The 72,089-nt window shown below is 37.1% G+C and overlaps 2 protein-coding genes across 14 annotated transcripts in view; one reads left to right on the top strand and one right to left on the bottom strand.

Moving 5' to 3' along the window:
• The window catches only part of LOC100494680 (nicotinamide N-methyltransferase-like), a 21,624-nt gene extending 4,598 nt beyond the window's left edge, over positions 1-17,026 (bottom strand). Inside the window, exons 1-3 of one of the 2 annotated variants that reach the window (XM_031906250.1) lie at positions 16,779-16,868; positions 15,863-16,068; positions 13,650-14,232 (exon numbers count right to left, since the gene is read on the bottom strand). In XM_031906250.1, coding sequence (XP_031762110.1) covers positions 13,806-14,232; positions 15,863-16,068; positions 16,779-16,796 — 651 coding nt within the window. In that variant the 5' untranslated portion in view covers positions 16,797-16,868 and the 3' untranslated portion in view covers positions 13,650-13,805. Of the gene's footprint in view, positions 1-3,265; positions 3,474-13,649; positions 14,233-15,862; positions 16,069-16,778 lie in introns of those variants that run through there. The other variant, XM_031906249.1, reaches the window with a different exon arrangement.
• Positions 17,027-32,936: 15,910 nt separating this feature from the next.
• LOC100145450 (uncharacterized) lies at positions 32,937-71,808 on the top strand. 12 transcript variants are annotated; one of them, XR_004223451.1, is made up of 14 exons: positions 32,945-33,078; positions 41,679-41,804; positions 41,900-42,026; positions 45,047-45,154; positions 46,138-46,242; positions 46,658-46,744; positions 48,619-48,732; positions 49,070-49,135; positions 51,354-51,437; positions 51,672-51,721; positions 53,711-56,188; positions 56,736-56,935; positions 58,014-58,091; positions 58,242-60,076. XR_004223451.1 is itself a non-coding variant. In XM_012966081.3 (13 exons), exons 2-13 carry the CDS (start codon positions 41,793-41,795, stop codon positions 71,742-71,744), a joined length of 1,383 nt encoding a protein of 460 aa, XP_012821535.2. In that variant the 5' UTR covers positions 32,971-33,078; positions 41,679-41,792; the 3' UTR covers positions 71,745-71,808.
• Positions 71,809-72,089: the final 281 nt, after the last annotated feature.

Below are 72,089 nucleotides of genomic sequence, written 5' to 3'. Positions count from 1 at the left end.
CATGCCAGTATAGTTCTCAGTCACTTTGCCTTCGTCCAGCCTCCTGTTTTGAATTTTGTGCAAGTGCATCTATTGATGCAAGGAAACCCTGGAGCTACCACCACCTTTAATGGTGGCAGTAGTTTCAGTGTTCCAACAGCTGCCTGCATTAATAGATGCAGCATACTTGCACCCCTAAGTATCGTGCGTAGGCATCATTTTGACGCAAGGGTCATTATGATGCTTGCGCTCCAGGGGTCCCTTGCATCAACAGATGCAAATGCACAGAATTTAGAACAGGACTGGACAAAGGCAGTTTCATTGAGTGCAACTGAAAGAAGTTAATCCAATGCAATGGCATAAATTGCATTCGATGCAACATGCCCTTGTGGATGCGATTACACCAGAATTATAGGAAAAAACTGTACATTGTGGGCAAATGTACAAAATTGCACTTTACACTGAAGCCACAGGGCCATACATTTTGATTAGGTGCTTATGATTGCTTCACAAGGGTTTCCTAAAAAAATTATTGCAATCAGTGCTGGCCAGCCAATAGTATTTTCATGTATACTCACACCAATGTGGATGCCAACCTGAAGGCCAGTTTGGGTGAGATTCAGGGGGATAATGTCTGTTTACTTTGCTAAATACTCCAAGGAACTCAGCTTGAAGGTGAGCTTTGGTGAGATTTGTGATAAACAGTTATTGCCTGTTTAACCCTTTTACTGCCAGCAGTTTTGGTCAAAGCGGAACTTGTACTGCCAGACAGTTTTTAAACATTTTGCACTGTTTCACTTTAGGGGCCTTTCCTCGGGGGGACTTTTAGTTTACCCAGGAAAACAATATATTGTTTTTTTCAGGACAGCCTAAGCTTTCAAAATATGGTAGAATTCCAATTCTCTAACAAGATATAGGCTTCTAAATGTATAAAAAATGAAAAATCATATTTTCCATAATATAAACACACACACCAGAAACAAAAATTATTTAATGCACAAAAATACAACTGATTTGGAAATTCCCATGTCTCCTGAACATGCCAATACCAAATATATATAGTTTTATGAAGATTTCTCACTTGTATAGGTAAAAAAAGCTGCATACTTTAGATTTCAAGGACAAAAATTCCACTAACAGAAGGTTTATCCCAGAAATTACACATTCCTGGAAAGAACAGATTCTGGGGAATCCAGAGTAGGCACAATTGTCTGTCTACTCCAAACTATCAAAATTTGTGAAATAGGTCATAAAGTAACCAAATAAAACACCCTGAATTTGAACGCCAGGGGTCCACTGAACATTTTGATGCCCAATATGTATAGGTTTATGTGCAAACTTTATCCACGCTCCTGAAGCAATGTCAGTGTCAAATGCAATAAATTTCAATACCGTGAGAAAACAAATGTGAAAAAAACGATAATTATGTGAACAATAGGGAAAAAAAAAAAGCCACTTAACTATATCAATTATCTTGTGAGTGGTCTATAACAACATGTGCCTTTGAGCTGCCTTCCTCTACCTAATTTGTATAGTGATTCTAATATTAACCCCAAAGAGTTGGCGCTCATGAAATATTACTCGTGATAAAATCAAACAATTTGTTTTTATTTCATATTCATATAACCACAGTGATATATAATTCATACAATAAGAATAAAGTGCATGTTTTCCATTTTACACATTATGTAGGAGAAGGTATTTACAAAATTATGTAAGAGAAGGTATGTACAAAATTAGTACTATAACCAATTAGTGATAAAGCGAGAGATGTTTTATTAAAACATTTTTTGAGCCAATGAGGAGTATTGTAGCCAGTATATTCCTCAATCAATTTGAGTCATGTTCTTAATCCATTATATAAAAATAAATTCCAGACATCCATTAAGTAAAGAGGTTCTCCAAACTCAATACTGTATGCAATAAAATGTACACCAATACCCACGGGATTACCCAAAACCCTAATCATGAAATGGAGACCCTCAGCAAAAGAAAATAAAGCTTTTAGGACATACTATAGTGTACTAATAGTTATCGCTGCTATTAAATGGTATATACACTAGAGTTGTGCGCCAATGCCCACGAGATTGCACGAGCCCCAATATATGAAAAAGAGGCACTTGGCTTTTAAGGCACACTATGATGTGCCAATTTTTATCGCTATTAGTAGAAAATAGGGTGGGAGCCTCCTAAGGAGCTTCTTCTCAAAAAACAACCCCCCAAGTCCCGGCCGGGAACTTACTTAAAAAAATTTTGGTGGAGAGAGGCACGGACTCCATGCTGCCGGCTTCGCACCGTTCCTTCTGTGATGTCACCGCTAGAGCTTAGTCTCTTGCTACGGATCCTACCTCTGACCACTTTTAAAATCAAAGTCGACGCGTTTCGCACTCATGCGCTTCTTCCTGGACTGCTCTTCCCCTGGGGGCTCACCATTCCTATTATACCCAGCTTCTCCAAACACACTTGGGGTATTAACCCTTTTTATGTGTTCACTATATGCGCGTGAAGAAGCACATGAGCGCGAAACGCGTCAACTTTGATTTTAAAAGTGGTCAGAGGTAGGATCCATAGCGTGCAGTACACATTGTTGACAGATAAAGCCTTTTACTGCAACGCCGTACGCCATACATCGTGGCCAGTAAAAAGGTTAAAAGAGAAGGAAAGGCTAATAAAGAGTTAATCTCAAGCTGCAGGCATACCTTCAGTTCTCTCAATAGTGCCCTTAAGTCTCCCCATATTTCTCCTGTTCAGATGATCAGAAGCCAAGCCAAACAGTCGTGTAAATAAAGTTCCCATAATGCCTCACTCCTGCACCGAGACCAAGTGTACATGCTCAGTTAGTAAGACTATGACTCAGCTTCCTGCTGATTGGCTCAGATTCACATTCCTAAGGGGGGGGAGTGAGTTCTTATCAATCTTGAGGGAGGGGGGTGCAGGAGAGGGGAGAGAGGAGAGAGCTGCGTGTCTCTTGCAGAGGAAAACAGACACAGCAAATATTTTGACAGGGAACTCAGTGCAGTGTTTCTGTAAGTGCTTATGGCTGTATTTACATAGACTTTTCTGATAAAGCTTACTGAGTTTTTACCTTTCCTTCTCAGTTTAATATGCATGGAAATATTTCTAAATGGATGATACATCAGTGTTCACAGGAGATGATCAAATATTGAACCTCAGATGGGGCCTGAAACCAAGCACCTGTAAAGCACTGTGCTAATGTACATGAAAGACTGGAAAGGGCTAACATGCATTCATATGGTAAACAGAAGTAGAAACAGACATTTTCTACCTTTTGCCTTCTAATTCAGCAACAAATTTTGTTGCACAGGACCAATCTGAAACTCCTGGTTCCTTGTTAAGCCACCTCTCAAATTCCTTGATGCCGTTGTTTGTGACTTCTGCCACATATATCTCTTTGAAGACATTGGCTGCGGTTATCAGACTATATATTCCTGCCCCCAATGTAAAATCAAGCACTGTGTTTCCTTTAACATATTCTGCAATAAGCAAAAGTAAAAAGTTAAAGATGGCTTAAATTTTAGTTAACAATATTTTTTATTTGAAAAATACTGGGTAGATTTTAAGGAAAAAACATATAGTACAATGCTGGATTGCTGTAATAACTCCATGGGTATGCCAGGAAACACCTGCACTTGTGGCCCAGGTTATTATTGCACAAAAAAATTTTACTGTTTTTTTTTTTTAGTGATATTTTCCTGACTTGTGAATGCACCCGCCAGTCCAAGTGATTGCTATTAAAAGCAATGAGGAGCAACTCCAGGCATTTTGACTGAGAAAGTACCTTGGGAGTCAGAACTATAATTCTCTTGAAGCCCTGTGCCCTAAATCCCAACAGCATTTTTCCTGACATTATCTGTTTTACTTTAAAAGTAGTATTGTGGGTGGTGTAGAAGTTGCCCCTTTAACCAATTAAATCAACATGTAACCATTACATACTGACCTGATGAGAATATCTCATGAAGTTTTTTCAGAGGAAATTGCAAGCTTTCATGTATCAACTCATATTTTTCATCACACCAGAATTTGTCCATAAATCCTTTGTGATCAAAATCATCATCATGGTAATGTTTGTGCTTTTCTTCATCAGGCTTGCAATAACCTGTATCCATTGTAACTCGCTTAGGTAGTCAATCAGGTCTGTCACCAAAGCCTTCCTAGGAGAGCCTTATTAACTCAATGTTAAATGACCACATGAATTTATACAGAAATGCTACAATTGTTACATGTTTGATGAAAATCACATGCATTTTATTTGTATACATAATGTTTACATAATGTGAGAAATGTCTCTAAAGATACATTTTAAATAAATACATATTTGATAATAATCACATGCGTTTTATTAGTGTACATCATGGGGGTATTTATTAACATAGGACACAAACATCACAGGTGATGTTGCCCATAGCAATCAATCAGCAATTAGATCAGTCACCTACAAGTTAGAAAGCAAGTGCAAAGATCTGATTGGTTATACAACTCTATAAGGGAGTAACTAAAACGCTTGATTTTAGACGTGCAGACTTTGCCAGTATAAGGGCATCTCTGCAATGTGTCAACTGGGAAAGGCTTTTCATGGGGTTAGACACAGAAGGAAAATGGAACATCTTTAAAACATTGCTTTGCAGGTATACACAATGATATATTCCCCTTGTAAGCAAGGAGAGGCATCGCAAAGCAAAACCTTTATGGCTGAATAAAAGTTTTAGTGTTGAGGTTGGTAAGAAAAAACGTGCTTTTAAAGCATTCAAGTTAGCTGGGACAGCAGAAATTTTCATCAGGTACAAGGAAGCAAATAAAGCATGCAAAAAAGCTATCAGGCAAGCTAAAATAGAAATGGAAAGGGATATTGCTGCTAGGAGTAAAATGAATCCAAAATTATTTTTTAATTATGTGAATAGTAAAAAAAATGAAGTAAGAAGGGGTGGGAACCTTATTATCACGGGGGGGTAAGTTGGTTGATGCGAACAGGGAAAAAGCGGAAATTTTGAACTCTTATTTTTCATATGTCTATACATCTGAGGAGCCAGCTAATGAAGGCTTCTCTTTTAATATGCCCAGTTCTACTAATATAGTTACCGATGCATGGGTCACTCAGGAGGGAATTCAAAAGAGACTTGAACATGTAAAGGTAAACAAAGGTCCAGGACCGGATGGGATTCATCCCAGGGTATTAAATGAGCTTAGCGCTGTGATTGCCAAACCTCTTCACTTAATTTTTCAGGATTCGTTGAGGTTTGGCATGGTGCCGAGAGACTGGCGGATTGCTAATGTGGTGCCATTATTTAAAAAGGCATTCCGTTCTCAGCCTGAAAACTATAGGCCAGTTAGTCTGACATCAGTAGTAGGAAAGATATTGGGAGGGGTAATAAGGGATAGGGTACTTGAATACATTGCAGTTCACAATACTATAAGTTTGTGCCAGCATGGTTTTATGCGTAACAGATCTTGCCAGACTAATTTAGTTGCCTTTTATGAGGAGGTGAGCAGGAACCTCAGTGCTGGAATGGCAGTTGATGTCATCTACTTGGACTTTGCTAAAGCATTTGATACAGTACCTCAGGGATCCCCAACCAGTGGTTCATGAGCAACATGTTGCTCCCCAACCCCACGGATGTTGCTCCCCATGGCCTCAAAGTAGGTGCTCATTTTTTAAATTCTGGCTTGAAGGCAAGTTTTGGTTGCATAAAACCCAGTGTAAAGCCAAACAGAGCCTCCTATAGGCTGCCAGTCCGCATATGGGAAACCAGATAGCCAATTTTAGCTCTTATTCGCACCCCCAGGACATATTTCCATGCTTGTGTTGCTCTCCAACACTTTTTGCATTTGAATGTGGCTCACGGGTAGAAAAGGTTGGGGATCCCTGCAGTACCTCATAGAAGGATAATGATCAAATTGAGAAATATTGGCCTAGAACATAATATTTGTAATTGGATAGAGAACTGGCTGAAGGATAGATTACAAAGAGTGGTGGTAAATGGAACCTTTTCCAATTGGACCAGTGTTGTAAGTGGAGTACCGCAGGGGTCAGTCCTTGGTCCTTTGCTTTTTAACTTGTTTATTAATGACCTGGAGGTGGGCATAGACAGTACTGTTTCTATTTTTGCTGACGACACTAAATTGTGCAAAACTATAAGTTCCATGCAGGATGCTGCCGCTTTGCAGAGCGATTTGACAAAATTGGAAAACTGGGCAGCAAACTGGAAAAGGAGGTTCAATGTGGACAAGTGCAAAGTTATGCATTTTGGTAGAAATAATATAAATGCGAACTATCTACTGAATGGTAGTTTGTTGGGGGTTTCCTTAATAGAGAAGGATCTAGGGGTTTTTTGTAGATAACAAGTTTCCAGGCAGTGTCATTCTGTGGCTACTAAAGCAAATAAAAGTGCTGTCTTGTATAAAAAAGGGCATTGACTCAAGGGATGAGAACATAATTTTGCCCCTTTATAGGTCCATGGTAAGGCATCACCTTGAGTATGCAGTGCAGTTTTGGGCTCCAGTCCTTAAGAAGGATATTAATGAGCTGGAGAGTGCAGAGACTGCAACTAAACTGGTAAAGGGGATGGAAGATGTAACCTTTTTAGTGCCACAGGATGTAGAATCTACGTCCTGGGTACTAAAGGACCTAAGTGCCACAGGACGTAGATTCTACGTCCTGCAGCACTTCCGGATTTGGGAGCGGAGAAGCGGCTTTTCAAGCCGCTCCTTCGCTCCCTGCTTGTTCCCCAGCCTCCAGACAATAGTCAGAGGTGGGGAACGAGTGGCCCCTGGGGCGCGATCGCCCAGGGGCCCCATAAGAAAAGGCAGGCACGTGAAATCCATGCCTGGATTTCACGATCGCCTTCTGCCTTTCTCTGCTCCCCCCTCTGCTGGCCCCCCTGCTTCCTGCTGCTCCTACTCACTGCCGGACTGCTGCTGCTGCTGTCTCCCTGCAGATACACGATCTCCTACACAAGTAAGTGGCAAATACACACAAAAACACACATACACACACATAATACACTAATAATACACTAATACACACTTATACTCACATTTACACACAAACACATACATTTTAGGGGAGTTGGGAGATTTCAAACATTCACAACACTTAGACACACTTACTTGCATACATGCACACAAAACACATTTTACCATGTGTACACACTCACTTACACACTTATGTAATTTTTTTTTTTTTTTATCGCATCGTTTTTATTCTTGCCTGAAAAAAATGTTTTATTGCCATTGCGGATAGCGTATTCGCTAACCGCACTGCGCAATACCTTTTGTGTATTATTTTGGTGTTTCTACTACATTTTCTGTGATTTTGGTGCATTTTTAGGTGATTTATTGAATTTTTAGCCATTTCATTACATTTTCAGTTATGCATAGTTGTTGTTCGCTTGCCTTTGTCTGTAAAACCTATTTGGCCAAGCCAAAATACTCAAACTGTTATTCTGACCACAGATATTATTAGGCAAAAAAAAAAATTTGATTTTTTTTATTTTTATCAATTATATTGAATTTCACATTTTTTTTTATTACTTGCCTTTGCACATGGATATTTTGTCTGCTGTATTTCAATTTGGCATCCTGTGTACCACACATAGTTTTGTAAATCTATGCATATTGGGCATCAAACTGTTCAGTAGACCCCTGGCGTTCATACTTAGAGTGTTTTATGTTGGTACATTACTAAACGTGGGGTACATAATGGGGCAACATGCAAGCTTTGTGCCGATTTTCAGAAATGTCACATAAAACCGTTCTGTTTAGCATAGCTTTGTAGTTTGGTAGTTTGCAGTAGAAAGTTGTATTTGCCCATTTTTGTTTTGTCGGAATGTGTACTTTCGGAAAATGTATGGTTTTCTAGGGTCTCGGTACTGTTAGGGGGTCTTATGCCACATAATACACATACTGGGTGCAAAAATTGCATGAGCCGGAGTGTCTTATGTGAAAATTCATATGCACTATTTTTATTTGGGTGCCCCTGTACGGCACGCAGTTTGGCCAATATATGCATATAGGGCATCAAACTGTTCAGTAGGCCCCTGGCATTCATATTTAGAAAGTTTTATGTTGATACATTACAAAATGTGGGGGTACATTATGAGCTAAAATGCAAGCTTTGTGACGATTTTCAGAAATGCCATAAAAAACGTTCTGTTTAGCATAGCTTTGTAGTTTGGTAGTTTGCAGTAGAAAGTTGTATTTACCTATTTTTGTTTTGTCAGAATGTGTACTTTCAGAAAATATATGGTTTTCTAGGGTGTCCATACTGTTAGGGGGTCTTATGGCACATAATACACATACCGGGTGCAAAATTTGCACGCGCCGGAGCGTATTATGTGAAAATTCATATGCACTATTTTTATTTGGGTGCCCCTGTAGTTTGGTAAATCTATGCATATAGGGCATCAAACTGTTCAGTAAACCCCTGGTGTTCACATTTAGAATGTTTTATGTTGATACGTTACAAAATGTGGGGGTACATAGTGTGGAAAAATGCAAGCTTTGTGACGATTTTCAGAAATGTAAAAAAAAACGTTCTGTTTAGCATAGCTTTGTAGTTTGGTAGTTTGCTGTAGAAAGATGTATTTACCCATTTTTGTTTTGTCAGAATGTGTACTTTCGGAAAATGTATAGTTTTCTAGGGTCTCCTTACTGTTAGGGGGTCTTATAGCACATAATGCACATGCCGGTAGCTTATATTGCAGCGTATACACTTTGTATGCACTAACTTTCTTTTGGGGTCTCTAAATGCCAGATACATCGGTGATCCTATGCACAATGGGCATCAAACTGTTCAGTGGACTCTTGGCTTTCATATTTAGGGTGTGTTTTCTTGGTACCTAATGTTATGTGGGAGATAAGGTGCTTGAAAGTGGAAGATTTGATGTGATTATCAGGTATTTTACCAAAACTTGCAATTTTGGGAAAGCATTGCGACTCTGTAGTTTGGAGTAGAAAGACATGGGTACCAATTTTGAATTCACCCGAATGTGTTCTTTCCAAAAATATATGGTTTTGGGGGGTCAATGTATTTTTTTGTGTTTTTACCCCACAGAAAATGCAGTAAATGTGTTGAATTTTCAGTAGCTAAAGAGATCTCCGGGGCAATTTCTATGCACTAACTTCCTTATGGGGTCTCTAAATGCCAGATACAGTGGTGATCCTATGCACAATGGGCATCAAACTGTTCAGCGGACCCTTGGCTTTCATATTTAGGGTGTGTTTTCTTGGTACCTAATGTTATGTGGGAGATAAGGTGCTTGAAAGTGGAAGATTTGATGTGATTTTCAGGTATTTCACCAAAACTGGCAATTTTGGGAAAGCATTGCGACTCTGTAGTTTGGAGTAGAAAGACATAGGTACCAATTTTGAATTCGCCCGAATGTGTACTTTCCAAAAATATATGGTTTTGGGGGGTCAATGTATTGTTTTGTGTTTTTATCCCACAGAAAATGCAGTAAACGTGTTAAATTTTCATGAGCTAAAGAGACCTCTGGGGCAATTTCTATGCACTAACTTCCTTATGGGGTCTCTAAATGCCAGATACATCGGTGATCCTATGCACAATGGGCATCAAACTGTTCAGCGGACCCTTGGCTTTCATATTTAGGGTGTGTTTTCTTGGTACCTAATGTTATGTGGGAGATAAGGTGCTTGAAAGTGGAAGATTTGATGTGATTTTTAGGTATTTCATCAAAACTGGCAATTTTGGGAAAGCATTGCGACTCTGTAGTTTGGAGTAGAAAGACATGGGTACCAATTTTGAATTCGTCCGAATGTGTACTTTCCAAAACTACCCCACAGAAAATGCAGTAAATGTGTTGAATTTTCAGTAGCTAAAGAGATCTCCAGGGCAATTTGTATGTACTAACTTTCTTTTGGGGTTTCTAAATGCCAGATACATCGGTGATCCTATGCACAATGGGCATCAAACTGTTCAGTGGACCCTTGGCTTTCATATTTAGGATGTATTGTCTTGGTACCTAATGTTATGTGGGAGATATGATGCTTGAAAGTGGAAGATTTGAGGCGATTTTTTAGAATTTTCATAATTTTTTATAGAAAATGCTCAATTCAGTAAAGCATTGCCGTTTGGTACTTAGGAGTTAGAAGACATAGTTACCCATTTCGGATTCGTCAGAATGTGTACTTTTCAAAAATGTATGGTTTCCTGGGGTAAACCTAATGTTCCAGGATTTTTGGCTTTGGAATGTAAAGTATGCCGTATTCTGCTGTAATGCTTTGAAAATTTAGTAATTTACTGCTGGGAGTTTTTGATCTATAGAAGTCAGAAATCTCAATAAACTATACATATCAGGTATTGGCACATTCGGGAGACATGAGGCTTTCCAAATCAGTTGAATTTTTGTCCCTAAAATAAAATATTTCTGGTATAAATCCCTATATCATGAAAAATAGCATTTTTTTCTTTTTTTTTTTGTATTTCAAGCTCTAAATCTTGTTCCAGAAGTGGAAATACATAAAAACTCAGGCAGATTTGGAAAGCTCAGGTTCTCCTGAAAAAAACAATATATAGTTTGCCTACCTAAACTTAACCCTGCCCCCAGTAAAAGCCCCTAAATTGAGAGAGCACAGAATGTTTACAAAACGTCTGGCACTGAGGGGAACCGAAATGTCAAATTCTGCTGGCACTTAAAGGGTTAAGCTATGCAGTTAGATTGTCGAGGTTGGGGTTGTTTTCCCTGTAAAAGAGGCGCTTGCGAGGGGACATAATTTTCTGTACAAGTACATTAGAGGGGATTATAGGCAGATAGGAGGTGTTGTGTTTTCCCATAAAAGCGATCAACGCACCAGAGGTCACCCCTTTAGATTAGAGGAACGGAGCTTCCATTTGAAGCAGCGTAGGTGGTTTTTCACGGTGAGGGCAGTGAGGGCAGTGAGGTTGGGGAATGCCCTTCCTAGTGATGTTGTGATGGCAGATTCTGTTAATGCCTTTAAGAGAGGCCTGGATGAGTTCTTGAACAAGCATAGTATCCAAGGCTATTGTGATACTAATATCTACAGTTAGTATTAGTGGTTGTATATATAGTTTATGTATGTGAGTGTATAGATTGGTAGGTGTGGGTTGTGTGTGCTGGGTTTACTTGGAAGGGTTGAACTTGATCAGCTCTGGTCTTTTTTCAACCCAATGTAACTATGTAACTATGGTTGCTTTAGGCAACATCCCCAGTGTTCATAAATACAATGTGTGCATAATGTGAGAAATGTCACTGAAGATACATTTTAAATAAATAAATATTTGAAAATAATCACATGCATTTTATTTGTGTACTTAATGTGAGAAATGTCTCATAAGAAACATTTTAGATAAATACATATTTCATAATAATCAGATACATTTTATTTCATACATAATATGAGAAAATGTCCCCAAAGATATATTTTTGAATAAACACATATTTAATAATAATCACATGCATTTTATGTGTGCACAAGATGGGGCATATTTATTATCATTGGAGACAACATTACCGCTGGTGCTGCCCATAGCAACCAATCAACAATTAGATTTAAACATAATTGCTTAATGTGAGAAATGTTTAGAAGATACATTTTAAATAAATATTTCATAATAATCACATTGATTTTATTTGGTACATAATATGAGAAAATGTCTCCAAAGATACATTTTTCAATAAATATAAATATATTTGATGATAATCACATGCATTTTATTTGTGTACATAATGTGAAGAACATTTTAAATACATTTTTAAATAAATACAATAGCTCTGTGCCTCCCTAAAGATTTTAGAGCTGTACTGTAAGGAGCTGCTTCCCACAAACCCAGGAAAGATTCCCTTTAGCTTGAGGATGGGTCAGTGATCTGATACTGACCTTGTTTTGGGGAACTTATTCCCACCTATCCCTTAAAAAAAATGCAGCAATCAGTTTCAGGTCATGTTGAATTTGAAGACTCTCAATCAGGTGTTGCTGGTCCCAACATTCAAGATGGAATTGATCAGATCCATCTACTTTGGAGTTTGAATGGCCAAAATAGATAAAAGAATTCCCTGTGGTGATCCAGGGCACTACGGGGTGTCGCAGAGGTGAAGTGAGATTCCTCTCTGGGTGAGAGAGTCTAGTGTAACCCATGTTCTACTGGTACTAATTGGGGAAGGTAGTTATTGAGGCAAAACAGAGGTTACATAAACGTGTTTGTGTTCTATGTAGACATATGTATTTTTTTAAGACAAGTATTTATAAAGCATCAACATATTCCATAGTAATGTACAACAAAAAGCTTTATACACTAAACATACTCGTTAGAACAAATGCTAACCAGTATGAATTGTAATAATGACCATTCATATAGATAAGTTGTGCAACTATTTTTATACAAACTACAAATGTGCACATTGTGCGACTTGTAGTTCAACTATCCTGATAACATTTGTAAACGTGTATTCCATGCTGACAAATGAAAAAAACATTTATATAGTAATGGTTAATATAGCATACCTCCCAACTGTCCCGCTTTTTGCTGAACAGTACTGATTTCTGACACCTAGCCCACATTTCCCAGCCCAATTTACCTGTGTCATCACAGAGGTAAAACACCTTCCAAGGCTGGAGCCTCTTATTTATTATATTTTTGGAGTGTGTAAGGTGACCTGAGAAAACCCACACAAGCACTGGGAGAACATACAAACTCATTGTAGATAGGGTCATTGTTGGAACCAAACCTAGGATCCCGCCTCTACAAGGCATAAGGACTAATGGTTTTACTACCATCAGGGCCACCATTGGGGGGTCCTGGGGGTTAATCAGGGGCCCTATGCCATAGGTGGATCCCGAGAGTCAGGAATGTGCGATTCATGGGTATTGAAGAAATGGAACTTGCATGTAAGTGGGAGGAGTTTTTGAATAACTGGGCATGACCAGGGCAGATCAGGGGCTTGAACATGCATGTGTAAGGCATTTTTGTTATTGGGGCACTATTCATTAGTATAACTACCAGGGGGTCTGGGGTGCGTTTACACAGAGATGCTGTGAACTGCTGCTGCTAACACAATGGGTGCAAATCCTAGTACATGTGTCGGCCTGCAATTATGTTACTGGCCCCTTTCTACTTGTTGGCAGGGCTTACTGCCCAAGGGGTCAATAATTGGGAGCCCCCTGGTGTAAGTGCCCTCTATAATTAATAATATGCGGTCCTATGATCACTTATGGAGGCTTGGACTACCATCCACTCATGCTCTAGCAAATTAAAAGGCTGAGGTGGGATCCATCTGTGCTGCATAAATTTAAGCACAGCCCTGACCGTAGTGGAGCACTTCTCCACAAGTGCACCTATGTATATTTATATATATGAGTCAAGTTGTACTTTAAATAAATTATATTCATTTTTTCATAAGTACTGAGCGAAGCAGCCCGTTTGTGCATTTATCTAGCATGAGATTTTGGAGGCCTGCACCCAGGCATCGGATGACTTAATTTTCGTGAGTGCCTACCGTTTGAACTGTTATATATATATATATAAACCGCCCATGACAATAGCTTTCATTGTACAGAAAAAGTTTGTATTCTGTATTTCTCTCTTTATACCCAAAAGATGTGAATCATGGATATATTCGGCTAATTATGATTAGATAAACACAAATACTAAAAAAATCATGAGCATAGACAAATGCAGATATTGCAAGAATTTATTTTTACTTCAAATATGTTATTTGCCAACATTAAATGCATTTGTGGGTTCTGTGCTATATGGAGTATATCAGCTTGCCTGACAATACCTGATCTATTTCCAGGAAGAATTATTTCTTGCAGATTTATAAATAAGGAAATCAGTCATCCTTTTCCTTGCGCGCTAACAGAAAAGCCACTTTATCATAATCCACCAAAGTGCTGGACTTTGATCTCAGCAGCGATTCAAACTTCTGAATGACTAGCCCTGCTTCTCTGGCAGCCTCCCTTAAAAAATTTTCATCAGTTGGCAGAACAAAGAACTTTTGCTCACCCACCCTATAATAAGTCATATTTATGACTGCAAAAAAAATTAAATAACCCCCAGTTTTTAACTGGGACACCAAACTTTTTAGATTGATCTTGAATTCAGCCTTGGTTTTACTTATTATATTTAGAATCCAAAGGCTGATTACACAATCCACTTGTGGTAATTCTTTTGGAACTGGACGTTTGTCACAAATGTCCCATTTTACAACTTTCTTGATGGCTCTTCTTATTTTGTCTTCTTTTTCCTGCCACCCATCTCTGAAATTACATAAAACCAAATTATATTTTGATATCATGGTCAGACTACTGCATTTACAACCATACTGCATTTTCAACAAAACCTTCAATAATCTTATAGACTCACAACATATTAGTAGTTGGTATATTCTGTAGTTCAGTACTGTACCACTAGGGATTCTTCTGCCATTTAGAAGCAGTTATGGAATCTTTTATAAACAAAAAGTACCAGCTACTCTGTATCACATGTAGTTTATATGTACACATTTTGTATTACAGTGTGTAACAATATAGTCATATGATATAAATATCAATGCTCAGTAAGGAGTGTATAATTACCTCCCATATTTTAGCTGAATTATTTGATGAAGAAACAGAAACTGTTTGAAGCCAGGTAACCTGTATACAAGACAGCCATGGACTTTCATGCAGTTCATAAGATTTGAGGAAACCTATTCCTTTCACATTTAGAGGATGCTAAGAGTCCTTTGTTACCAATAGCTGTAGCTGACTTCAGAAATTTTAGTTGAGTATATAATATTTATGAGCAATAGCACATCTGTGATGTTAACTGCAAAAAAAATGTAGTAGGTTAGCCCCAGTTAGGAGTTAAGGCTGGGCAGTTAGAGAAACAAATGCATGTATAATATAACTGCAGCCACATTATTCCTTTTATTGCATAAGTGATATACCAACAGTGAGATAATGTTATAATAATCCTCTATAATACTATTATACAGCAAAACTAATGGAAAGATTATAAATATATAATAATAATAATGATGATGATGATGAACTGTCAAGGTGCCTTTTGACCATAAAAATCCACACAATGTTGGAGTGCTCTACCTGTTATCAAATTTTTGACACTCATTAAGTTACTTGCATCCTAAGCCCCTCTTTGCAGGCCAGTATAGTTCTCAGTCACTTTGCCTTCGTCCAGCCTCTTTTTTTTTTTAATTTTGTGCAAGTGCATCAACTGATGCAAGGAAACCCTGCCTGTATCAATAGACGCAGCACACTCGCACCCCAAAGTATCATGTGCAGGCATCATTTTGAAGCCTGGGTCATTATGACACCTGCACTCCTGGGCCCTTGCATCAACAGATACACTTGCACAGAATTTAGAACAGGGCTGGACAAAGGCAGTGGTACTGAGTGCAACTGAAAGAAGTAACACAATCCACTTTACACTGTACACTGAAGCAACCAGACCATACATTTTGATTAGGTGCTTATGATTGCTTCACAGAGCTTTCCTGAAAAATGTATTGCAATCAGTGCTGGGCAGCCAATAGCATTTTCATGTATACTCACACCAATGTGGGCGCCTGGCTGAAGGCCAGTTTGGGTGAGATTAGGGTAGAATCGGGTAGGTATTCTATTGACTTTGCTAAATACTCCAAGGAGCCCAGCTTGAAGGTGAGCTATGGTGAGATTTGTGATAAACAGTTATTGTCTGTTTAAATATGCATGGCAATATTTCTAAATGGATGATACAACAGTGTTCACAGGAGATGATCAAATACTGAGCCTCAGATGGGGCCTGAAACCAAGCACCTGTAAAGCACTGTGCTAACGTACATGAAAGACAGGAAAGGGCTAACATGCATTCATATGGTAAACAGAAGTAGAAACAGACATTTTCTACCTTTTGACTTCTAATTCAGCAACAAATTTTGTTGCACAGGACCAATCTGAAACTCCTGGTTCCTTGTTAAGCCACCTCTCAAATTCCTTGATGCCGTTGTCTGTGAATTCTGCCACATATATCTCTTTGAAGACATTGGCTGCGGTTATCAGATTATATATTGCTGCCCCCAATAAAATCAAGCACTGTGTTTCCTTTAACATATTCTGCAATAAGCAAAAGTAAAAAGTTAAAGATGGCTTAAATTTTAGTTAACATTTTTTTTTTTTAAAAAATACTGGGTAGATTTTTAGGAAACATATGGTACAATACTTGATTGCTGTAATAACTCCATGGGCATGCCAGGAAACGCCTGCACTTGTGGCCCAGGTTATTATTGAACAAAAATGTTGAATGTTTTTTTTTATTTAGTTGCCTGACTTGTGAATGCACCCGCCAGTCCAAGTGATTGCTATTAAAATCAATGAGGTCAACTCATTTTGACTTGGATGAAAAAGTACCTTGGGGGTCGGAACTATAATTCTCTTGGCTGGAAGCACCATGCAGCTATCCAGTAGAGGTGCGTATTTGCAGTAAAGTAGAATCAGCAATGCACCACTGAGAAGGGCCAGAAGATGGCAGCACTTCTAGGTATATATCTATATAAAACAGATTGGCAGTTTCTTTGTCCTTTAACACCAACCTTAAAATGAAAATGGAGGTTTGGCATTTTGGGTTTTTTCCCATCTGAGAAAGTTGCTATAGTAGCTCTGAAACATCAGAGTTAATAGGCAAGACCTGTGAAATTGCCCTGTGCCCTAAATCCCAACAGCATTTTTCCTGACATTATCTGTTTTACTTTAAAAGTAGTATTGTGGGTGGTGTAGAAGTTGCCCCTTTAACCAATTAAATCAACATGTAACCATTTCATTCTGACCTGATGAGAATATCTCATGAAGTTTTTTCAGAGGAAATTCCAAGCTTTCATGTATCAACTCATATTTTTCATCACACCAGAATGTGTCCAGAAATCCTTTGTGATCAAAATCATCATCATGGTAATGTTTGTGCTTTTCTTCATCAGGCTTGCAATAACCTGTATCCATTGTAACTCGCTTAGGTAGTCAATCAGGTCTGTCACCAAAGCCTTCCTAGGAGAGCCTTATTAACTCAATGTTAAATGACCAGATGAATTTATACAGAAATGCTACAATTGTTACATGTTTGATGAAAATCACATGCATTTTATTTGTATACATAATGTTTACATAATGTGAGAAATGTCTCCGAAGATACATTTTAAATAAATACATATTTGATAATAATCACATGCAATTTATTTGTGTACATCATGGGAGTATTTATTAACATAGGAGACAAACATCACATCACATCAGCAATTAGATTTGAATAGTCACCTACATGTTAGAATGCAAAGATCTGATTGGTTGCTTTAGGCAACACCACCAGTGTTCATAAATACAATGTGTACATAATGTGAGAAACATCTCTGAAGATGCATTTTAAATAGATAAATATTTGACAATAATCACATGCATTTTATTTGTGCACATGATGGGGCATATTTATTATCACTGGAGACAACATTAAAGGAACAGTAACACCAAAAAATTTAAGTGTTTTAAAGTAATTGAAACATAACGTACTGTTGCCCTGCACTAGTAAAACTGGGGTGTTTGCTTCAGGAACACTACTATAGTTTATATAAATAAGCTGCTGTGTAGCCATGGGGGCAGCCATTCAAGCTGGAAAAAAGGAGAAAAGGCACAGGCAGATAACAGATAAGACACCATTGTATTCTACAGGGTTTATCTGTTAGCAGCTATATAACCTGTGCCTTTTCTTCTTTTGAATGGCTGCCCCCATGGCTACACACCAGGGTTTATATAAACTCTAGTAATGTTTCTGAAGCAAACACAAAACTTTTACCTGTGGAGGGCAGCAGTACATTATAATATATATATATTTAATTTCTTTCAAATATCTACATTTTTTGGTGTTATTGTTCCTTTAAAGTGATACTGACAGCCACTTAAAAATTTTTTTTACACCTGCTGTTGTGTTTTAATTTTTATCAGCTTTAAATTCCTTATAAACTAAATCTGCAAAGTTTTTTTTGCTTTATAATTATGGTAGCACGAATTACAGACCCACGCAGCAGCCATGTTTGTTCCCCTTTTCCGGGTTTTAATTTAAATGCCTCCCACGTGAATAAATATGCCCAATCACAAACCTGCAATGCCCCTTCTGCTTTCAGCCGGCGTGTGACAAGCTCAGCTCCGTTGTCTATGTGTAATGGGGAGGGAGAGCCATTAGAAGCTGACAGGCACGGGAAAGCATAAAGTGGACTCGTCACCCAGACATAAAAAGCTGTATAATAAAAGCCCTTTTCAAATTAAACGTAACCCAAAATCATTTTTTTATAACCACATCTATACCCATTACAAAAGCATTTAAAAATCCCAGCTGTCAGTCATATATTTCCTTAGGCATAGAGGTGGGGCAGAGAGTTACTTTCACTTTCAATTCAGGACTTCTTAGATGTTGCTGCCATCCTCACATTCCCCCTCCCTCCTCACCATGTAATTATGTAACCAGTGCATGGGCATGGGCATTAGGTCCCCCCATACTGGCACAGAAACAAGATTTTGGCAGGATGCAATGCCTGCTTTGATAACAGTGTCCACAAAATGGTGCCTGTCTGCTTGCTGCAATTGTGAGTTCCAAGACTGAAGAAAATAAGATTAAAATAATTTATATAATGTAAGTAAAGTTTACTTTACATGACATACACAAAAGAAAACAATTTAGAATTATTTTTTAAGGTGACAGGTCCCCTTTAAGCTGGCCTGCTATTTAATTCTTCATGCGAAGAGCAGAGAGGGGGCACAGCCCTTTAAAGTAGGCAGGCAATGGAAATATCAAGCCTGCCTGCTATCTAGTTCACAACGCCATGCGATGCTATGCAAGGGAGAGAGGGGGAACTCTTTGAAGCAGATGGCAAGCTGAATCCTCCCAGTTTATGACGTAGTCCTTTTGACAGATTGAAAAGATACAGTCGGGTTGCCAGTCTGTTGGGTTCAGGATCTTCAGTAGGATTTATGTAGAGAAACAGGACTTTTAGGAAAAAACAGTCAACATGACCTATAGGTAGGTTTGGAAGTAGGTTCATATTTTTATAAGAATTTTTTTGGTGTCAGTATCACTTTAACGCTGATGCTGCACATAGCAGCCAATCAACAATTAGATTTAAACATAATTCCTTAATTATGTTAAGCTGTGCTAGTCAGAAGGCAGGCTTTTAAGAATATGCAGAGGATATAAAGAATTGCATTACATTGGAGAGGCTGTCTGTATATTCAAATAAACTTTGGCTGTGGGCTCAGCAGCACTTGGGGAGAGCTGTGTAGTCTGGTTTAGAAGCATTCAGCTGGCAAAATGTATTACCTGATTGAAAATATAAAATTAAAAGATGATCACAAGACCAAGTTAAGTTTTGATTTGGGGTTTATGTCATCTTTAAAGAAAGGCACAGAGAGAAATGGGTATTTTGCATGCTAGTGCCTTGTGTTATGTTGCATTCATTTGTACACAGATTATACAGAGAGTACACATGCATAGCTCAGGAGCTCCTATATGCATTAACTGCAGACAGATCAGACACATGGGGTAGATTTATCAAAACGTGAGATTTACCACAGAAAAAGTTACCTACTTTCTATTGATTCTATTTATCAATGGGCAAAAGTCAAAGTTCACCATTTGATTAATAGGCTTCTAAAATTCCATAGATAGCGTAGGTTAAAAGTGGTCCCATGTTTTGTTTCACATGAACTGGGACTGGGCTTCAAAACAGGCCCTATGTCTATGACATCTTACAGCAGCCCCTCTGGCATTTGCTAAAACCCACAGATTGCCTGCCTGCATGATCATGCAGGAAACTCTAGGGCCTAGTACTTAATTCTAGGCGGTATGCAGGAGTAAAGTAAATGGCTATGAGGGACCTGTGTGTGAGGCAGATGTGCCATGCGCAAGTCAACCCCCACTCACACTACCTGTGATAGTACTTGGTGGTCTATTGGGTCCAGCAAAGAGGCAGGGATGCCCACCAATTGCCCCTGACTTCCTCCTGCTCCCTCAGCATATTTTTTTTTTATTTGACACGCTGTGTGACATCATTGTGCTTGACACAAAATTTTTTATTTTTTCATTGCCCAACACAGGTTGAGTGTGTTTCTTTTTTTTTTTCAATTCTTTAGTTATTATAAATTTTCAAGGGAGTGGATACAGAAAAAAAAAGAAAGGAAGGAAAGGGTAGGGATTAGGGCAGTCAAAAAATTACGCTTAAGTTAAATACAATTATCAACAAAATTGACAACAAGTCACTTCTAAACACTTAGTAGTATACAGTATCTATAGAAATAACTAATAATATATTTATTCTAATGGCCAGAGGGATGGTCAAGTTTACCTTTATTAACCTTTATTTCTTTATTTTTATAATGCTACTAATGTTAAAAAGATTTTAGAGACATTCTATCCCTTGGTTTCATAGTGTTTTTAAATAATTGATCCAGGGGGACCATATATTCCAATAATAGAGACTCTTATTTTGTAACATGAGTGATATTTCCTCCATTTTTCTTATCTCTTCGACAGTTGCTTGCCATTCAGAGTAGGAAGGAGGAGAGGTTGTTTTCCATTTCTTAGGTATTAACGACTTCGCCTCATGCAAAAGGTGCAAGGTCAGCGGATCGGATAGAATGATATTTTTTTCAGGTATAGTATTTAATAAGATTAGTGCTGAATTCTCTAGTTTGAGTGACATCGGTGTAATGTCATTAATTGTTTCCATTACTTCTCTCCAATAAGGTTGAAGCAATGGACATGTGAGCCAAATATGAAGGTGAGTACCTTCCTCCGCATTACACCTCCAACACATTTCTGAGCTAGTAGGATACATTTTATGGAGTTTGGCAGTATAGTGCCATCTTGTTAACAGTTTATAATTAGCTTCCCAAATTCTAGAAGCCCTAGAGACATTATGTGCTAATCTAAATAATCTATTCCAAATATCTATAGATATTTTTATATTTAACTCCTTCTCCCATGCCTTGCTAAAAGGCCAGGAGGAAGGAGTCATAGGGGCTGATTTACTTACCCACGAACGGGTCGAAATGAGTCCGATTGCGTTTTTTTCGTAATGATCGGTATTTTGCGATTTTTTCGGATTCTTTACGAATTTTTCGTTACCAATACGATTTTTGCGTAAAAACGCGAGTTTTTCGTAGCCATTACGAAAGTTGCGTATAATCTGGCGATTTTTCGTAGCGTTAAAACTTGCGCAAAAAGTTGCGCTTTTTTCGTAGCGTTAAAACTTACGCGAAACTTTGCACCTTTTAAGTTTTAACGCTACGAAAAATGCGCAACTTTTCGCGTAAGTTTTAACGCTACGAAAAAAGCGCAACTTTTTACGCAACTTTCGTAATGGATACGAAAAACTCGCGTTTTTACGCAAAAATCGTATTGGTAACGAAAAATTCGTAAAGAATCCGAAAAAATCGCAAAACATACGAAAAAGTCGCAAAATGTTCGTTTTCAAGTCGGAACTTTTCCAATTTGGGTCGGATTCGTGGGTTAGTAAATCAGCCCCATAGTATTAAGCAATAACTTATACATTTTAGATAGAGGTTTGTCTAGTGTTTGATTTGTATCTAATACATTTTCCCAGTCTGTTAAAGGTCTATCCCATTGTTTCTGCTTAGATAAATGAATAAAATAATGTAGCTGGTTGTATCTCCAACTGTCTCTGGGATGTGAGCCCCACCGTTTCTGGATATCTGCTAAAGGTATCAATCTATCCTCCTTAATTAAATCGCGTACTCTGGTTAACCTGTTATCATAAAATTCCCAGCTAGAAAAGGAACCGGGTTCCATGCTTGGAGTGAAATTTGGATTATAAAGCAGTGGTTGAAGTACATATGGACATTTAGATAGATTATACTTTTCTTTGTTGCTATGCCATACTTTAAGGGTTGCTTGAATGAGAGGGTGTGAACCTACCTCTAATAGTGTCGTATAATTATTTACCCATAGTAGGTTCTTAAGAGGGCAAGGCACAAAAGTTTGTTCTAGTTCTATCCAATATTTCCTATCCTTGCCCAAAGTCCAATTTAACAAACGTGTTAAATGGTTAGAAATATAGTACATTTGGATATCTGGAAGTGCCAATCCACCCTTATCCTTGGGAAGTATAAGGAGATTATATTTCAATCTCGGATTTTTACCAGACCATATGAATCTTGTTATCATGGACTTTATTGATGTAAAATAAGCATGTGGTAGGTGAATTGGAAGTACTCGTAAAAGATAAAGAATCTTGGGGATAAAAGTCATTTTGATGGCCTGGATTCTTCCAAACCAAGATAAATGTAACTTCCCCATTTTTCTAATAATTTCTGAAGGGCTGTCATTAAAGGAATATAATTATCCTTATAGCAATTTCCTAAATCTGATTGTAAATTTACTCCCAAATATCTAATATAAGATTTAGTCCATTTAAAGGGGAACTTTTCTTCGAGGGCAGTTTTTTTTATGTCAGGGATATTAATATTAAGTATCTCTGACTTGGAATAATTTACCTTGAAATTGGAAAGTTCTCCAAAAATTTTCAATAAATGGACTATATTTGGGAGAGAAATAATTGGATTAGTAATAAACATAAGTAAATCATCTGCAAAAGCAGCACACTTATATTCCTTCCCTTTTATTATTATTCCTGAAATGTCTATGTTATTCCTTATATGTGATAACAACGTTTCCATAATCATTATAAATAATATAGGAGAGAGAGGGCATCCCTGTCTAGTTCCGTTAAAAATTTCTACTTTAGGTGATAATATTCCATTTACTCTTATTCTAGCTAATGGAGAACGGTATAATGCTAACACCCTTTGTCTGGTCAAAGCACCCAAGCCAAAGCCTTCTAAGGTTTTATCTAAAAAAAACCATGAAATCCTATCAAACGCTTTTTCAGCATCTGTCGTAAGAATCAAAGCTGATATTTTTTTTAGTTGTACATATTTAATTAATGATATTACTTCAGTTGTATTGTCTTTTCCCTCTCTTTTAGGAACAAAGCCTGCCTGATCGGGATGGATCACTAAAGGTAAGTATTTTTTTAGTCTATTTCCGATCATTTTTGCATAAAGTTTCAAATCAATATTTATCAAAGAAATGGGTCTATAACTAGAGCAAAGTTGGGGATCTTTATCTGGTTTAGGAATTATTGTGATGTGTGCCTCTTGGGCTTGGGGGTGAAATTTATATGCCCCAATAGAATTAAAATAAGACAATAAAGGATTACTTAATTCTTTTTTAAAAGCTTTATAGAAGAGAGCAGTATATCCATCGGGTCCTGGGCTTTTCCCAGTGGCTAAAGAATCTATGTTCTCTTCTAATTCATTTAGGGTAAACGGTGCGTCTAATAGTTGACTCTGTTCTTCTGTAAAGGGGTTAAATTTAGCTTCCTTAATAAAAGAGTTAATTTTCCCCAGGTGGGAATCTAATGGTCTATTTTCTTGTATTTTGGTAGTATTTTTGGAAGACTTCTGCTATTCCTCTGGTATCATAATGAACTATATTGTTTTGATCCTTAATAGAGGAAATATAAGTTTGAGGCTGCATTTTTTTAATTATTCTAGTGAAATGTTTGTTACATTTATCTCCTAATTCATAACTTCTTTGTTTACTTCTCATATATGCCTTATAAATTTTTTGTTCTAGTAATGCTTTCAACTGCATTCTCTTGCTTTCTAATGTGAGAGAAATATTTCTAGCTAAAGTTTCTTTATGTGTTTGTTCTAGTTTCGAAATTTCCTCTACTAATAATGTTATTTCTTTTTCCCTTTCTCTTTTCAGTTTACTGGCTAAAGAAATCAAGAGTCCTCTAACTACACATTTCAGAGTTTCCCAATTTGTCGAAGGAGAAATTTCTGGAGTATCATTATTTTGTAGAGTATCAATTATTAAAGTCTGTATTTGTTTTTTTATTTGTTCTCTATGTAATAGAAGATCATTGAACTTCCAAGTATATTCCGGTTTAAAAGTATGTGGTATAGTAAATGAAGTCAGGACTGGAGAATGATCAGAAACCGAACTATTACCTATGAATGTTTTATTGAATAAATGCGCCCATTGCTGGGATATGAAAATGTAATCAATTCTGGAATAAACGTTATTTGTTTTAGAAAAGTGTGTGAAATCTCTTTTTTTTGGATTTTTTGTTCTCCAGATGTCTATTAGTCGTTGTTCTGCTAACAGTTTTTTAATTTCCTTGAGCCCTCTATAAGATATATTAGTCCTTAATGACGAAGTGTCAATTAAGGGGTTCAGGGTCAAATTAAAATCTCCACCTAGTATAATAAGACCTTCCGCAAAATTTTCTAGAATCTCCAAAAATTGCCTTAGGAAAATAATTTGACCCTGATTGGGTACATATACATTTGCTATAGTACATTTTAATTCTGCCAATTTACCTTTTACGATTAGAAATCTGCCCTCTTTATCTGTTAAGGTCTCTTTATGAGTATATGGTAAATCTCTATGAAGCATAGTAATTACCCCTGTTGCCTTTTTAGTTGGGTTATTACTAAAAAATACATGTGGAAAATTTTTAAGATTAATATAGGGTGTATGATTAACCTTAAAATGGGATTCCTGTAGCATCACAATCTTCGATTTTGCCCTCCTACACTCATTAAAAATTAGTGATCTCTTGACTGGTTCGTTAATACCATTCACATTGTATGAAAAAAACGTACAATCAATTGAGTTATTATTAGCCATTATTATTAGTATATTTGTGCATAATTACGTACTTTAGTTGCTTACACTTGTTGACATTTTGCAGTGGAGTGGGGACAGGTAAAGAAATGAGAGAAAAAAAACTAGAAAAACTTAGAACAGTTAGTTTAAAAAAAAGAAAAGAAAAAAGAAAAAAAAAAAATTTAGCCGCTGTAGACTTGTTGGGGTTTTTGTCCCTGGCTGATGTAATAAAAAAGCGGCGAGGGTACATAATACCCTTGATTTGGGGGTAAGAGGTTGTTTGGAGCAGGAGATAATCATTTAAACTTGTCTCAAAATGGTACAGTTTTATCTCCCCATGCCAGCCATATCTGTAAAACCTCAAATATAGGGATATATAAAAATGTCAAGTTGTATGTAATAATAAAATAACCTATAACCAGAAATAAGAAACATTGATATTATTCAGCATATCGTAACATACTTAGCCCTGTAAATTATATAAAAATTATATCATCATTTGTTCCTTGTTTCATGGGCAAGTATATAAACCTGTTACATCCTGTTAATACCTTAACACCTCTGGAAGTCCAGTGACCTTTAAAGTCCATACCAACACTGCAAAAAAATATATATTAGTCCCAGATCCCTTTGGTGCTTTTGAGGTAGTAATAAGCTTGCGCTGCCTAGTAGAAACCATTTAATTTAGGACCGATCTTGATCTGTCTCTCTGGGTCCTAAGAGTGCGTGGAATATGTTTCGGTGTAGTAGTCCGCTGCCAATCTCCTTGTATGTCGAAGAATAGGTCTGGTACTTTAACTTGAGAAGTGTACCATCCAGGGAGCTCTATATGCGGGAGATGGAGTTTTTTAATAAAATTGTCCGTGTCCGAAGGATTACGTATAATAGCTACAGTCCCATCCTTATCCCCATCTATATAATATACTTTTCTCTCTCAAGGCATCTGTTAATGGTTTAAGCAGTTTCCTTTTCATCAGCGTAATTCTGGATATATCCTGAAACAACTTAATGGAACAGTCTTGATATGTGAGATTAGTAATTTCTTTGGATTTTGTGATAATCTCTTCTTTGAGAGCGAAGCTATGTAAACAACAAAGTATGTCTCTGGGGGCATTCAACGGGGCTGCCTTTGGTTTTTGCACCCGGTGAGCTCTTTCTATTTTGATATCAGAAGAAGAGTCTCTTTTGAGAATGTTAGAAAAAATCTGCAATAATGCAGTCTTAATTTCCTCATTCTGAATGGCCTCAGGGACCCCCGTACTCTTATGTTGTTTCTCCTGCTCCTGTTCTCTTGATCCTCTATTTGTCTCTGTAATTCTGAAATAGTAGAATCTTGTTGTTGTATATGAGTATATATAGATTTTTGATTAATGAAAGCCTTACTTTGGTTATGTTCAAAATCCTCCATGCGTGTAGCTAAAGAAAGTATATCTTTCTTAATCTCCTGAATATCCTCTTTTATCATAGAAGTCATTTCCAGGAGCATGCCCTTGATATCTGCTTTTGAGGGGAGGGTAGCGATATAGGAGGGTAAATCAAGCTCTTCCTCACCTTCGCTATCCTGCTCAGACGTTTCTCTGTTTGTGTCTGCCTCCTCCTCCTGCACGAGTACGGGCGCCATGTTAGATTCATGCCTGACTGTTTTCCTTTTAAAAAACTGTGGCGTTAACTCCGCTTGTCCCAGCGGTTGCTTCTTTGCCGGCAAGCGCTCTTTGTCCGCTTTATCCGCTTTGCCTCTGCCTGTTTTCCCCATCTTTATACGAGCACCGAGTGGCTGGAACGGGGAAAATAGCACGGAGCTCTAAGCACCCGCTGCCATACAGCTCCAAGGCAAGCCACGCCCCCAGGTTGAGTGTGTTTCTTGTTTGATTCCTGTGTACGACCTCTGCCTGATTCCTGACTTTGATGTTTGCTGCCTAAACTGACCCTTTTGCCCATTTTTTGACTCACCTTTTGGATCCCAATTTAGTACTTTGCTGCTTGTCTGGTTGCGACCTTGGCCTGTTCAGTGACTTTGCCTTACTCTCCCAGTTTCTAAAGTGACACACTAAGGTTCCCTTGCTTGCCAAGTATTTTTTTTTGGGCTCTCTCACATTAAGCCCTGGCAGCATGTGAGTAGTGGAGGGCTCCTCTTAAAGTGAAAGGCAGCTGTTATAGGCAGTAGAGTGAGCTCAGACTGGAATCTTGGCATTTGTTCTAGGTTTTGGGATACTGTACCTAATACTACACCTCTCTGCCCCTGTATCTTCACAAATGCATGACATGAGCACAACATGAGCAGCTCCAAAACTGTCCAATTTGCATCTTTTGTTACACTGAATCTTTCACAAGCACACCCTACACATCAGCATAACTAGTCATTTATTTAAGTATAATATGAAACAAAATTGCTGCAAACAAGGCCCACTTCCTATAAGACTTGCATGACAAGATGTCTTGAAAAGTAAAATCATTGTTTCACATGGGGACCAATCTTTTTATTATAAGGAAAATTTAAGTGTTACTTAGCTTGATACATTGATGCAAGCAGTGAACCTGTCTTGTAAGGCACCAACTTTGAATCCTTAGTGTGACCACTTGATTACTTTTGCACATCATATGCTATATCCATTATTCAAACAGAATTTGCTAGTACAAAGAGATGGCCCTACTCCAGAATGCCACCTTGATGACAGTTTCACCATAGCTTTGCTATCTATCTTCCTACTTACACCGTTAACGACAATAACTTGTCTATTATCTAGTCAATAACCTATCCTCTTATTAATGCTTAAATTCAGAATTAATGTTTTACATCTCCCTGCTGGAAAAATGTTTTAACTGCCATACGTTCCTTCCAATGAACACATGCTGATTTTTAAAGTTTATTTGAATTTTCTAGGTAGCATTTTATTTTTACTGAACCAATGAAGGAAATTAAATTAATTAATCTGAAGTCCCGAAAGCTTCTCTACTACTCCTTTGAAACTGTCTATTACTAGAGCAGTATTCCAAATATAGGACGATTAAGGTGTAAAAAACACATTTCAAAGTTATATGATTCAATTTTATTTATTTTTTACTGTGATAATTCTGATTTTGATGTGCAACACCAGCTTTGTTAACTAAAAACTGACATGCAGAAGTCAAACATAGCAGCTGGAATTCATATAAAATGCTGTATCTGCAAATATGGGAAGCTGTGCACTATGCAACACAAATTACATTTACATTCTTTACTCGCTATAAACACTGGTTGTAAATTCAGTGTACCTGCCCTATAATTAAATATCTTATGAGTATTATGGCTCTGCACATTAATCTGCATCTATCCCACAAAAACTATGATTCAGCTGGCATAAAGTTAATACCTCCTGAAAAATAAAGCCTACTATTACCGTCACTAAAAATAAAGCCAATCTTCCAATGATTCATATAGTGTTTTTTTTTTTATCCTCTACATCACAAAATGTTATCATCATAACCTGTTCTATTAGTTTTCCCTTGGCCACATATTCTGTAGTGCTTCACCACTGGGATCAGGCTCTAGCACTTTTTTAACATTTATATGTTTGTTTATCTCTTTTCATCATTTGCTAGTGCTTTGGAATATGACTCATGCTTTATATATATATATACACACACAACGAAACCAATCCTGGTTAATTTGAGAGGAAGCTGTTTTTATCTGATTCTTGGAAAGATTCATTTAAGGCAGTGCTGTCCAACTGATTACATGTAGTGGGCTCACTATTTCCCATACACAGTGTTTGAGGGCCAAAATACCTTACAACGATGAAGCAGTACAGTGAAGTCTATGAAGGCTTTGATGCCAAAAAAATCTTTCAGTTGGACAGCCCTGATCTAAGGCATTAAATAGCACAAAGCCTTGATTTTATAAGAGACAGGTTCACAGAGATTATCTAAGCTCGGTTCATTGCTAAAATGTTAGGACTGGAGGGAAATACAAAGCTTAATGAGTAAGATTAAACATACTACTAGGCAATGAGAGTAAAAGTGTTGTTTTCGTAAAGTAATGCGAATCTCCATATTCCAATTTTACAATTCTTTAAAAAAAGGTAGCCTTATTTTCACGCACACAGCCTCATATCAAGAAAAACATTTTGACTTACTGTCTTTAACTTCCATTGCCAAATCTCTTCCTTTCTACCTGCCAGTCTGATAAAACACAAGAAACCAGTATATCAAAGGTCTAGACTGGCTTCCTTGGGCCCACAAGAAATCTTATATGTAGACAGTGCTAAATAGAATAGGTGTCATACAGACTTTTTTGAAAAATAGGAAAGAGCTGATAGAATTGTCCTAGTCTGGGGCCACTGGAAGATCCTCTGATATTACTGGTGTCTATGTCTTCAGTGGTTTGTCATACTTGCCGGGACATTACTTATTATTTTAAAGCAAAGCTTACCATGAAAGAATATTCCTTTAAAGAGAACAAAATAATAAAGTGTTGTTTTAGTTGGAAAACAACGGTTTAGTGAATGAGACTATATATTGATTAGTATAAATATATTGATTAGTATGCAGGGAAAGAAACTTCTATGACTACAGGTTGCACCCTCAAATGTGAAAAGCAACATAAAACTGACTTATTGTTCACTGTAGAGCAGCCCTATCATCATCCTTTGCAGCGGCCTGTATTTGTATGTATTGTTTGAAATCACCCTTATGTAACTGTACAGTGCTGAGGAATATATTTCTTCTTTATTAATGTCTGATTGTTATTATCACATTTATATTTTAAAGAAATGGTGAAAAATATGAATTGAACAGATGACTGCTTATTTTTCTAGTTCACACTCACACTGAATAGATTTTTTAGACTGGAAGTTCTCTTCTTTATTACCTTATTTGCAGTCTACATTCTGATATTGACTGTTAACTTTCTTATCATTGCAACTAGTGTTGAGCAAATTTTTTTGTCAGCATGGATTTGCAGCGAAATTTAGCATTTCGCAAAACAGGCACAAAATTTTGCCACGGAAAATTTGTCACCACAACATAAATAACACAAGTGATATGATTTTGGAACAAAAGCTCCATCCTTATGCCACAGTTCCGTTATTCATGAAGGCTCAGGTTCAATACGAGTATTAGGTACTTGGGAACTCCTTTAATTATCCGTGTGTTATTTGTATACCATGCCTACACATAATAGTACTGATGAGAGAAAAAACGCAGAACTTGCTATTGGTATATTCAGGCAGCAGATAAATAAATAACAAAGATTAAATTAACTTTATGTGAAGAGAAAAAAACAATTTAATTTCAGTGGAAAACAATGGACTTGAGGATTTCAAAAGCAGTTACTGTATACATTACATTGCATGCAGCCAAATTGCATAAACAAGGACTTACAGTGGAGGAAATAATTATTTGACCCCTCACTGATTTTGTAAGTTTGTCCAATGACAAAGAAATGAAAAGTCTCAGAACAGTATCATTTCAATGGTAGGTTTATTTTAACAGTGGCAGATAGCACATCAAAAGGAAAATCGAAAAAATAACTTTAAATAAAAGATAGCAACTGATTTGCATTTCATTGAGTGAAATAAGTTTTTGAACCCCTACCAACCATTAAGAGTTCTGGCTCCCACAGAGTGGTTAGACACTTCTACTCAATTAGTCAACCTCATTAAGGACACCTGTCTTAACTAGTCACCTGTATAAAAGACACCTGTCCACAGAATCAATCAATCAAGCAGACTCCAAACTCTCCAACATGGGAAAGACCAAAGAGCTGTCCAAGGATGTCAGAGACAAAATTGTAGACCTGCACAAGGCTGGAATGGGCTACAAAACCATTAGCAAGAAGCTGGGAGAGAAGGTGACAACTGTTGGTGCGATTGTTCGAAAATGGAAGGAGCACAAAATGACCATCAATCGACCTCGCTCTGGGGCTCCAGGCAAGATCTCACCTCATGGGGTGTCAATGATTCTGAGAAAGGTGGAAAAGCATCCTAGAACTACACGGGAGGAGTTAGTTAATGACCTCAAATTAGCAGGGACCACAGTCACCAAGAAAACCATTGGAAACACATTACACCGCAATGGATTAAAATCCTGCAGGGCTCGCAAGGTCCCCCTGCTCAAGAAGGCACATGTGCAGGCCCGTCTGAAGTTTGCCAATGAACACCTGAATGATTCTGTGAGTGACTGGGAGAAGGTGCTGTGGTCTGATGAGACCAAAATAGAGCTCTTTGGCATTAACTCAACTCGCTGTGTTTGGAGGAAGAAAAATGCTGCCTATGACCCCCAAAACACCGTCCCCACCGTCAAGCATGGGGGTGGAAACATTTTGCTTTGGGGGTGTTTTTCTGCTAAGGGCACAGGACAACTTATTCGCATTAACGGGAAAATGGACGGAGCCATGTATCGTGAAATCCTGAACGACAACCTCCTTCCCTCTGCCAGGAAACTGAAAATGGGTCGTGGATGGGTGTTCCAGCACAACAATGACCCAAAACATACAGCAAAGGCAACAAAGGAGTGGCTCAAGAAGAAGCACATTAAGGTCATGGAGTGGCCTAGTCAGTCTCCGGACCTTAATCCAATAGAAAACCTATGGAGGGAGCTCAAGCTCAGAGTTGCACAGAGACAGCCTCGAAACCTTAGGGATTTAGAGATGATCTGCAAAGAGGAGTGGACCAACATTCCTCCTAAAATGTGCACAAACTTGGTCATCAATTACAAGAAACGTTTGACCTCTGTGCTTGCAAACAAGGGTTTTTCCACTAAGTATTAAGTCTTTTTTTGTTAGAGGGTTCAAAAACTTATTTCACTCAATGAAATGCAAATCAGTTGCTATCTTTTATTTAAAGTTATTTTTTCGATTTTCCTTTTGATGTGCTATCTGCCACTGTTAAAATAAACCTACCATTGAAATGATACTGTTCTGAGACTTTTCATTTCTTTGTCATTGGACAAACTTACAAAATCAGTGAGGGGTCAAATAATTATTTCCTCCACTGTATGTGTTTATCCAAGCTGGAACTAATATAAAGGCCAAAAAAGTCCACTGTGAGTTAAACTATATGAGAGAGTTTTTTTCATGGTATACCTCAACTGAAACCCTGTACCTTTACAGGTTGATTTTTATTCCTTTTTTGCTTTAGGATTGATTTGTGGAAATAATGACAAGGAATTATGTTAATGAAAATACTAGTATAGATTAGGAGTATGTTATGCATAGCTTGTGAACTGCTTCAGTTATTATTTTAAAGGAGACAAATTAGACAAATGGGGAAAACCCTAATTTTGTAGGCAATTATGAATAATATACGGTGCTGGTTTCACTTTGGGCTAAACATTAATCCTATCTGTAAAAATGGCCCCTTTATTGGAGCTCCCTATAGATCCTCTCGCTTGTGTGAAATAAAGAGTGGGCGTGTCCTAACGGTCCCTGCCAGAAGCACAGGAGGGGGATAGCCAATCACAGCCCTGCAGTCACTCAAGTACAGACAGGCTTCAGTTCCCTATCAGGTCAGCCTAGCTGCTGATTGGTTCCTATCCTACATTGCCTGTACTGAGGGCCGCCGGCTCCCCTGCATATCCAGAGAATTCAGCCAGCAGGAAGTGGAACAGATGGGCGGGGCTAGTGAGGTTTTGGTGGAATTTCTCAATAAATCAGTTCGAAAGACATTTTTAAGCACAATCCTTCTATATCTAGGAGTATAATTCACTGGCACATTCATAATTTTTATAGGATATGTCTCCTTTAACAGGACTATTATTTGTTTTCTTTTTGGTTAGCCTAAGTATTAATCTGTGTCACTGAATCTTCTAAATAAGCTGTAACCTGTAATTAAACTATTACAAAAGCAGAAAGGACTTTGCGTATTTATGGTTTCACAACCCAGCTATGTCAGATTCTCCTTACATAATGTTAATAAATATGGAACAAAAAATACTAAAATCATGACAATTTCACTTTGCCTTAGTTTGCACAAAACTTTTTTACTTTTTGGTCAACTTGGACTCTAACGAGGGCAGAACCGGTAATGCTGACAACCAGTTAAAAGTTTGGGCACAAGTGGGAACCCTAAGCAGCAAATATAAACTGGGATGAAAAATGAGGTGGCGGACGCCATTGCGAGAAACCAATAAGGAAATCAAGTCTTCTCTGCTCCATTTTTTTGTTCTCTAACAGAAGTAACAGGTGAGAGGAAAGGAAAAATCTAATCGTAAGATGAGCAGCCGGGACCGACTAGCAGCTTCCTGGTGCCAGTACTGAGTTGCGGCGATTCGCCCCTCCCACAAGCTGGAAACGTGTTGCGTCACTGCGCTTACGTGTAGTAGTGACGCCAGTCTCGCGTGATGAGACTTGTGGCTTTGGGATTTTCTGTAAGAAAGGAGGCTACAAACCTACAAGTAACAGTTTTGCGGGAGGTGTAAGTAGCGATTTGGGACTGTGGGCTGTGTTTGGGAAATCGGGATTGTTGAGCAGTATGAAGGCTGTGTAAGGGTAAGAAGATGCAGACACCCTAGCAACCAAAATCCCTCTCGAAGTCAGCAGCTCACTGACAGCAGTGGGGGGAGTAACCCAAGTATTTGCAGCACAGCCCACCCTGCCGCCCCTTAAGGCTCAAAACCAGCCAGACACCCCTTAACACACTAACCCTGCCGGGCCCGGGGTGACGGCCACCTTTCCCCATGTCGGCCCTACATGCAGAGGTCTTACTTCAATTGCTTAATAGCTGTCTTTGTGTCCTTGAGGTTTTATTTTTCTCCCGATATTGATAAACTACAACTCTTAGCCTCCCAGGCTGCTGAGGGCAGGTGAGAGTTGAAGTTCAACAACAGCTTGAGTGTTGAAAGGTTTTGCATACACTGAAGGATATCCATATCCAATGGCATGTGCTACTGGGCATTTGTCTGTGTGACTGTAGCTGTTCTGTGTGATTGGAGTGCAAATGGAATGTTATATATTGAATGTAGAACTGCTCAGGTTCATCGTACTGTGTCAGACATGTGTCTCAGTAACAAGTGCATGTCTGAAGAAGCCAATGCAATGTATGCATTTTGTGCAAGTACTTTTGCTGACATTAAGTAGTGTAATTTCTATGTTTTACACTGAGTAAAAAACTGTTTGTCACTGGTAAAAGAATAGCAACAGAAAAAAAACATAGACAATATCCGATTTTTATCCTGGAACCCTTGTATATATTTTTTCATGTTTGTTAGCAATTGTTGTAAAGCGCTGTGTAACTTGCTGACGCTATAAAAATGAACGATGAAGTGCGAAAGCGTGCAAGTACAGTAACTAAGAGCAACCAATAAACAATTTTTTTGCTACAGTTAAGTTAGAATATGAACTAGCATATATTGTCTTTTTTTCACTCTCCTCAGTACATTGTAACTAGAATTATTTTACTGTTTCTTATTTGTTTTGTTAATTTCTTTAAAAATTGCTAATTATTACTGCTGTGCTGCTTTCGATATACAGCAGCACATTGCAGGAAATTATATTTTCCACGTCCACTTGCTCTTCACCAGTTGATCTTTTGGCTATTGCTGATCTGCCCCCCTTTCTCCCCTTAAGGTGGCCATAAATGGGCCAAAAAAAGTTACCAACTTTTTGCCAGTGGCATGGCTGAAAATTGGGCAGAAATCTGTAAGGCAGGTCAGAAAATCCCATAGAATGAGAACCTCGTCAGCACATTGATGTGAAGTCTCTCTAGGCTTCCTATTATAATCTTATTATAGGCCCAGGGGCCAACTGATCAGATTATCCTGATTTTACACAGAGTGATGTTGGCCAAATTGATCTTCTCATTCAGAGCCATATCAGTGTTTATTTAGTAATAAATTCTGACATAAGCTTGTACAGTTGGTAAGTCCAGTGGTTCTCCACTGTCAATCTGCAGAGACGCTAGGCCAAGTCCATATCGGTGCTTTGGAGGACATGCTTTTAAAACTTAAATTTAAACAAAAAAAGTGCTGAAATATGCCAACTGTCTTTAATGCTACAGTAATGCTACTTAAATTTGTTATAATGACTTAAATGGGTTACATCGGCCCCAAATCATGGTCTAAATGATGGTGTTGGTGTGATGTAAAATAAATGACACTTATAATGAGAGTATTTATGTCTTTGTAATATTTTTTTTCGTACAATGCATGGTTTTCAATGGCACGTGACACTTTTGTGTACATCTTCTTATGTATGTATGTATGTATGTATGTGTGTGTTTGTTTATAAGTGTATATATATGTATCGGACCCCTTATCCAGAAACTCATTATCCAGAAAGTCCATCTCCCGTAGACTCCATTATAAGCAAATACTTTTATTTTACAACATGATTTCCTTTTTCTCTGTAATAATAAAACAGTACCTTGTACTTGATCCTAATTACAATAAAAGTAGTCCATATTGGAGCCAAAACAATCATATTGGGTTAAATTACTTTTTAAATAATTTTTTTAGTAGACTTAAGGTAGGAGATCCGAATTACGGAAAGACCCCTTATCCAGAAAACCCCAGGTCCCCAACATTCTGGATAATGGGTCCCATACCTGTGTGTGTGTGTATATGTATATGTATATATATATATATATATATATATATATATAGTAAACAAAAATATGAATCGCATCGCCCAGGACTTATAACAAAATTGTAGTTTATTAAGGGGCTGATTTACTTACCCACGAACGGGTCGAATGGAGTCCGATTGCGTTTTTTTCGTAATGATCGGTACTTTGCGATTTTTTCGTATGTTTTGCGATTTTTTCGGATTCTTTACGAATTTTTCGTTACCAATACGATTTTTGCGTAAAAACGCGAGTTTTCCTACCAATCGTATTGGTAACGAAAAATTCGTACAGAATCCGAAAAAATCGCAAAACATACGAAAAAGTCGCAAAATGTTCGTTTTCAAGTCGGAACTTTTCCAATTCGGGTCGGATTCGTGGGTTAGTAAATCAGCCCCTAAGTGTAGAAACAGAGAACTCAGTTCTCTGTTTCTACACTTAATAAACTACAATTTTGTTATAAGTCCTGAGCGATGCGATTCATATTTTTGTTTACTATCTACGCTGAAGAGGACTGCACCCAGGCGCCTGAGATTTCATTATATCGTGAGTGCTGTTTATCGGGAACTCTTATGTATATATATATGTGTGTATATATATATATATATATAATAATTTTCCCACATGGTAGCAATGTTACTATTCTTGTTACATATTTATAAAGAGCCAGCATATTCCACAGCACTGTAAAGTTTGCATAGTAAACTCAAACAACTTTCTAGATGTCGTAATGGTATGTAAGTCCAAAATCTGTCTAATCCTATCACTGGTGTTTTATATACATGGTTTATATGCTGTTTTGCTAGTATTATATATATGTATATTGTTTATTGTTGTGTGTAGTGTTTAGTAGAGAAATTTTGGTAGACTGAAACATGCTTTTATATTTCAGTTGCATAAATTTGTATATTTTTATGTAGCCAAGCATGCTTCCTTCATTTCTGCAGTTTATTTGAGACTGAGATTCTAGCAATGTGATAACACAAATGAATTAGAGCTCTGTTGCCCTTCATGCTCCTGCAAAGCCGTGCCTGTTTGTGTGTGTCTGGGGACTGTGTGTGTGTCTGGGGCCCATTCATCATGCTGCATAGCTCCATATATGGAGTGAGCTGAAAACAGCTCCATAATTCTGGGTGCAAAAATAAAGCATGCAATGTGAGCTCTGCTCTTCCTGTCTTTCTCAGCCCAAGTACACACATTTACACACATTTACACACATTTTAATTGTGTTATGCCTGTAGAAATCTTAAAATCGTCATGAATTTATGGAATCCTTTTTTTTTTAAATTATCTCCTATAAGAGTAAAAGGTTACCTTTTGGAGCTAACTGTTAAAAGTGATCTGAATGAGTAATAACGAATAATGAAGGGTTTACATTTTAAGAAGTTTATTTCATCTGTGATAATAATAATGTTTGGGGTGGCTTTGCAGCTTTCAAATGGGGGTCACTGACCCCGGCAACCAAAAAGCTATTGCTCTGTGGGGTTACAGTTCTATTTTTAATGTTACTTTTTATAACTTGTTTTTGTATTCAGGTCCTCTACTATTTATTTACCATGCTCTCATTCAAACCACTCCCTGGTCGCTAAGATAATATGTACCCTAGCAACCAGATAGCTGCTGAATTCCAAACTGCAGAGCAGCTGAGCAAAAAGTAAAATAACGAAAAACCTACAGATAATAAAAAATAAAGACTAATTGCGAATTCTCTCAGAATATTGCTGTCTACATCATACTTAAAGTTAACTTAAAGGTGAACAACCACTTTAAACTCTAATAGATGAAGGCTTCAGAGTTGAGGCAATAACTTAGATCAGCAGTTCTCAAGCTGTGGGTCGCGACCCCTTTGGGGGTCGAACAACCCTTTCACAGGGGTCCCCTAAGACCATTGGAAAACGCATATTTACGATGGTCTTAGGAATCATTTTATGGTTGGGGGTCACCACAACATGAGGAACTGTATATTAAAGGGTCGCGGCATTAGGAAGGGAGAACCACTGTGTTAAATATTGAAAGAAAGTATTGAGGGGTGGAAAAATGAGCATATCTGCTCAGTGTACAAAAATAAAATATTGAGTGTAGAATATTATGTACATAAAGGATGGGAGCATAGGGAGGAAGTATACTGTATAAGTATCTAAGTTTTTAGATTACAGACTGTAGATCATTCTTTGCTGTGTCACAGTAACCAGTGTGAAATAATCCTTTTTGATTATGGGTAGTGCTGGGCGGTATGACCAAAAATTTATATCACGGTATTTTTCAAAATTATATCGGTATCACGGTATTTGACGGTATTTTTTTTCCCCCATGCATGATTAGGTGACCACTCCAAACACCCGCCACCCGCACCCCCCCCGCCACCCCAAACACCCCCCCATCCGCACGCAGCCCCCCCACCCGCACGCACCCCCCCACCCCACCCCAAACACCCCCCCATCCGCACGCACCCCCCCACCCCCACGCACCCCCCCACCCCAAACACCCCCCCATCCGCACACACACCTCCCACCCCACCCCAAACACCCCCCCATCCCCTTCACATAAATATAACCCCCCACCCCCCCCAAACACAACCCCATCCCCTTCACATAAGTATAACCCACCCACCCCCACCCCAAACACCCCCCCATCCCCTTCACATAAATATAACCCCCCACCCCCCCCAAACACAACCCCATCCCCTTCACATAAGTATAACCCACCCACCCCCACCCCAAACACCCCCCCATCCCCTTCACATAAATATAACCCCCCACCCCATCCCACCCCCCCCAAACACAACCCCATCCCCTTCACATAAGTATAACCCACCCACCCCCACCCCAAACACCCCCCCATCCCCTTCACATAAATATAACCCCCACCCCATCCCACCCCCCCCAAACACAACCCCATCCCCTTCACATAAGTATAACCCACCCACCCCCACCCATCCCCTTCACATAAAATATAATTACTGGCCAGGCACCCCCCGGCAGCTCACATTGGTATCCGACTCTGAATGCGTCCTAGCGATGGCGCTTTTGTAGAGTGTGCGCGCTGACGTCACGTGCGCACCCGGAAGTATTCAGCACACCGGTATGTCGAAAATTCATATCGGTTTCAAAAAAAAAAACGGTGATCGGTTTTTACCGGTATACCGCCCAGCACTAATTATGGGTGTATTGGTGCCCTAGTTTTCCCATTGTGTCACAAGTTAGGGCCGTGGTAGACAGAGAGATTAGTAGCCCGCAACAAATCTCCCTTGTTGCGGGCGACTAATCTCCCTGATATGCCATCCCACCGGCTTGAATGTAAATCGCCGGTGGGATGGCATATGCGGCGACGAAGTTTCCTCTCAATGCAACTTCTGCGATTTTGGGAAATCGTGTCGCCGCATATGCCATCCCACCGACGATTTACATTCAAGCCGGTGGGATGGCATCTCGGGGAGATTAGTCACCCGCAACAAGGGAGATTTGTTGTGGGCGACTAATCTCCCCGTCTACCATGGCTCTTAAAGGAACAGTAATACAAATAAATGAAAGTGTATAAAAATAATTAATATATTATATACTATTGCCCTGCACTGGTAAAAGTTGTGTGTTTTCTTCATAAACACTACTACAGCTTATATAAATACCCTGCTGTGTAGCCATGGGGGCATCCATTTAAATTGAAAAAAGGAGAAAAGGCACAGGTTACTAAGCAGATAACAGATAAGTAGCATAGATTCCCATTGTATTCTACACAGTTTATCTGTTATCTTCTTATGTAACCTGTGCCTTTTCTCCTTTTTTCAATTTAAATGGCTGAGAAGTAAATGATCAGCATTGTCTATTTCAGTAGCTGCTACTAGTGGCTCCGTGTGTCTTCACCCTAACAGTGATATTTGTGACAGAAGATCAGATGCCAGTTTATGTTAAAGTGGACCTGTCACCCAGATATAAAAAGCTGTATAATAAAAGTCCTTTTCAAATTAATCATGAAACCCAAATGTATTTTTATATTAACACATCCAAACCCATTATAAAGGCAATTAAAAATCCCAGCTGTTAATCATATATTGCTTGCAGACAATACCTTTAGCTTTCCATTCAGCACTACCTAGATGTCACTGCACATCTCACTTTCCCCCTCCCTCCTCACCATCTAATTGTGTAGCCAGTGCATGGGCCTGGGCATCTGGTCCCCCATTCTGGCACATAAACAAGATTTTGGCATGATACAAAGCTTAGCTTCATAACAGTGTCCACAAAATGGGGCCTACCTACTTGCTTTGTCTGAGTAATTCCAAGATGGAAGGAAACAAGATTTTTATTATTTATAAAGAGTAAGTAAAGTTTATTTTGCTCAACTAACAATATAGAAAATAATTTGGAGTTATTTCTTAGGGTGACAGGTCCCCTTTAAGCAGTATGTAGGTCTCTTTCATTTAATGAATTGTCAGGAGTGCTGCTCTGAGCAGGATTGAAATTATTATTATGGTCATTTTTGGAGAAAACAAGGCTTTAATTACTCCAGCTGTGGTCTATGATTGCAGGATTGGTGAACCACGGGTTTATATTTAAATAAAGGGGTCTCTCTAAGTGTAAGGCCCCACAGAGCGTTGGCTTCGCTGCTCTCAGCTTGGCCGTGTGCAGATCAGTGGAGTGCCGTACAAGAGTGGATCAACTTCTCTTGAGCTAAAAAAAAAAAAGACCAGACTGAGGGCAGCGGAGCCAATGGTCTGTGGGTTCTTACCCTGAAGAAGATCCTGCATAAGGAGACCTTTCTTCTGCTGCTGTTAGTGCTGTGCTGGGCTTGAAACCTCAAGCCTGTACAGTATTTTAACAGCTGCTGCAGAACTCCATTGACATTATTATTTAGTGAGCTGCAGGTAACTGGCATAATGATTAATAAAGTGCACCTAAAAACTTTTTGAATTTGAACCTTCAGTGCATGTTTTGGGAGGCCTCCCATAGGACTCAATGGCACTCTGCAGCTCGAACCTGGCCCAAGGAAAGTCACAATATGAAAGCTTGAATGAATCTGAAACTTTTGATTTGTTGCGACAAATATGATTTGTCGCAACAAATACAAAAAAGTCGCAGAAATTAATATACGCGCATTTCTAAAAGTCAGAAAAATATGATTTTTTTTTCCCATTCGGACTAAATCATACTTTAATGAATAAGCCCCGTAGTGTTAGTACATCGTGGGCTTAATAGCACATGCTTCTTTAGAAACTTGTAACAATCTAGCAGGGTTAAATGGAATTCAGTATATTTGATGGAGTGGATTGGTTTAAAAGAAAAAAAGTAATTAAAAAAATATATATATACGGCCCACTTATAAATTCTCTTACAACAAATGCCCTTGTCTATATCATGCTAAAAGTTTTTTGTTTGTTTTTTTAATGGTGAACATGCCCTTCATCCGTTGTCACCAACTTCCCAGTGATTGTCAGTGGAAAGTGCTCGCTTGGAACACATTAATGCCTTTTCATGATGGTCAAGATCCTAGTGCTATCAGCTGACAACAAGGAGCAAAACAAACATCAGTTTCCCCTGTTAAATCCCTGTGGTTTTCCTGAAGCAAATGATGATCTGCAAGCCATGGGGAAAGATTTGTGACTGTAAAAGTGTAGATATAATAACCTAAAGGGGAACTCCACCCAAACACAACTTAAGCTGTTTCAATAAACTTTGCAATATACCTCAGTTAAAAAATTTGCAGCAGATCTTATAAAACAATATGGTTTGGAACAGTTACCTAAGCCTGGCCCCCCTGTTCTTCTGCTGACCTGGCTGACTACTTTGAGACTAACAACTGTCCTCATCCTGCCTTCAGCCTGCATCCTCCAAATTATTATTATTATTTTTACTAACCTTTATTTATAAAACGCCAAGATATTCAGCAGTTCGTATTTGTGTCTGTATTGGTGGGTAAAGTTGGTACAGGTATGGGATCCCTTATCCGTAAACCCATTATCCAGGAAGCTTCGAATTACGGAAAGCCGTCTCCCATAGACTCCATTTTAATCAAATAATACAGTTATGTCCAAATTTTGCATCTTGCATATTGTACGTCTTTGGCAGTTCTGTGGACAAATAAACAGGTGGCTTGTGTTCTCAGTAGGTGTAATTAAAATGAAGGCAGTGTTTTGGCTGGACCATTTTTTCTTTGGTCGTCTGGTTCTTCTGCCCATGCATCACTTGCCATAATAGAATACTTTTTACAGATGTCAATAGGACTGCACGCAGTGTGTTAGTGGAACTACACAGACCTATTGGCTTCTGTAAAACTGTTATATTAATGTGGAAAGACATATAAGTATTTTTCTCCATTTTGGTTTTACTCTTTCCCCACCTGCTGCAGTTTTTATGAAAGTGCAGACCATATACATATTATCAATGGTTTTAGTTTTGGACAATAGTTGAAAAATACTTGCCACAGCTAAATTGTAGAATTGTTTCTTTTTCTTTTTATAGTATGAACTGAGCCTGGATCATTTGTTTCAATATACGGATATTCATCGGCTCTTTAGTTTCACCTAAATGAGTTCTGTTGAAATCAACCCGAACACCTTGGAGTAAGTCTGAGAAATGTTTCATCAGGTAAGTTAACATTTCAGGCATTACAACTATGCTTTTTTAAAGAAGGGTGCCCAGAATAATACTACAACTGTCATTGTAAAATTATTCCTTTTCAGATGCCTGTAACATTTTTCGACGTTGCTGCCTCATTTACAGAGCAGCAGTGGTCCCGTTTGGAGACATGGAAGAAAGAACTTTATCAGAATGTGATGAAAGAACTGCATGGAGCTTTAACCACACTAGGTAAAGCCTCTTAATTATGTTTACTGTATGATATTATAGTGCATTTCATTTAAGGGATCGTTCCATAATTTGGATCTACAAATCTCTTAGGGGCTGATTTACTTACCCACGAACGGGTCGAATGGAGTCCGATTGCGTTTTTTTCGTAATGATCGGTACTTTGCGATTTTTTCGTATGTTTTGCGATTTTTTCGGATTCTTTACGATTTTTGCGTAAAAACACGAGTTTTCCTATCCATTACGAAAGTTGCGTAAAAAGTTGCGCATTTTGCGTAGCGTTAAAACTTACGCGAAAAGTTGCGCATTTTTCGTAGCGTTAAGTTTTAACGCTACGAAAAATGCGCAACTTTTCGCGTAAGTTTTAACGCTACGCAAAATGCGCAACTTTTTACGCAACTTTCGTAATGGATACGAAAAACTCGCGTTTTTACGCAAAAATCGTATTGGATCCGAAAAATTCGTACAGAATCCGAAAAAAATCGCAAAACATACGAAAAAGTCGCAAAATATTCGTTTTCAAGTCGGAACTTTTCCAATTCTGGTCGGATTCGTGGGTTAGTAAATCAGCCCCTGAGTCTGCTAAAAATAATATAAATATTTTATAAACCCAATAGGCTTGTTTTGCCTACAATAAGAATTAACTATATCTTAGTTAGGATCAAGTACAAGGTTCTGTTTTATAATTACAAAGAAAAGGAAATCATTTTTAAAAATTAGAATTACTTGCTTATAATAGAGTCTATGGGAGATGGCCTTTCCGTAATTTGGAACTTTCTGGGTAACTGGTAAGGGATCCCATACCTGTACCTGGGAAATGGATCAAACATGGTGGCATGGTAAAGTACCACAAATTTGTGAGATTTTTATTTAAAACATTCACTGGCTTGTAACAGGAGGTTAGGGGTTTCCTGCAGTGAAGGGTTTCCAACATATGGACAGTGCCCTAGTGTTTTGAGCATTTCATTTTTTTTTAAATAAAACGGTACGCAGACTTATCTTGTTTTTGAAGATTTGTTATACCCTTTGACATTAAATTTAGGGTCGATATAAAGTTGTGTCATACATAGAGTCCAGAAACCCAGAAAGTTTAGAATCGTAGGAAGGTTATCTCCCAAAGAATCTATTTTAATCAAATTCTACATTTTATAACATTTTCTTTATCTCTATAATATAACTGTACCTTGCACTCAATCCTAACTAAGCTGCATAAATTCACTTTGGTGGCAAAATAACCTTATTGAGTTTATTTAATGTTTACATGATTGTTTAGTGTACTTAAACTATGGAGACCCAAACAGAAAACGCCAGGTCCCAAGCATTCTAAATAATAGGTCCCATACCTGTGGTAGATGGGGTTGGAAAAACAAATCCAACTTCAGTATTTTGTGAAACACTCCTAATTTATAGTTGATCCAAAAGAGGGAAAAAATAATGCATTGAAATCTGTTTCTTTTAAAAGCGCGAACAGATTTTTTTTAATATTTAATTTTTAACATTTCACATAAGGCTAGCCATATTTCTATTTCCCAGGGTGCCACAGCCATGTGACTTGTGCTTTGATAGTCACACTTTATAGCTGCAGTGCAAGTAGGAGTGATATCACTCACTCCCTTTCCCCCCCCTCAGCAGCCGAGCAGTACACCATAAAAATCATGACAGAATCACTGTAAGGCTTTATTTGCCATTTTAAAGGGTTTTTTAACCTTTAAATTATCTTTAAGTATGATATAGGCAGTGATATTCAGAGACAATTTGCAATTAGTTCTCATTTTTTATTTCTTTTGGTTATTTAGCTTTTTGGTCAGTAGCTTTCCAGTTTGGAATTTGGCAGCTATCTAGTTGCTATGGTCATTTCCCTTAGCAACCAGGCAGATGTTTACATGAGAGACTAGAATATAAATAGGAGAGGGACTGAATAAAACAATAAAGAATAAAAAATAAAAATAAAATTGTAGTGTGCATGAGGCTTTACGGTATAAGACAATTATATACAAATTTATACAGCAGTGGAAAAAAGCCATTTTTACACTGCAGTTTTGTGAAGTTATAAAGCTTTGCAGCAATGGGGTAGCTGCATTTAAAAAAACCAGCAGAAGTGAATAACATATTGGAAATGGCATAGTTATGAAAATATCACAATAAACAATTGATAAATTCCTCTGTATTTCCTGTTTAGGTGCCATGCAGCTTTTACATACAGATTTATGTTTAAGAGAAGCTTGGCAGTATTTTGCATACCCTGAAGGACACCTATCCCATTAAAATTGTTTTCCCACTGGAGGTGGGCTGACAGTGTCTGCTCTCAAGTTGGGAGAAGTAATAATATTACTTCAAGATAACCTTCCCTTTCATGAGTGCTGTGCCCACTGCACTGGCATGAAGCTCCTAGTATGGGTGGCCATATTGGGCCCCATTTTTGTGCAAAACTAACAAGTGCCCCAGCTCAAGACCCAAGGCTTGCATTGTTTACATTAGGGATGTACTAAATCCACTATTTTGGGGTATGCCCAAATCCTTTGTGGAAGATTTGTCCGAATACTAAACCAAATCTGAATCCTAATTTGCATATGTAAGTTAGTCCATGGAAGGGTTGAAGAGAACCATGGGCGGTGAAGAAAGTTGCGTGATTTTAAGGATTCAGATTTGGTTTGGTCAGGCACTTGGAATCCTGCTAAAAAAGGGCAAATCCTGGGCAAATCTTGAAACAAATCCTGGATTCTGCACATCCCTAGTTTCCATCAGCCAACTGAGGGGGGGATGCTGTATTTTTGGTGCCTTTAAATTAGTAATAGGTGCCCTTTTACTTTATAAATGTGTTTTTTTGCAATTTGTCTATGTATATTTAATGCATTTTATTGATTTATCATCAGAAGTGTAGTGAAGTATCATCAGTAAAGCATCTCAAAAAATCTTTTTATTCTTTAATGTATTTATTTTTTGCAAGTAACATTCATGCAAATGAGAGGTGGGGTTTAAAATGTAAATTTGGCTTCAGTGCAAATAATAGTCTCTTTTATCAGGTTACAAAATTGAAAATCCAGAGATTTTGTTCAAAATAAAAAATGCAGATGACACTTGTGTGCGAATAGATGTTAATTCCAAAGAAAAAGAAAATATTGATAGTAAAGGTAAGAATTATTCTTTAAAAAATGTATTGGTTACATAACAAATATCTGTATAGTTATGCTAAAATTTTTCAAAAAATTTGAATTTTTGAAAAAATTTTAAATCTAAGTTTCCAAGATGCATTTATTAAAAATTTTCATTGGTTTTTAAAGTTTAATTAGAAATATATGATGAAAGCAGTATTTGTTTATCCATTAATGTTTTCTGGTCTGACACTTTAAACATTAGAGTTAGAGCCAGTAGTGTAGAGAAAGTAAGCAACCATACATATACAGGCCCAGGGGGGCAAAGATACGGAGACAGCATGCCGCCCAATAGCCGCATCTGGGGACTAGACAAGAGATTTCTGACAGCTGTTTAAATTTCCCTCCCACCCAGTCCCCATCTAATCAGTACGGGAGGTGGTGCAAGCAAAAGGCTTGAGTGCAGGGGAACCGAACACGTGGGGTTGCGGGGGAAAGTGCGAGTGCATAGAACCCTTTATCCAGAATGCTTGGGATTAAGGGTATTCCGGATAAGGGGTCTTTCCGTAATTTGGATCTCCATACCTTAAGTCTACTAAAAAAATCCCAATAGGATTGTTTTGCATCCAATAAGGATTATTTATATCTTAGTTGGGATCAATTACAAGGTACTGTTTTATTACTACAGACAAAAAGGAAATCAGTTTTAAAATTCTGAATTGTTTGATTAAAATGAAGTCTATGGGAAACGTGCTTTCTGGATAACAGGTTTCCGGATAAGAGATCCCATACCTGTACCTGTTTAGTATTCCAAAAAAAGACACACATTACTATATGCTATAATAAACATTCAAATCCCCTGATGGGAATAAGATAAGTGAACATACAATGCTCTGGAAGGCTCATATGTGCCTTGGTTTATTTGAAAATTGAAAGTATCTAGTTTTTATTGATGTCTATAATCTTAATACTTTCACTTATTTGGTCAGTAAAAAATTATTTCTTTTTTGTTTCTTTTGCAGATCTTCCCGATATAGTAGTAAGAATAAAAGAGGAAACTTCGCTTCCCTGCACCACAGAGGAACAAAGTGTCAAAGTGAACCAGAATGTGGATTCACCAGCCCAATGTGAGAATTTCTTTTTTTTTTTAATGTCAATATTTCACACCTACCAAAAAAATGTTAACTTATAAAGAAGCATAATACAAGATGGATATGTGCTGCAGTTTATCATCTGAATGTAATCTATGGCAGGAAATGTAGTTTCATTTTACATCCAAAGAACCAAAAAATAAAATGAAAGAAAATCTAATAATTATAAAGGTAATTTCACAGATTCATATCCAGTTGTCTTGAGAGTTTGCACTGTTTTGCTGCAATTAGCTTGCTGTTTTTTGGGGTATTTTTAATGCAGATTATGGCTTCAAGCAAATAAAAATATTTTAAGGAGGCCTATTTCTATTACCAAGTTGGTTGATTTGTACAAAAACATATTTAAACTTGGTATCTCGTTATGTTTACGTGCTTGTTTTCTGTATTATAGCTTTTCCTGTTATCACATCAGCTACTTCCTTGTGCATTAAGGAGGAGCAGCCTCGCACTGAAGTTCCAGCTTGTAAAAGTGTGACAGGTATATACAATAAAAATTTTCTTTCTTTTAATTTTTATTTTATCCAGTCACATCTGTAGCAGTTTTCTTTTATGGAAACTGTACATGAGTAAGATGTGCAGAACTGTATCCTAAAGATTAAAGATCTGTTTATTGAATTAAATTAGTGGGTTCATGTGTCATAAATATTGGGACAATGCGTCATAAATAAGAACCTGACAGCCTGTCATTCTGTATCCTGTAAACAAATGTACATTTTTTGTGTCACATTAGAAAGTAGTTTTATAGTAAGTTTTGTTGTTTAATAAAAGTAAGTTTAGAACAAAGTTATAAGATGGAGTGGTGCACAGTATTGTTGGGTAACAGGTGTCAAGCATAATGCCACAGCGGTAGTATTTAGTTTTTAAAATTGGTGCTTTTTGTTATTGCTTATTTTAGTAGGATAGAATGCAGTACAGAAGTGCTTGTTGTATTTATTTATAGTTTTTAAATAAACTTTGCTATCTTCAGACCCATTGTTAGTTGTCCTCTTTTTATATAGCCCTTGTGTAAGAGTCAGTAAACAAGTACAGAGATGTTTCTAGTTTAGGTCTAGGAAGGCTATTTCTTAGTTTTTCTCATTTGTGATTGCAAGTGGTTGCTGTAGTTTGATTCCTCTTTTTATAATGATTTAAGAAAAATTAGCTTGTTACATGTCGTTTACAGTTCTGGGAGTTCCGGAAATTACCCAGTGAACATTATACCATGCCATGGTTTTAATTTGTTTTGGTAGTGTATTACCACAAAACTGATGCAAGGGCCTTGGGACAAGGTAATTAGGATGTAATTCAGTGAAATGAATAAAGAAAGAAAAGAATTAAGAAGCAGTGGTTGTGAATATAATTGGAAAACTGCTTTCGAGTGCACAGCAATAGCTGATTGTGAGCAGCTGTATTGGTTCAAGAGAAAAGAACAGAAAGATGAACAGAAATGAATTATTTTGAATGAACTGGAAGTGAATTATATTTGAGAAAGAATTGACCAGGTGGACCACTCCTCCTTATATGTAAAAGTGCTTGAAAAGTCTATCACAAGGATGGTGCTCAGACCAACAAAAATGTTTGACATTAAATAAATGTTTGGTCTTAAAGAAACCAAGCAAGAGTCAGGATCACATCATTCTCAGAGTTCTCAGTTGTCTTTTATTTGTAAAGTGCATTTAAAATCTCTAAAACATCAATCCACATTAAACAGTTATGCTGAAGGGGATCGAAATATCATTGACCTACAGCAGTATACAACATTGTCCACTTTATATAACAAGGACCTTAAACACGTTCTCTCAAAGGGGACTTGTTTTTCCAGGCAGGCTCACTCACAAAAGCTTTATAGCCTTTGACTAAAGTCTCAAAATGACTCACAGTCCGCAGTTTACATCCATCCCCTTGGCTGTAATATTAACATGACTAATTTTAGACAGAGCACAAACTCTCGTGTAGCAGAAACACCAAACCAGTCTTACTTATGGCCCTTTCTGATGACTCACAAAAACGCACACACGCAAAGAAGGAGGGGGACCTGCAGGTACGTTTTGTTCCCCAAGCACTGTTTTCAACTGAATTAGTGTGCTGATTCACATGCATGATGTTTCAGTGCAGATCCCCTGCTAGACACAGATGCGCATTTCACTCTACTAGCATGGTGGACCTCTTCCGAATTATTGAATTATATCTGATGTATTTCAGATACAGGAGCTGTTATATTCCTGGTATCTATTTTGCCATTATCCTTTATCACTGGGCTGTAAAGAAAAAGAAAGATTATTACCCACATCGAAAGATTCAATCAAAAGTTTGGCTTTTAACATCTGAGAGGAGAAATGGTTCATGAATTTAGAGAATATATTTTTATTGCAGTTTCTCAAGAAGATATTGGTGGACAAAATCCAATCTTGGTTAAAACTGAAGAAGAAAGTTATTCAATAGACCATTATAATTCTGGATTTGTTAAATCTGATAGATCCGCTGCTGGTAAGCTATAATATGCACAAAACAAATATACAGCAGAAGCGTTTAGATGTACACTCTGATCAATAGCGTCTGCTTTTTAATTTTTTTTAATATATTAAATGCATGCCAAAAATGATATCATGATGACGTCAAATATTTTGGTTGTTGGTCATTTATATGTTATATATTATTCTCTAATGTGTTAGATTGGCTAATGCTCCTTGCATGTTGGCTTTAGGTTTTGTCTATAAGAAGTACACAGCTGCTCTTATATCTGTGTTTTTGGCTCATGGCTTTAACTAAAACTGTAATTTCTTGGGTCAGATCACTCATTTGGTTTTTGTTTTGAGTGTTACAGGTCCAGTGGAAATTAAACAGGAACCTGAACCCACAAGTGATGATGATAACAATTTTTCCAATATAAGTAAGTGTGTTTTTATGTCCTTGTTAAAATGTATTCTTTTAATGCAGTAGGCCCCAGAGAATTATATGGGAGCCAGATAGCATGAGACTCAAGGACTGCACCTGTGTCTCTTTCAGATACTCCTGGAACTCCAGCTTGAAAGGCAGTTAGGGTAATTGCTTATTTGCTTTCCAAAATATTCTTGTAAATATGACTGATACATATTTGAGTGCAAATATGACTGATACATATTTGAGTGCAAATCCTATCCTATAGTCCAAAACCTATATATACTTTTTTTTTTCTTTTTAAACAAATTTTATGCATAAAATGAACCTTTTTGCCCATTTGTCATCTAAAAAAAAATGTATTATTTTAGGCTTTGGAGGCCAAGGTTAACTCATATTTCTCCCTCTTTTTTCATTGGGAAAACCTTGTTTCAAACTAAACCCACAGGTTAGATCAGACAGCAAAGAAATGTTTTGACTTTTCTAGTCTTGAGGGGCAGTGTCTACTGTTTAAGGCTTGGGTTCTCCAAAAATCTTTAACCTAGCCCAACAGCACCTACAAGGAGGGATAGTCATCTGTAGCTGCATCAACATCTACTTTGGCCCCACAGGAAATAGTAATACAACATCCTTTGTAAGAGAATCCATCACAAGACCCTGGACTAATGTTAAGACAGGTTTGTCTTAATCATTGCATTTGATGTGGGGATCTGCAAAGAATTCATGCACCATATGCATGTCAGTTTACTTTGTTTGGAGTGGATAGCTAATCATTAACATCAGTCAACAAATACTAAATTTGATGGAGTAGTCCCAGGAGGTACTACAGAAACTTCTGCCTATATAGCTAAATGATTTGCTTACTCTAGGTACTCAAAACAAGGAATCCATAACTGTCCCCTGGGAAGTAAACCTTGGTACCTCTTACTTCTGATTTCTCTGCTGCCTTGTTAGCATAGCAGATGATACCCATTCTTTTGGCAAAAAAAAATAAAAATTAATAAAAATTCTTCACCCAAGGCATTAAAGGAATAACAATGAAGGGCATTCCTCAACCTTATTTCCGTCACTGTGAAGAACCTCTTACACTGCTTCAAATATAACCAACTCAAAATATAAGCTTGAAATATAACTTTTATTCTTTTTTGTTAAAAATGGTAGAGGGGTTTAAAAACACTAGTAAGCATACATTTATTTATAGTGATAGGAGGGTGTCCTAAGAAATGTCCTAGTATTCTGTCATTACTTCTCATTTTGTTCTCAACAGTCTAGGGTTAATTATTCACCCACCTTAATTTAAAAGGCAAAGGACCCCTTTAAGGATCTGGGGTTTTTCAGTAGGGATGCACCGAATTCACTTTTTTGGATTCGGCTGAATCCTTCGTAAAGGATTTGACTGAATAACAAAACGAATCTGAATCCTAATTAAATTTTCAACTTCCGTGTTTACTTGAAAAAAAGTCACGTGATTTTTAGGATTCGGTTTGGCCAGGACTGTGGATTCCTGCCGAAAAAGGCAGAATCTTGGGCGAATCCTGAACTGAATGCTGGATTCCATGCATCCCTAGTTTTCATATAAGGGCCTTTTCTGTTATTTGGAATTCCATACTTTAGTCTACTAAAAAATAATTAAATAATCCTCTAATAAAGATCCATTATATCTTAGTTGGGATCAAGTACAGAGAAAAATCAGATTTTTTTTTTTTTTTTTAAATTTGAATTATTATATGATTAAAATGAATTTATGGGAGATGGCTTTCACATAACTCTGAGCTTTCTGGATAATGGATCCAATACTTGTATTTGGCAGACAGGCCATCTTTTGGACAAACCAATTATACAATTAAGGTTTTCTTTGTGAGCTACTACCAAACCATTCTCCATTCAATCTCAAGACTGATATTCTCCAATAATTTAGTTGAAATGTGATAAGGAGCAGACCAGCTGCTATTCGAGGCATGGTATACTTTACATAGCTTACCAATATGAAGATGGAAAGATGCATGACATATACCTTTTAAGGACATGGCTGATAAAAAAGGAGGAGGGATGCTTTGCGCAATGTTTCTTATTTTTCTAGAGTCTAGTTTTGTGTCTTTCAACTTGAATAACTCATTCAAGTAATTTGTGGTGAAACAATCCTTAATTTAAACATTTCCAAGGGATGCAGACAATATTCTTTCAAAAATCCACAATGTAATACATATATATACTACATTTTTTTTTTATAGTTCCAGTTGTGGTAAAGCAAGAAGATGGAGATTCCTTCAGTCATAAGATTGAGGAAGCTGAACCTATAGGATATTATAGGTTATGTACGTATCTTCCACTTTTCTTGATTACTTTGCATGCGATCTTAAGTAAGAAGCATTACACTGGATTTTGAAGACAAAACATGTTTGAGTTGAGCAAAACAAAGTTACTTACATGTGTGAAAACAGGTCTTTCAAAAATTATTGGTCAGTGAATCCAAGCAAGTAAACCGTAATCAAGCTGTTTTCCAAATTTGTACTTGTTCTTTCTAACATGGAATTAAATGCTTATTTCAGGTGACCGAGCAAATAGTGAGGGAACTCAGCAGGGGACAACATCAAATATGGTGAGTTTTATACCTAATTGTGAGTCTGTTATCTGACAGGTGTACTATGAATACTGTAGAATCTACTATATAATTTTATCACTATAATTTATCTGCTAAACCATATATTATTTGATTTTCCTGATAAAAATGCATTGGGATTGGTTTAGTTTGGTCAGTATTTGGAGCCCTTTAAGTATAGGATATTGACTTTTCGGTATCTCGGTCCCACTCATATGCAGAGCTTCTAGAATATCTGTATCTAACCTTAATTCGAATATTGAAATTGAAGTCGACATTTTACAGCTCTTATACACTGCTTGGTTTGACTACAGAATTTCATGAACCCACTTACCCACCAGGACATTTGATTGGGGCCCAGGATTTTAAATCGGTGTTATGTCATTTTGAGGTTTTGTCTTACACATTAGAAGGGGAGTGGGCTATGAGCTGTACACTTAGGGGTGTATTTATTAATATTGGAGATAAACATTACTGGTTATGTTTCCCATAGCAACCAATCCGATCTTTTGTTTTGTTTTGTAGTTGACTGTTCTCATCTTATTTCTGATTTCTAATTGGTTGCTATGGTCAGCATCACCGGTGATATTTGTATCCAATGTTAATTAATACACCACCTTACTGTTGAAGTGTGTTGGCTCTAATACTGGACTCAATTTATTGAAAAACCTGGAGATCCTCAATCCCGCATGTCCCAAGTGCAGTTGAAGAAATTACGCCTGGTTTGAGCATATATAAGCATTAACTGAAGTACGGAAGGAATTATTTGCTTATTTTCATTAAGCTAGCGTTTTTTGGTCATCATAATTTGAGTGGTCCATTACTTTTAATGCTTTAAAAAATGTGTTTATTAAACTGTTATACATGTCAATGTATAAGAATTGGTGTGTATTGGTGTATAAATATATCCATAAATAGACATTATTATAACTATACTCAAGTTACTTGAATGAATCAACATCATTTAATTATGTCACGCATCCTAATGAACTTGCTGAAAAATTGGGAATGCACCAATTACTTTTTTGGAACCCTCTACAAAAGATTGGGCTAAATGCAGTATCAAATCCTTATCCAGTGCTTTAAAATCACGTGAATTTTAAGGTTTGTATTCATTTCAGCTGACATTACAGATTCAACCAATTGCTGTGATTTTCTGTTTTCTGAACTGTTTATTGGATTTTATGCATCCCTACTCAAAACAATTGAAAAATCTTGCATGTGATCAACTCTGTGACTGTGTTTATATCATTTTTTGGTGCAGACCTTGGAAGTGGGAAAATAGAAATTCCACTTTTAAGCAAAAAAAAAAAAAAAATGCTTACCACACAGTAAATAGTAACATACCTGCTACTCATGAGTATTACTTATTGTACACAAACTAAGCCACTACACATACATCAAGAAAATCCAGAATTTACCATCAAAATGTGTGAACATTTAATATTGCTGTTTTGTCTTGTTTTTATTGGATTGTTCGGGGTCCCTTCATTACCAACCACTGAAATATATCCATATAACCATAAAAGCATCATCCACACACAATTTTTTGTGCTATGGAGCTGGACATTTTCTTAGGGTTCCATAGCATTATCCACAAACAGCACCTATAACCACTCTTTTAACTGCAGGTGGACTGGAAAAATAACTACAAACATAAATCTAACTACCAATTTCACCCATTATCATTTTTATCTTGTTAAAATAAATTTGCCATTTTTTTTAATATGAGTAAACTTTTGAAAAACTTAAAATAATTCTTTTTTTATGTTTTGAAGAGTTTAGACAAACAAAATGTATATTTCGACTTTCTCTTTTTGTTAAAAAAAAAAAAAAAAAAAAACAAAAAAAAAAAAAAAACAATAGAAAAACAAACTGTTGCGGTATTGTCATTACATTATATTACAAAAATATCCTGTAAAAAAAATTAGATACACATTTACAAAAGCTTAATTTTATTGTAAAATACAATTTTATTCATTAATACAGGCTGAAATGACAGCACAAAAAGGGAGCAACCTTTTCCCAATTAAACCAGCTGCAGCAACAACAGCGTGCAACACATCCCATGGTTTGCAAAAACCCACAAAAGAACAAAGCAGCCAAGTCCCCAACGAACAGAGGAACCCAAACACAATCAAAAAAACCACCTCTGACATAGCAGGACTTCATTCCTTCCTCAGTGAAATGAACGAAAGACGAAAGATAGAGGAAATACCACACAAAGAGCTTGATTTGCTGTTGTCCAGATTTATTCTTGTGGCTAAAAGAAAAGATGGGAAAGAATATGAGCCTCACACACTTCGATGCATCCTTGGAAGCGTAGACCGATATTTGAAGGAAAATGATTATCCGCACAAAATTACTGATGGATTCATAAACCACTTCCCAAAAACGAGGGAATCTGTGTTTGCAAAACTAAAATTTTTGAAAAAACAAGGAAAAGGAAAAAACAGAAAAGGGGAACTGACAGAGGAAGATATCGAGAATTTATACGAATCTGGAACTTTGTCACTTAATAATCCTAAAAGTTTGCTAAATCTTCTCTTCTTTAATAATGGCACTCAGTTTGCTTTAAGTGCAAAAGAACAGCATGCCCTTCAGTGGGGCGACATAACACTGCATACAGACCCTGCTGGAAAGAGATACTTAGAATACACTAAAACACAAACATATTCATGCTCTGATGAAAATCCCAAAAGCATCAGAAAAACAAAACCATGTATTTATGAAACACCAAATACACCAAACAGAGACCCTATTACTGCATATATAAAATATAAAGAGAACAGACCAGACAAAATGATGACCCTAGAATCTCCATTCTATTTGACTCCAAATGTCTTTTACAAACCAGACTACCCATCTTGGTATCGGTGTACCAAAATTGCAATAGGCAAGATACGATTGATGATGACAAACTTGAAAATTCATGAATTACTTAAAGAATCTAAACAGTTAGTTCAGCCACCCATAAAAAGTTTAATTCAGACACGTGCCTCCATGTTCAGCCTGCACCCCCCACATTGCCTCAATAATCATTCTTCTGAAACCGAAGAAACACAACAAATAAATATCTCCAATAGCACAACTGAAACAGATAAAAACTCTACTTGTAACAAGAAACCAAGAAAAAGGAAATCTACAAATATTCAACCATGCACATCTGCATCAACTTCTATCTACCAGACTGAAGATACTGAACTCCAGAAAAGCAACGTCCAAGATGCGCTTGGAAAGAACTGCACCCCATCAAACGCCGAAGTTAAACCACACAAAAAAAGACTTGCAATCGCTCCAAATTAAAAATAAAGTCACCTTCCAGGACAAAAAAACTAAACTAAGCAGACTAAACTTAATAATTATAATATTTAGTGCCATACTAAAAATGTTAGTTTTTTTTTTTTTTTTTTTTAAATGACAACCCATTAGTAAAAGTTAAATTGCATCCATACTGTGTGATATTTAGGGGTAAGGGTTATAATTGTGACCCCTTCCTTTGAAATCTGAATGGGGGGGAAGGCGGCAGGGTGGAAATGTTGCTTTTGGGTGTACTGTACAGAGATGAGAAAGTTAGAAATAATTTGTAGAATATGAAGTATACAATTTTAGATGCACTTATCTGATAGATTCCTGGAGTGACAAATCCAGCATAATGACCTCAAAAAATAGCACTTTATTAGTGTTTTATTGTGCAGCTCAAATAGTTTGTATTGGTTTTTGAGGAAAACTCCTTATTGTAAGTCATACATAAATGAGGAATTTGCCAGGGAATCTATTACATTATGGCAAGAAATACATTCTAGAAATATGACATGGAACACTTCCCTGTTCCTGGGATCTGGTTAAGTTTAGCCTAATTATCTGCAAAAAAGAGAAATTTGTGCTTAAGCAGCTCACTAAAATGTACCCGTCTGACAGCAGTAAACACTTTAAAGTCTTAGCAAGTCTTCAAACATGTATTTGAAATGTTTAAGGGGTTTTAAAGTGCCTAGGGATGTGACTTTTATAAGCATATCTCCTCCTGTGCACCTTCAGCTCAAGCTGTCTCAGGAGCCAGTGTAGCTCCCAAGTTAGTAAGCTTATAATTGTTTAAAAGTTTGGAGATTCAGCAGATATCTGGTTGCTAGGATCCAAATTACCTTAGCAACCAAGGAGTGATTTGAATGAGAGACTGAAATATGAATAGGACATGACGTGAATAGAATTAAGTTATCAAAAGTAGTGATTGTAATGACTTATCTTATACCCTGGGCCGGTGCTCCTGTTTGCAGAAAACTGCACCGGCCAGGGGTTCATGGGACTGAGCAAACCTCTTCCTTAACACGTCTATCTTTGGAATTCCGGGGCTGCCACTTGCGCAATAGAGTGAAAAAGCTGGCTTTCCTGTTTAAGAAGGAGGAAGAGGATTGCTGACCCCTGGCCAGTGCAGCTACCGCTTACAGGAGCACCAACCCAGGATATCAGGTAAGTCGTCCTTTCCATCTCCTTTAAATACAATTGCCAGGGCAAAGACACCTGATCTGAATTTATTTATTGCTTCTCCCACCCCTGGGGAAATCTGTTTGCCTTTTTTATACACCACAGGATATAAAAACTCATCTGAGACTTCTGAGGCATTTTTAAACTATCCCAGCATACATTTTCATCTTTAATATAGTACTACTATATGTAAGTGCTATATGTAATAATTTTCATTAGCAGCTGTGCAGACATCCTGGAAATGGTGGGGGACCGCTATCAGATCACCAGCTGTGCCACTGGCTGTTGCTTCTTTCTATTTTAAACAGTTGAAATTAATTGGCAATTTTATCTTCTGAATTAAAGTGCAAGTTCATAAAAATATCTTTTGCAAGAGGAAATATACCAATTCATAGGTTTCTATGTAAATTTGTATCTCTAAAGAAAAAGTCTATTTATTGTTCTGCCTATTACGCTCTACCTGTAGAAACACATTTTCTACTATTCGAAGTCCTTAGGTCTATAACCTATCTTGGAATGATCACTATTGCAGATGCCATCTTGGATTGTACGTACGTCATTTCTCCCTACTTGCAATCTTTTGGAGCAGTGAAGAGAGGTGAACTTTATTCACTGATGATGTGCGGGTATGCCATATTACCCACGTGCCATCACTGAAGCTGACAAAAATATAATTGATTGCGTGGAAGAATAGTAAACATTCCGCAGACAAAGACACACCGCTATGGCGCAGTAAGTTTAATAGGAGCTTATACTAAGACCATTCTTTTACATTTAAGCTCTATTCTACCTTTCCTTAAACTTCTGGTATTGGATTTGTGGCAGATATTTCCAAAGGGTTAGGCCTGGGTGCTAACTACAAAAAGAATACAAGGCCTTGGGGAAAAAAAAAATAGAAATTCTCTGACTTATTTAATCATTACCCGTATAGGAGTATATTTATGAACAAAGTGGCACCATAAACTGTTGTGGCAAAACTGAACGTGTAAATGTAATTATGCTGCAACCTGTGTCTTCGTGGCCAAGGACAAACTTATTTGAACATCCAAAACAAGCTGAGAAAGTGCAGTCAGCACCTAAATGGATATTTTCTCAAGGTATAGGTGGAACCTTACACAAATATCTACATATATTCGTAACTATATAGCTGGAAAAGGGATTTCATAAGGACAGAAGCTGTATGTTGGTCAACAACAGCGGAAGGAGTGAATATAATTTTGATACAGTACTCGTCGAGACAGGCTGGCACTTATATATTTACTAGTACTGAATGTACTGAATGTACTGAATCCTGGATTTGGTTTGGGATTCGCACAAGATTCTGCCATTTTTATCAGGGTTCAAATTTGGCCGAATACACACTCCCGGCCAAACTGAATCCATAAAATCATGTGACTTTTTGTCACATAAACATGGAAGTTGAAAATTTGTCACCGCAACCTATGCACGTGGTGTTCTTTAACCCTTCTGTATCCTAATTTACATAAGCAAATTCGGATTCAGTTCGGGATTCGGCTGAATCCGAAATAGTGGATTCGGTGCATCCCTTCTATTTGCAGGATATGTTCATGAGATACATGCTTTGGCGAATCCGCTTGGCTGTGCTTTCGAGTATACAATGAATATTTGGCACAGCCACATTCTACCATGTGCAATTTAACACCTATTTTCTTCTTTCTGTACCCCCTCTCCCTGCCCCTCAGTAAAACTGCTTAATAAAAATCTGTGATGTGAAAATTATAATTCCGACAGTGTTCATTTTTGCTGCTTGAGATTTTATTATTTCACCCATTGTGATTTTTAATATTAGATAATGCCATCTGGTAATCATGGATTTCAATCCAAACTTAAGAAGGAAGATTTTTGGGCTTCTCTTTCAAAAGAAAGGGTGGGTATAACATAAACTTTTTTTCATTACACTGTAAGAAATATATATATATAAAATATTTTTTTTTAATTTTAATACATAACTCAGAAGCATTTGTTTCTTGTTAAAGAGATGGTAGTGATTAACAATCTTTAATACATTTTTTTGCAGACTGAATGGCTTTTTTTAAATGTTGAGCACCAGAGACAACTGACTAGATGATCCTTTCTTCCCAATAAATCCACGCAAGGCAGAAGCTTACCTGACGACGAGAGCCCTGAATAACATCCAAGAATGGCAAATACTACACGGTCCATTGTGGCTGCTGCTTTCCTTTGGCATCTGTTGATGAATTACAGTGCTGAAATTCAGACTGTCAGATCACAGATTTAAATGGTAGCAAGTGCATTACAGAGAACCCCATTTTCATTATTATTTCTCTATGCGCAATGCTTGAAAACTTCATAGACATCCACAAAACTATAGATATAAATTAATCTAACATATATGGATTTTTTGCCACAGATTTAGTGTTTCATTGACTTGAGGATCAGGGTTAACTTCAACAATTTTGGGACATTTAACAAGATGCCCACTCCCTACTGATGAAGAGCCACATATTCCTACATCATATGTTAGTTTAGGTATTGCTCAACTATACTTAAGAGTTCTGCCTAACATTGTCCAATATGCAAAAGATGTAAGTGTGGTGTATTTTTTGAGTTGTTGGTAGTGGTAGATTGCACTACACATATTGCTTTAAAGAATGACTCACTTGGTCTTGGCTTCTTTTGTGCCGTCTTCTCTTACACCCATTGCTGTATTGTTGATCAGTACTTGCAGTGAGTTATGGCAGTGGTAGCATGATGCTTTGGTGCTGATTTGCATCCACAGAGTAATATTTCTAGAACCTGTTTCACCCTGCTAAGTACTTGGGCTAACAAGATGATAATCCCCAAAAAGATGGCCAAAGAAGCATTGTAGCAGTCCTTTATCAAAGACCTTATCCCAATCTACCCAATCTATGAAAAACTATGGCATTACTAGACTAACTACTACAACCTACAAAATAATAATTAGATTCCCTCTGTGGCCCCCTTCTTAAACAGAAAATATTGCAAAAACTAGTGCTGTTTCATATGCCAGAAATTAATGCTCATCTGTATTCTTCCCAGCTGCCATATTGGATCTTCCAGCCACTTGAGGCAAGATTATATGATGTTCACTCTCCTGTGTCTGTACTTTTTGCCCACCTTCTTACTGCTCAAGGTTAATATCTCTTGCACACCAGTTCTAAGGCATACATGTCATCAAGCCTAGCTGCAGGAAAATAAGCGCATTCTCCTGAATTTAAAAACTTACATTGTTCATGCTCTGATTGCCTTCCACATCGATTCAAGGCAAGGTGGAGCAGGCACTGACATCACTTGAGTATAAGAAGTTTCCTGGACAGTTTGCCATCTGGCACTGCCAGAAAGAAAGGTATTAAAAGAGTGAAATACTTGGCCCTGGATTTGCTTATCAAATGGATATTGGTTTAAAAAGAAAAAATGAACAAAGTCACATTAAATAAAACATTTTTGAGTTTTGGTGCTTTGATATATAGATATAACAAACAACAGTGTCAGTGGGGGAATTGTTAATTAGTTAAATGAGAATTGGTAAAGGGTCTCAATACTTTTGCAAGGTCACAGATGGGGAGCATAAGGTTATTATTTCTTTCATTGCAAAAACAAATGACTATATGGTGAAAAAAAACTAATGCCATTTATTTTTATATTACTGTATACATTTTCCATATAGATATTTGAGGATGACTTCCTATCATGCATTCACCATTTGGGTGCTGAGATTCTTGGAACAGCAGTGGCAGTTTAATTAAAATTGATGAGTACTGTGCTATTGACATGGCTGCTGATTAATAATATTTGTGTCAGTGTTTTTCCGTTTTGGATTTCATAAATATGTGCAATTTTTTTTCTAATAAAAATAAGTTATTAAAAGTATGTTTATGTATCCTTTTCAGTGTCTCTTTCTGTGTCTCTATTTTGATAGAGGTAAGAAGATAGAACAACCTACTTTCTGTGTTTGATTCTGCCTAATTTCCCTTTAAAACAAGCACTCATTTAAGGGATGATACACTTTTGATTACTCTTCGTATCTGTTTAGAAGGTTACAATAGAAGTTATCCCTACTTTCTTTGATAATGGTATTGGGTAAGCATAATTATTTAGCCTTGCCTAAGGTTCAATTATGTCTCAGGAAAACTGTACACAGGCCTTGTTCTTCCTTCAGCTTGCTTACAAAAGGCCAGACCAATCGCTTCTTTGGGGTGTCAGGATTGAAAGTGACCCTGCCCCCCCCCCCCCTCATGGTTAAAACATTGATAAAACAAAATCATAATTCTATTCTACCAACCACAATCTGCAGAAGATTAAGCAATGCAGTAGAGTGGCCTTTTTAGAATTAGAGCTATTTCAATCTATGAACTTCCTTCTGGGATCTTTCTCAGGATGACATTACATTTACTTCTCAACCAATTCACCTTGAAAACAGGATCTGAAATTTTGATATAGTAAATTTGGCATTAAAAAATGTTTTTCTCATTCATTTATAAATAAAAGTATGGCTTGATTTTGTCCTAGGCCAATGAGAGCGAGATTTTGGGGTCCATTTACTAATCATTGGATTTTTTTGTTTTCTCAGTTTGGATTTTTAGCCATAAAAGTTGCCCGAAAAAAAGTTAAGATTTTTTTTTAGATTTACTATGCGTCTAAATGACTAAAAATCCAAATCCAAAAAATCACCATCTAAAACTTGCAGAGTCAGTGGCAGATGTCCCTTCACTTTCCTGTAAGATCATTCTTTTGTCTTTGGATTTTTCGTGTGTGCGACTTTTTTTCTTGCACAGGCTTTTCCTATGAGATTTTGTTTTTTAGTAAATGTTAGACATTTGAGGAAATGAGTTAAGTCTAGTTTGAAAATTTTAAAAAATGAGAAATTATAGAGTTCTAGTAAATGTGCCCCTTAGTGTTAAAACAAAAAAAAACACAAAAGCGTACAACAAAGAGTATCTTAATAAGGTTACCATTAGTCCTCATGGAAACTTGACCCCAGCAAGCGTCCCTGTGGCAACACGTGATTCTCCAGAGCTGCTGTTATATTTAGTTGAATAAAGAATACTGCTGTGGTTTTATAAATCATTGTATTTACGCCTCTATTATGTATTCCTTTCCATTCTCTCCATACTCTCTCATTACCCTTTCATTTTGTAATGTTCTTCTCTTCTGATCACTTTACTTTTTCTATTTCCTTTTTTTTCTGTTCTTTACTTCCATGTTCTTTATGAAATATACTCTTCTTTACCACATTTATTTTGTTAAGCTGTTCTGTTTTGTCCCATTCTGCTTTCCTATAATCCTTTATCCCCTCATTATCTTTTCTCTTCTGCTCCATTATTGCTCTTTCTTTTTTATTTTTAAATTTGCTAGAAGTTTTATTTATTCAGTTAATAAAATTATTCCTGTATTATGGTATTCGTTTATGTAGGTTGTAGAGAGTGTAATCACTTTCCACATTTACCATTTTACCGATAATATAAAATTCAGTGTATACATTTTAATATGACTTTATTATTGTTATACTCTCTACAACTTTGCACAAAAAAAATTCAGCTTGGGTGAAAGAAAAATAATAGAATGCTGATATTCAGTACAGGTATATGAAGGAAAACTCCTGTGGCCTGTCTCTCAATTATATCTCTGAATTCACTCTTTACTGACTTAGGGTGATGTCACAGGGCAGATTTTGTCACCTTGAATACATTTACATTGGCACTAACTGGAATTACTGTGTCCTCCCCAGTTGACTGTACTGCAGTTCTGCTCTGTAATACGGTGGGAGTAGAGAGTGTAATCGCAAAAAGTAAAGGTCTCTGTAGTAGATATAATGATGAAAGTTATAGTCCATCTGCATGTCATGCCTCTGTTCTTAAAGAATTCAATGGCTTCTATTTTGGCAAGATGTTAACCCCCTTGCCAACAACCTAGTGTTTCACAGGAAAATTGTTTTAACAGACAAATCTTTATGCTTTTCATTGCCATAACTCATTCATTCATTTAAATGGTAATGTGAAAACATAATGTTCTGTTATGACCAAATATTTCTCCTTAAACAGACTATTAGTTTTCCTTGTGATGCTTTTTTTCAAATGTTTCTTTATATGTAATATTAATCTGTGTTTTCTTTGCTTTAAATAGGTTATTGTACCCAAGCGGAGCAAACTTACTTCTGAAGCAAATGAAGATCAGCTTAGTGTGGAAGTAATTGCTACTAAGGTATGTAAGCAATTATGCCAGTGGATTAAAACCCAAATGGATTTATTGAAAGTATGCAGTAAGATCTAAGTTGTAGTATAATACAAATTTGTTCTGACCCATCTCACAGGAATTGATGCCTGATGTTTACCCGATGCAGTGCATGGTTTTGTTTTGTTTTTTGTTGTTTTTTTTAATCTGGTTCTGCTTAGGTTTTACAATTGAGACCTAAGTAAGCTTGTATTTTTTTCACTGTAACATGATAAATGCAATAGTTATTTTTGTGTGATACAGAGTTTCGGCAGCACTTGGTAAGTGTGCATTTCTAACACGAAGAATATTGCTTTATGCATATTTTCACTTCTTTAAAGACCTTTTCCTGCTATAGTAAAATCTTTTCACATGAATTTTCGTTTGCAGACAAGTACTTTATGGTGAAGAAAACATTTACATACATTAACAATAATACACAATAGTTCATTGCCTAATATGTTGTATTTTTTCTCAAAATAACATTAAAACCTAAATCACATTGTCACTACGAGAACTTGCCAACTGCATCCCATGACACTAAATATGTTGTGACAGTGACGTCTCCTGCAAAGTGTCCACATACTGGAATTTCACTGAACTGACCCCAAAATGAATTCTTCACAAAAACCCCAAACTCAAAATACACCTTGTAGTGCATTATCAGACCAAACAATATTACAAAACCAAATGCATTTGTATGAAAGCATCAAAGTATTTTTTTTCTGATACCTTCAGCCATTTTTTTTTACCATTGAAACACACACAAAAATATTCTATTCGGTCTGTCAGACTACTAATTTGTAATATCTTTTTACGTAGGTCTCCCCACTAAGTAAGAAAGAAACCTTTTTACCACGCTTTAGAATCCCCACATGTGAAGAGCGAGATAACTTTATTCAAGAGCAAAAAAACAAGAATACTATGAGGAAAACAAAGTCTGATATTTCCACTCTGTTAAGCTTCACACAACAGGTTAAAGAGAATAGGAAAATCGAAGATATCCCTCATGAAGAACTTGATTTGCTTTTGTCAAAGTTTATTCTTGCACTGAAAAGAAAAGATGGCAAAGAATACGAACCCCATACTGTTCGCTGCTTAATAGGTAGCATCGACCGATACCTAAAAGAACAAAACTACCCTCAGCCGATATTACATGGAAACAACCGTGAATTTCCACTAACAAATAAAACTCTTTCGGCAAAGATTAAATACCTTAAGAAACAAGGTAAAGGAAATCACCCCAATAAGGGGGAAGCGTTAACAGACGAAGATATAGAAAATCTCTATAAAACAGAAATTCTGTCGTTGCACAACCCTTCAAGCTTGCTAAACTTACTGTTTTTTAATAACGGCATCCATTTTGCTCTCCGTACCAAAGAACAATATGATCTGCAGTGGGGAGACATTACACTTAAAATTGACAATAAAGGCAATCAATATTTAGAGTACAATGAAAGGCGGACCAGGACTGCAGAACACCCCCAAAATGTAAAGGTGGTTAAGCCACGAATGTATGGTACGCCAGAAACGCCTGAAAGAGATCCGATCACTGCATATATTAAATTTAAAAACAACAGACCACCTTCAATGCTGGCACCAGATTCCCCCTTCTACCTGGCTCCCAATACAAAATACAACCCAGGATATTCTCTTTGGTACCGTGCCATGAAAATTGGAATCCACAAAATGAGATTAATGATGACCAGCATGAAGATTAAGGCCTCACTGCCAGAATCTAGAAGAATTAAAAACAATTTAATCAGGAAAACAATCATGCAGAATCTGACTTTCCATCATTTATCACTTACAGAAGCTGAGCAGTCGAGTGGACACATGGACATTGACTGCATAAGCAACTATTCCTTAGTGAGTGACCAAATACAACAAACTTTATTATACACAATCCAAAAAGACAGTGAAAACCAACCTGAAATTGCAACATCCTCTGGCAGTGCTGCTGCACCGCCATTGTTTTGTAACGTACAGGAAAATATCAACAGTAGAATTATGCTGGACTCGATAGTTGGACGCAAGTTCACTTCTGACTCAAACAACATGGCATTAAATATCTATAATGAGTCAGTTACAAGTGAACCACCAAGCAAACGTGCTAAAATTGTGTGCGATTCAGACTCTGATTAACATTATCTAACCTGATAACATATTTTAATAGCATAGAGCATAGACTTTTTTGTCTAGTTATTCTCTTATTGGTTAATAAAAAACGCTAATTATAATGTACATTTGTATTTATTATTTCTCAGAATTTTTTTAGGTAGATTAGAATATTACAAGACACCCTAGAGATGTTTGTAGAAAAAGCATGAATCACTTTAGTGTTGTAAAATATCCTTAATGTTCTCTGTCTAGTCAATGCAGTATTCCTTATATTATCATTTGTGCTGGCTGCCAGTAATATAGTATGGATTAAAGATAAATTATAATTCCATTGTACATATTTTCTAGTCCTGTCTGTTTCAAATATTATTGTAAACATTTTATAGCCAAACATGGCCTGCCTTCTTGATATCAGATTTTTTTTTTTTTTTTTTTTGCTATGCTTTTTATACTGTTTTCTTGCTTGCTTTATACTACATGGAGTTTTCCATTGCTGCAGAAAATCACTGTGCTGTGAGATAATTGCTTGTAAATCCAGTCAGCCATATTTCATCCACAATCTTGGTTTACTGAGAAATGTTGTTAGTGACTCAATGTTTGGGATGTGAACATAAAAGGCAGATAATAGCAGGCAAGAAGTTAGCTCATGGAGATTTAGGTTAGAATACCAATTTATGGTGGGTTGGAAAGTTTCACATAATGCTCTGCTTTTGTTGAATTTTTTTTAAGAGCCAGAGAGTTGAAACCTGTAGTTAATTCCGTTTAAAATTCCAAAATTTTGGTGCCAGAAGAAAGATGTTATTAACTATAATTACCTGGATTCCATCATACCCTAGAGATCTTTCCCCAGTGCTAAACTGCAAAATCTCCTAAAAGAGGTGGGTCACCTTTAGGTTAACTTTAAGAATGATTATTATGGCCTATTTTCAGTTAGCCTTAATTTTTTATTTAGTTTTTGGATTAGTTTTACTCCCTCCTCTGACTGTTCCAGCTTTGTGGAGGTATTGACCCAATTAGCCAAGTTGTCATTGTTACTTTTTATTACTTATCTTTCTATTTAGGCCCTCCTCTGTTCATCTTCCTGCCTCTCTTTTAAACCACTGCCTGGTTGCTAGGTTAAATTGTACCCTAGCAACCAGATAGATGCTGAAATTCCAAACTGGAGAGCTGCTGAATAAAAAGCTAAATAACTCAAAAACCACAAATAAAAAGTGATGAATTTCAAATCGTCTCAGAATACTCTCTGTATATAATAAAAGTTAATTGAACTAGGTGAACTACCTCTGTAAACATCACCCATTTAACACTATCATGAGTTAAGGTAGCCTGAGGACTTTAATTCAAATCTAGTTTATCCATTTAAGTTTGAGTACAATTCTCATCTGTCATATGTGACCTATGTTGTTTTTTGATTGCTCAGAACTCAGAAGTGATGATTGTTCTAAACAACAATGGGCATCTTAAATTATTATTATCTTAAGGTACATGTTGGTGTGGAGGCTTGTCCAGTAGCTAAGTGTAGCTAGAAATAAAAAGTAATAATAATCATTGCTTGTCGCTTTCCCCTGAATCAGCTAGTGGGCAGCTTCCATTGAGACAAAAATGCTGAACTTGATGGACGTGTGTAACAACAGTTACTATCCATATGCATCTAAAATGCATTGTTTGTTAACAAAGTCTGAGCCCAGTCTATATCATGGTGCATTTCACAGAACTACCTTGTCATTGGTTTTTAGCACATGTATTAGTTTACATGACGTGCAATAGCATGGAAGAACTACATGGGAGAGCAGAACATGAAATAAAAGGATATAGTGTAATTTGTATGAAAACATAAGCACCCATGTGTTCTGGTGTTAAACCAGAGAACCTTGTTTTAATACCTATGTGCAACAGCACATAAGTAGGGCTCATTTATAAACACTGGGCAAATTTACACCTGGGCAGTTACCCATAGCAACCAATCAGTGATTAGCTTTTTTTGAACCATCTGCAAGTAGAACAATAAAATCAACTGATTGGTTACCACGGGTAGCTGTCCAGGTGCACATATGCCCAGTGTTTATAAATGACACCCAGTCTAACTACTCTCCAGATCAACCATAAGATAAGGTAAAAATATAATTGCAGATATCCACAAGCGAGTTATCGTATGTTGTAAGGTAGAAAAAAAAAAAATCTCTTTCATGGCATATATCAAGTTGAGTTTGACTGTTGACAATTAAGGGTGGAAAAGACATGACTCATTAAATAATTTGAAAATCAAAACATTGGGCTGTTATATCCATTATTATATTTTGCATTATGTTACAATCATTTTACAGTTTCTTCTTTATATGCATTAGATATGTACAGATGGATTAAATCTCATTTAGTCATTTGGATCATTTTTTATTGAAATAAATGTTGTGCTATGATGAGGTGTGTAATGTCAAAACAGTGTTTGCTCTGCCTGTATATGATTAAGGCTGCCATGGCGCATTTTGATCCCTAAGTTCTTTTAGAGACAATTGTTTTGCTGTCAATATGCCCTTCTCTTTAGACAGCCACTTCCATGTTTTTGAATGAAGAACACACACTTATACTGGTAGGCTGGAAATCTTATTGCCATAATCCTCAGCAAAACCCTACCAGGACAAGTGTAGGATTGCTCAAAAGAATAAGTGGCAATGTGATTGGATAGAGCATTTGAAAATGAACCTTTTCAATGTGGATCTGCCATGAAACCTACTTGTAAATATAACTAATTTTCTGTAGTGTTATATTCCATTATATCTCCAATAGTTCTTTAAGAAGCTTATTACAGTTTTATTTAAAAAATAAATTCTTTTAACAGACAAGTGATGAGAATCACATTTTATAAAGCATGGGTCTTCTGGCCCCTATATGAAGAAGAACATGTAACTCGCAGTGTTTGGCAGACTATTTAGCCACATATAAAATATGTATTTCTTTTTGTTGCGTATCTAAAGATACAATGGTATTTTTTTATTGTTTATCTAAAGATTTAATAAATATTTATGACATGATATAACATTCATTCATACTGATAAAGTGTTAAGTTTCCAGCTGCTAATATTATACAGTATAGATTATAGAGAAACAGTCCTGTCATTTGTTCTATACATTAGAAATGCATTTTTTTTTTGTTCTTTTGCTCTGTTTATCTGAACCATGAAGCGTTGACTGGAGTAATGTTCTTGTCAGTCATTTAATAAGATTTTGCAATAATATGAGTCTGATTTGATGAGCATTGCAGTGGGTCCTATTTTTTTGAAAGCATCATACCCTCTACTGACTAGATTCCATATTGGCGCATTTAAAGGGGATGGCCACCTTGAAACACTTCTTTTTGTATAATGAAAATATGCATTCATTAAAAATATTAATTTTGTTCAGGATTACTATTATGTATACTAAGCTGTTTGTTTGCTCTTGCAGGCTGTGAGAGAACCAGCAGTTTTAATTTCTAAATTTATGATTTTTATTTATACCTTGTCATTGCACCTGAAAAGCAGTATCTGTTTATCTCTTATCAGTTGTCTAGGTCTGACTCTTAAAACTACTGCTACATGACTCAGGTCTTCTTCAGCCTTTATTCATCTTTAATTAACTGGCTTTCAGTTAGGGGCATCTCAGGGATTGAGGCTACCCTGTGGCACCCAAATTCATGTCTACACCCCCTGCTTAGTTTTTTGGGTTGGGGGGGGTCACATACATTTTCTTGTACTGTGGAGGACCCCCTTTGAGCAGTAAGCCCCTACATGGGGAAATTAGTACTCCCATGACTAAGAGGCAGCAGGAATGCTTACTGATTTATGGGTCCTACTGCTGCAGTGCATTGTCTTATGGAACGTGTATTGAACAGGGGGGTTCTCCATCAGCATTTAACCAGTGTGTCTACTTTATTGATCTGTATGTTTGTTTGCTGTGTATTGCTTGTTATCTTTTATTTCGCTATCCAGTAAATTCTGAATTACGGGTAGGACATCTCCCATAGATTCCATTTTAATCAAATAGTTAAAATCTTTAAAAATGATTTTCATTTTCTCTGTAATAATAAAACAGGACCTTGTACTTGATCCCAACATGATCCTTACTGAAGGCAAAACAATCCTATTTGATTCATTTAATCTTCAAATGCTTTTTAGTAGACTAAGGTTGCAAAGATCCAAATTACAGAAAGACCCCCTTATCTGGAAAAACCCAGGCCCTCAAGCATTCAGGATAACAGGTCCCATACCTATATATAGTGTGATTACCAGCACACAAATAAGCAAGAGTCCATTATGAAGGGCAGAATTAGCCTGTCCATTAGTCTTATCCAATTATCCACTTTAAGGGCTGTGGCACACGGGAAGATTAGTCGCCCGCGACAAATCTCCCTTGTGGCGGACGTCTAATCTCCCCGAAATGCCATCCCACCGGTAAAAATGTATATCGCTGGTGGGCTGGCATATGCGGTGCCGCGATTTCTCCGAAATCGCCGAAGTTTCCTCTCAAGGGAAATTGCAGCACCACGTATGCCATTCCACCGGCGATTTACATTCTCGCCAGTAGGATGGCATTTCGGGGAGATTAGTCTCCCCGTGTGCCACAGCCCTAAAAGTATGTCTCACACAAGCCCTTTTTTTTTTAACTCATGTTGTCAAGTGGGTATACTGCCCCTTTAGTGTATGCTACTTTCGTGATAAGCAACAGAGGGCTTGTTGCCAATTGCAAATTTTAGATTATATAGGTCTAATATCCTAACCATGTGAAATGCATCCATTTCCCTATCTGGTAGTTTATAATGTGGCTTTAAATCTAAAAGCTGTTTTTTCCTTCTACATAGAGAGCCAAGCTAATGCATCAGCTAGAAGGCATGACACAGTCTGTCAGAGAACAACCATCTTTCATTTATGATCCCGTTTCTGATGTCCAGGAAGATGATGACCAAATCTCAGAAGCCCACTTACGTTCTGCAAACACTGCCTGGTGCAAATGTCACCACTGCTGCGTGTTACCAACTAAGGAGGAGAGCACTTGTTGTCGGGAGGTTCCGAATCTAAATAAGCTTCTAGGCAGTGACTGTGTTTGCATTATAAACCACCCTGTCTTTCATCAGATATGTCTGGATAATGATCGCCTTGAATTGATGTATCGCTTTTTAGGGGGGCGCACTACAAAAAAGGAAGCATACCTGGACTATATACAGTAAGTCATCTCTAATAGTATATTGATCATATTGTGACTGTATGTTTATGTGGATTGGTTTATCAGGGAATGAGGTGCTACTGATAAGCTAGTAAATCTCATGAGTGTTGTACTATAATACATGCCACTACTGTTTTCCCCCCCCCCCCCCCCCCCCCCATTGTTTGTGTTGAGCTTTGAATGGATACATAATATAAATTTACGTACTGGCTCAAGAGGCCAAATGTAAAATATTTCTAATAAATACATTTATTTTAAAATAAGAAGTTTTAGAAATGGAGGCTGTGTGGCTAATATTTTTACTGATGAAGCAAAGGCAAATAAGCCGTGACCCCCTCCCCCCATGCCATATTAATAAAAAAAAAGTTAAAAACATTTTCTTTTCCTTTTCCATTTGTGCTCTATGATGGTCATGATTACCATAGTGCCACATTCTACAAGAAAATATGTGCTTTTAGTTGTTTTATCATATACAGGTATCGGACCCCTTATCCGGAAACCCATTATCCAGAAAGCTCCGAATTACGGCATGCCCGTCTCCCATAGACTCCATTTTAATCAAATAATTCAGAATTTTAAAACTGATTTCCTTTTTCTCTGTAGAAATAAAACAGAACCTTTTAATTGATCCCAACTAAGATATAAATAATCCTTATTGGATGCAAAACAATCCTACTGGGTTTAATTAATGTTTTATTGATTTTTTAGTAGACTTAAGGTACTGAGATCCAAATTACGGAAAGACCCCTTATCCGGAATACCCTTGGTCCCGAGCATTCTGGATAATGGGTCCCATACCTGTATATTGTTCTGTAAGTGACTTCCATGGTGATATAGTAGCGTGTCACAGAGTCCTGCAGCGGATCAGGTACTCGCAGGTTAGCCTTTTTTCGATGTGTGTATAGATGCAGGTCGCAGGTCGGTTGTGGGTCTTAACTGTATTTCTAATATTATGTATATTTTACTTCTTTAAAGGAGAACTAAAGCCTAATTATTGTTAGGCAGAAATGTTGTACATTATATTTTGTGTTTCTGTACCAGCCCAAGTGGACCACAGCCCTTTAGCAGGGAAGATCTGTGCCCCCAAAGATGCCCCAGTAGCTCCCCATTTTCTTTTCTGCTGAGTTACTGCACAATCTCTGTGCTGCTGTCACTTACTGAGCTTAGGGACAATATACTGTATTTACAAAATACAAATGTCATAATATAAGGCTGATTAGTTTTTTTATGCAGATTCACATTACATGGCAGACCTGAAACCAGGGCAGTTGTATCAGAATTAAATAATCAGCCCAGTATCATCAGCTTATATGACAGAAAAACCTCATTTTCTGCTTGATAATTTGTAGCGGCCCCTAAGCTCAGCTTCTTAACAGCTGCTCAGAGCCCACTGAGCATGTGCACTGTCACTGTCATTGCTGTTATAGAGATGCTGAAACTTTAAGCCATTGCAGTCAGTTTAGTATATAAAATATGGCATTTCTAGCCATATTTATTTTTAGGGTTTAGTTCTCCTTTAAACATTTTTTAATTGTTTTTTTTCTTTCTGATGATGTCACTTCTGGCTTGCTGGTGGCCAGCAGGTCACGGATCGGGTTGCAGATAAGGCACTTGTGTGTCAGGTCGAGAAACTGGTTCAATGCAGGTCTGGGTTTCAAAAATTGGTTCAGTGCAGGCCTCTAGTGTGTCTGCCTCACATGAAGGGCTCAAACGCTGGGTTTATTTTGCATGTCTGTGATAAGTAGCCATTTATAATAACTGATTTGATTCATGTTTAAACCTTCAATGGCTTTAATTCTGTTTTTTTAACTTTCTTCACAGTCATCTTAGAAAAACTGCCTACAGGGCCTTCATAGCATGGGCACATGGATGTTTGCGCCCTCCAAAAGGTAAGACCATTCCAGCATGTGTGGTCAACATTGTGCGAGCCTCTTTACCTTACCCTGAAGAACTTAATAAAGGCTTCATGAAGATTTATGATTATGCAGCCTCCGACATGGCACTGGATTAGTGGTTTTTTTGTATATGTATATTTGTTCAGTTTGTAATGAATAAAACTCGTTCTCTTTCCTGAATCTTTACTTTTTCATTGAAAACTAAAGGTCTAGAAATGTATCTGAATACTTATGTGCTTGGGTGTATACTGTAAACTTTAGTAAAAGTGGCAAGTTTTGTTTTCCATGTGGTTTTGCAAAAGTGGCGAGTTCTTAAGCGTTAATAGATGATGGAATAAAAAGTAAAAGATGAATAAAAGAGAATGGCAAGCAATGGAACAAATTATTGAAAGTGGTCCATTCAAGGGCATGCTAGAAATTAGTTAAATTCATCTATTCTTGGCTGTCATTAAAAGATTCCT

The sequence above is a fragment of the Xenopus tropicalis genome, chromosome 7, assembly GCF_000004195.4.
Source record: "Xenopus tropicalis strain Nigerian chromosome 7, UCB_Xtro_10.0, whole genome shotgun sequence".
In the NCBI taxonomy this organism is placed as follows: Eukaryota; Metazoa; Chordata; class Amphibia; order Anura; family Pipidae; genus Xenopus; species Xenopus tropicalis.
This window is presented reverse-complemented; position numbering and strand designations above follow the sequence as displayed.

What these genes read in the sequence shown, in the direction of transcription:
- LOC100145450 (XM_012966077.3), top strand. An exon ending in TGGAGCTTTAACCACACTAG is followed by an intron (nt 42,027 to 45,046) that starts GTAAAGCCTCTT and finishes CTCTTTTATCAG; the next exon opens with GTTACAAAATTGAAAATCCA. An exon ending in AGAAAATATTGATAGTAAAG is followed by an intron (nt 45,155 to 46,137) that starts GTAAGAATTATT and finishes TTTCTTTTGCAG; the next exon opens with ATCTTCCCGATATAGTAGTA.